At 37.9% G+C, this 58,981-nt stretch overlaps 1 protein-coding gene across 2 annotated transcripts; it reads right to left on the reverse strand.

Moving 5' to 3' along the window:
• Positions 1-4,465: 4,465 nt before the first annotated feature.
• On the reverse strand, positions 4,466-57,185 carry tll1 (tolloid-like 1). 2 transcript variants are annotated; one of them, XM_051903897.1, is made up of 22 exons: positions 56,971-57,185; positions 55,297-55,717; positions 42,015-42,125; positions 38,587-38,667; positions 33,967-34,137; positions 33,769-33,886; positions 28,311-28,489; positions 27,470-27,575; positions 27,253-27,377; positions 21,018-21,133; positions 20,757-20,859; positions 20,507-20,623; positions 19,672-19,817; positions 18,865-19,060; positions 18,651-18,776; positions 18,115-18,275; positions 17,809-17,989; positions 14,314-14,439; positions 10,584-10,711; positions 7,775-7,988; positions 7,148-7,398; positions 4,466-7,059 (listed from the first exon to the last, which is right to left on the reverse strand). In XM_051903897.1, exons 2-22 carry the CDS (start codon positions 55,472-55,474, stop codon positions 6,925-6,927), a joined length of 3,069 nt encoding a protein of 1,022 aa, XP_051759857.1. In that variant the 5' UTR covers positions 55,475-55,717; positions 56,971-57,185; the 3' UTR covers positions 4,466-6,924. The 2 variants fall into 2 exon arrangements, with proteins under 2 accessions (XP_051759857.1, XP_051759849.1); XM_051903889.1 differs by having other exon boundaries at positions 55,297-55,731.
• Between the last annotated feature and the right edge of the window lie 1,796 nt (positions 57,186-58,981).

Genomic DNA, 58,981 nt, shown 5'->3' on the forward strand with positions numbered 1-58,981 from the left:
CCACTTTGGACATTTTTACTTTTGTGGCCAGCGGTTTAGACATTAATGGCTGTGTGTTGAGTTATTTTGAGGGGACAGCAAATTTACACTGTTATACAAGCTGTATACTCACTACTTTACATTGTAGCAAACTGTCATTTCTTCAGTGTTGTCACATGAAAAGATTTAATAAAATATTTACAAAAATGTGAGGGGTGTACTCACTTCTGTGAGATACTGTATAAATGTATGTATAGTATTTTTCTATACTACTGTAATATTTATATGAATTACGCCCTTTGAAGCTAAATGCAGACATGGTTGCAAGCCAATATATGGACAGGCAGGACTGATGAAACCTGAGACGATTAAAGCATGAATGTGATGTAAACAATATATAATCTACATATTCACATATGCATAATGTATCAGCCCTACAGTTACATCATTAAAGGCACAATATGTAAGATTTTTAGATTAAAATATTCAAAAACCATTAGAACAATGTTATATATTTTGTTGACTTGTGTACTTACATGTACATTATCCCAAATGCTTCCAATAATGTTTAAATACAGAGAAATCAGTAATTTTAAGGATACGGACCGTGTCATTTCGTCGTCTGTAAATGACTTCATGTCCATGTTACCCTCGTTTTCCAGTTTTACTTTCGTAGAAACCATGGTAACACCAAAGATGCTTTACTATATTATGTGTTTTATTAGACAGGTAAGCAACTGTTTGGATACATTTATCAACAGAAAACTAATTATTGTTATATAGCTCAATACAGTTGGTCTTATTGTTTGAATCTCTTGTTTCTTGATTTACCACGAGTACTATTGTTTTTACCATGCCTCAGAGACAACACTATTTTGTCAAATGGCTAACATAGCATAAATAGAGAGAGCTTTTTCCATCATACAATATATTTTTTAATTAATTGCATGTCATTTAGCAACACAAGTCATCCAGTTTTTATTAATATGACATTCTAATATCGATCTAGAAAGTACAACAAGTCTGTCATGTCAGCTACCGAGCAAACGTACCTGAAACGTAACATTATAACAACTTTCAACACACTCAAATATATTTAGTATGATTGTTTTAACCATGTAAAACAGCGCTGCATTACGCCACATAAGCAACAAAAAGAGCGGAAGCGGCAGACTGCACTATAAGCATAATAAAAGCTCCGTTGGACTCCCGCGGCTCTCCGCCCGCCCTACGTCATACCACAATAATGTTACAATGTTTTAAATACATTAGCTTATCCATGAACATGATTTTTTCCCCAAGTCCATCGGATTGCTTTCCATCGACTGTGGAGGTGAAGACAACAACTCCCATGATTCCACACTCATTCATGATGTCATCAAGCTACGCCTTTGTTTTGAAAAAGCGACCTCTAGCAGCGAAAATTACATATTGTACCTTTAAATAAATTTTAAACCTATAACATTTTACAAAGATAACATTTAAACCTAATTCAAGCTTAATACTGTATATCCATTCTGAGAGAGAAAAAAAGAAACTCGATATTCTGAGAAAAAAGGCAGAATATCGAGTTTATATCTTATATCTATAATTGCGATATAAACTTAAAATTACCTTTTTTATTCTTGTATTCCAAGGCTTTCATAGCTATTGCAGAACTGTCATTTCCAGCTACCAGGTATGCTCCGCTCACAAAACACATCATCACTGTTTAAAAACACCCAAATGGACTATTAGACTGCTGATTTCCTGTATCAACTAGATCAGGCATTCCTCACAACACCAACTTTCTTGCACGTGAGCTGCAGCTTTAGGACTCCATCCCATTGGGTGAGTGAAGTTTCTGCATTCCTGCAAGGAAATAAGGAATAGGATGTCATGGTCGATTATGCTTGTTGATTAAGATTAAAATGGAACATCATGCAGATTTGCCTTCAGTTAATATGAAGAAATAAAAGAGCAATGGCAAGGGGGAAAATAGCTTGAGCACTAACACTGGATACTAGCGCTAACAAGTTAGTCTTGATGGTTTTATTAACTAGCTAGTCTAATGTGTTTTAAAGCATTAAAGGGGTGGTTCATTGCGATTTTGCAGATTACAGCGCTGAAAGTTCAATGCAAACGGAGATATTATCTTTGAAAGAATTCTCTGTTTAAGGACTACAACAAACGGCTGGTAGGGACTACAACGAGCTTCTTCCCGGGTTGGTGACATCACTAACCCTATAATTTACATAAACCCTGCCCCCAAGAACATGAAACAAAGGGAGTATGAGGTCTCTGCGGAACAAAAGTGGGCATTTCTGTATTTGTGGGTGTTTTCAAACTGATGGGTGTTTATATATCATGCAATGAAAAACGATCCCCTTCACCCGACCCCACCCCTAAACCCTAACCACACTCTGACGTGGGCAAATCAGGTAATGCTCTCAAAAACGCCCCTCTGTTTATGGCCTCGCCCATCAATCATTAATGTCCTGCAGAGACCTGTACTTGAACAAAGGGGGTAAGGCCATGTTACTGCATTACAGTAACACAAATGCAATAGCATGTCACAAAAAGAAAGATGACAAAATGATGCAGCAGTTGTAGCATATATTCTCTGGCTCTGACGGCATCTTACAACAGTTCCCACACGAGCGATTTATTGATTATCATGACAGAATATGTTAATCAATGACTTTAAGATAGTTAACTCCACATCAGCTACATAAATTCATCAATTAACTGTTCAGAAATGTCCTGTTGCATTCTACATGTTGTCACTTCTTCTTGAGTGTCTCCATCATTATCCGACTTTGTTTTGAACATAAAAGGCTGAACAGTTTCTGACATTTTCAGTGAGTCTGCGTGAAGTAATGTGAGGCGCTGGCGCTGCTAAGCGCTAACTCGAGCTCCTGAAACTCCGCCTCCTTTTGAGAGCAGCAGCTCATTTGCATTTAAAGGGACACACAACAAAAACTGAGCGTTTTTGCTAACCCTCAAAAAGTGTTAACATGTTATAAAAAAATTGTGGGGTATTTTGAGCTAAAACTTAACATACACACTCTGGGGACATCAAAGACTTATTTTACATCTTATAAAAGTGGCATTATACCACCCCTTTAAGCTACTGCTTGCTATGGCTGGGTGAAATGACAATAGGCCTATATATCGTGGTATGATATAAACTAAAGTGTCAATCAATTAAACTTTTTCCATATTGTTTATATATCGCAATATGCAAATATATCCGCAGCTTTTAGTGGGCATGAGTTATTGGAGTGATAAAGAAACATATGAGGAGTAATAAAAAGTGGGTCATGCTTAATATAAAAAAATATATATATATATTCAAAGTGCAATATGCCATGAAAGAGAACTCAAATTCAGTACTCGCAGGCTGACAGGCAACTTTCTGTGCGCGCGCTCCGAAATTACCGACAAGTATACTTTTGGCTTAACTCGTGTGAATGGCTAAACAGTCAAATACACACACAAAAAAAATGTCAAAATCCAAGTGTTCACGTAAATTCAGAATAGGTCCAGATAGGTTTCTGCCTAAAAGTGATACTTCACTGAATGACCAATTTCACATGTATTTAATTATTTATGTATTTTTAAAAATACTGTATTTGTATTCTGAAAAATCTACACAGTATTTGGTAATTTATTTTGACAAATTTTTATTGAGGTATTATGCATTTTTATTTTAAATACATTTCCATGTATTTATGCCCATCTCTGGACTTCAGGATGATGGAACTGGGTCTCCAAAACTGATAAATCATTTCCAAGTTTTAGGACTCCTTCCTTCTGCTTATATTGTCTGAGACAATGTTCAGAGTGACTGTGAGGAAGCTCAAATATAGAGAGTTTTGACTTTTCTGTCTGCATATACATACATTATACTATATCATCCATCAGCCAACATATTTCTATCATGACAACTCTCAGAAGATTGTTAGCATGTTAATGGATATGACAATGTTAATGTATTTGGTCTTGGCGGAATAGATCTGCTACGCTGCTTGCTGTAGATTATTGCTGTTGTTGTAGATTATTGCTGCTGCTGCTGATTATTGCTGCTGCTGCAGAGCAAGTACAGGAACTTGCTACTGCCAATACAAAAGCCGATACACTGCTGTGAGTAAGACATAGTGCTGCTGCACAAATAGCATATATCAATAACCCATAGCAGATCTATACAGGTGGAGCTGGTGAAAGTGGAGGGTTTTAGAGGAACTCTAAAGCGTGCTGCAAACTGCAATAGTGAATGTAACCAGCCATTTAAATGTGTGAGCAACAAGCTCATTGGCTGCTTGTGCCAGTAGTTAACTCTGTAATTATCCTCAGCTTGCATTAAGACCCATCAGCCTGCGCCATCAGAGTTTCATGACAGAACTATGTATTTATAACTATGTATTTAGAACAGTGCAAGAACAGCGCAAAGAACATGTACAAGTAGAGAGGAGAGATGAGAGATAAGAACAAACGAGACTGCACATTTAATTGACCTGACATGAGTTTAATCACTGTTGAGAGTGAAGTGTCCTCCTTCATCATTAGGCTGATGATGAAACAGGTGAATAAATCATTTTTCACATTGTCATATGTCATAGTTCATCAAGAGTGGAATCAACAGGAGCTTGGCACATACAGAAATACTCACACGAGTCAGAACAGTCACATGACCTGTGACCAACAGATGCACACACGTCACAGTTCACACAGTCGTACTGCCGACTTTAAAGCATTAATATTAACATAACATTATTTTGTGTGCGTGTGTGTGTGTGTGTGTGTGTTTGCACATGATCATATATAAGAATATATGCAGATATGTGTGCGTGTGTTTGTGTAACTGGACAGAATGGGACGGCTTCAGGTCAGTCCATTTCAATTTCTTTTTTTAACATAAAGGTTCAAGTTCTTTAAACTTAATATCAAATAAAATATAATAATAATTTGGGGGAAAAAAAACAATTATCTACAGAAACATAATCATGTGCAAGAATGTACATTTTGGTTCTAAGGCAATAATTGTTCCTCCACAACACTAGTGCTGTCAATGCTGTGAGTCAATGTTCTGTGTTGATAAGCAACATTATTTTAACGTTGCATCTCCATTGCACCAACGCATTCACTGAATGGCTGGAGCATTGCCTCATGGGACCTGTCGTTTTTTTGAGACACTGAATAGCACCGTAGGAATTCCCTTCAACAGCGACTTTGCTTTTTTCCAAGCAGGGAAAACTCGTCATTTGGGAATATAGCAACTGAGAACGTTCCCTTGCTATGAGTCTGTAAAATTTTCATTGAGATTACGTGAGTTTTTCAGCTTCATTGGTACTGCTCATGGGTTCATTTCCACGACTGGAGAGCACACAGTTCCATACAGTCTTTTGCGTTAAGTGCATATAAAGCGCACAGGGTTAAGGTGGTTGTAGTCAGTTGTCACAGCTGTAACAGACATATTATGCAAGGCTTTATGACATCAATTTATGTTCACATCATGTTCACGGTTCACTTCTTCAGGAGGCGTTACTGGAAGAGTGAGAAAACCACTGGTTTCTTCAACAGGCAAATTATAGAATATTCATTTTTCTCTCTCACACACACAAAAACAATTCAAACTCAAACAACTTCACATGGTTTCTGCAACTCATGAGAAGGCCCAAATGAAATCTGCAGAAAAAAAAAAATCTATGGAATTCTTCAGAACAGAAATGGTGAATATAATGTTAAAAACATAATTTAATTATACAAAGTATTTAATAAATGAACACACAAGGCATGGGGGATCTTTGTAAATGACAATTGCACGCAGATTCCTTATGGGCCTGCTCACGAATGAAGCACAACTGGGTCTCATTCACTAACAACTTGTGTGGATTATTTTGAATTTGTACGCACAAGAGAACTTCTCAAAAAAACAAAATTAATGCCTAACTCACAACACGTGTACACACATGAATTTGTTCTTATCCTTAACATCTTAACATGATTATAAGGCCACCCAGAGTTATTGGTGTTGTTTCTTAAAATGTTTGTTCAAGATTTCACCCACAAACTCAAGCTTAGTGAATGAGTCCCACTGTCTTAAAACAGCTTTGTAGTCATAACCACTTGCGTTGAATTGCTATGTCCGTCACAGCAGACATAAGCAATGGGCTACATATATGTAAGTAAGCTTATTGTTAAATAGGGCTACATATTCACTTTTGATGGAGAAAAATGGGTTTTGCTATAAAGACAGAATAACAGAATAATTGTAAAATTACAACCACATAATTTTACAAACATTTGAATGAGTTCAGGCTGGTATTTGAAGGCCTCACTCTCTCTCAAACACACACAATCACATACATACACATACATACACACAAACACACACACACACACACACACACGCACACACACACACACACACACACACACACACACACACACACACACACACACACACACACACACATTTTAGCTGAGGTACAGTGTGGTGTGGCATCAGCAGCCAAACTGTCCATGCTGTCCAGAGCGACATGCACACACACACACACAAGTTCAATAGAAGTTACTTAATTGTCATTGTCTCTTCATTTCGGTTATTTTACATGACTATCACCGTCCTATCTGAAAAACAGAGAGCCAACAAAAAGTTTTTGTGTGTGAGTGTGTGTGTTTGTCCAGGGGTTGATTTACTGCACTGGTCCACTCAGAGAGCGCAGGACAGCACTCCAGTGGGCGGAGCTATCCCACACATAAGAGCAGCTGATCGGTGTTTAGGGTCAATATGACAGTACTTCCACATTGGCTGAACATAAAGAGGCAAATCCAATGCAGGAAACACATCACGGCAGGGTCTTTGATTGACAAAAATCAATCTCAATAGTTTTCTGGAGTCTGTTTCTCCTTGTTGTAGCATCCCTGTGCTCTCTAGAGTCTTTCTCGCCTCTAGGGGAGACGTTACTTGCGTGTGTGTAGCGCCTCCTGGAACTTTGTACTAGTGTAGTGGATGTGGAAGCCTTTCTTACTGATTGTGTCATCAGAGTGGAAATGGATCAACACGGCATCGCCAGCAGAGTAAATCTCCTCACGGGGCTAAACACAGGAGAGAGGGGTCAGTAGAAGAAATACAACGATCTGTATGTCATAAGAATAGATTACTCATAGCACACACAGCTCATACCCCAGATCCACAAAAGCGTCCGAGTTTGTGCGCTCCGGTGTCATAGCCATCGTAAAGTTCGATGTAGTCATACCCGCAATCTGCCTCCTCCTCTACCTCAAAGGTGGTGAAAGTGAGCTCGATGCCATAACCCGACTCTGCTGTTATGAGCCACTCGCAGTCGGTGTGGCCGGGGTAGTTATTATCCCCAAATTGAGCATGAGAATACAGGTTCTTCTGACGTGCCTCTGCTTTCAGCCTACCACCACACTCTGCATACAAACACATACACATATACTGTCAATAATGATCATCATTGATTTACTTAAAAATCTGTTGACCCTTCAGAAACGGTTCTGTTCACTTATACTAATGTTATCAGTTGTAATAGCTAACAAATGTCTTTTTTTCTTTTCTGTTGACTGTAATAAACAACAGTAACCAGGGTGGGCAAAGCTTAGCGACAAGTCAAATGAGAAAAGGCAACACTTTAGGGATTCTAATCACCATGTAATGCTGTATTGATACACTAGAGGGCTCTATTAAACTGTAAGCATGAAATGAGAATTGCTCACATTTGATCCAAGTGCTATACATGCAAATAATTATAAACCACAACATCAGACACAGAAAAGACATGGTAGTTACCAGTGGAGTGAGTGGCCTGAAAGCCTTTCCGCTGCACTGAGGCGTCGGAGATGAATCGCAGGTACATCTTGTTGCCTGTGGAGATGAGCGGTTCTGGAATTTTACTGCCGCACAGACGGCTCAGGATGGGCGTCTTGTCCGAGTCACCGTCAAAGGCCTCCAGGTGATCATATGCGCATTCCTGGTGCTGCTCAATCTCAAACTCATTAAAAGACTAGAAACAGAAAGAGACAACAGAGGAAAAATTAACAAGAGGAAAGAATTTTGCAGCAGTCACTGACACAACAATTTTAGCTGAACAACAGTAAGAAAAGGTTTCTCCTCTTCGACCTCCTCAGCTAAAAGCTGAACACATTTGGCATATTAAAATGCAGATAAACATGTCTGGTTGTGAATGGGACAAGCCAGTTGTCTATAGAGTAGTGCAGGGATGACGTCAAAAACCCTGGTTCCCTCGAGATTTTCCTATGGGGTTTTTCAATTTATGAGTAAAATAAAGCCTGTGGTAAACTTAACTTGGCGATACTTTTGCGTTTTGTTCTACAACGTAAATTACACACATACAGAAAACACAAATTTTGTATGTTCATTTTTGAAAATACTTTTTGAATAAATAACTAGATAAGACAGCTTGGAGTGTGATTGTGTGCAATGTGCGCTGTAGAACAAAACGTCAAAGTATTGTCAGTGTTATGTTTACTGCAGGCTTACTCATAAATTGAAAAACCCCATAGAAAAATCTCTAGGGAACCAGCGGTGAATCGGACTTCTGGAATGAAAATCTCAACTTTCAGTTAAAAGACACAGTTGCCTTTTTTGTTTGTTTTTTATTCTAAACTGTTCATACACATTAGTAGGACCCTCCTAAAAATATTTTTTTAGTGTTATTTGAGCTAAAGAACCTAAATTTGAATAAACTGAATAAATGTATTTGATACCATTGTAGTCAGACTGTACAGTTTTGATGTTGCTGAAACATTACTGAAATGATACAATACTGTTCAAAAGTTATGTAAGAAATTAATACTTCAATTCAAAAGAAAGATGTAATAAATTGATCAAAATGGACAGTAAAGACTTTTATATTGTTAAAAAAAATTATATTTTAAATAAATTCTGTTCTTTTAAATTTTCCAGTTATTAACGGATCCTGAAATATTAAGCAGCACAACTGTTTTTTAACATTGATAATAAGAAATGTTTCTTGAGAATATTAGAATGATTTCTTAAGGATCATGCGACACTGAAGGCTAGAGTAATGGCTGCTGAAAATTCAGCTTTGCCATCACAGGAATAAATTACATTTTATTATATATTAAAATAGATAATATTTGTAAGTTTTGAAAATATTTCACACTATTACTGTTTTTATTGTATTTTTAATCAAATAAATGCACCCTTGGTGAGCATAAGAGACTTCTTTCAGCAAAATATTTAATAAACAAATATGCAAGGGTAGGGATGTGTGAATGATGGGTGTTTCTACATACATCTCCAGAGCTTTCTGTAAATGTAGGTTCCTTGTCGGGCTACATAGAAAATTGCTGGTTGAGGGCGTTGCCTAGCTGGCCACTAAGTGGCTTGCCTTAATAAAACTCAAAACTGGGTTGTTTTGGACCATCTGCAAATCCCTGATTTGCATGAGTTTGAATTATATGTTTTAAAGTCGTTGTACCTTTTGTGCTCACAACATTAGCATTACATAAAAAGCCAGCTGTTACCACTACACATAGAGACAGCAATGAAAGCAAAGCCGTGGTGATAAAGTTACTCTACAAATGTATTATTATGAGAACTTCAAACATTAATGCCGAAATGATATATTAATTCTAATGGACCCTAAAACGATCAATCCCCAAAACACTTGTACCTCATCCAAACAAACAATAAAATTCCCCTTTTTGTGACTTGACTTGCGTTCTGAGAGATGAGGGCCATTTAGGATCAGTTTAGGTCTAAACAGACGACTCAGAAGTCAGATCCAGACAGCAGTGGGAGACACTGAGATCACCCTTTAAACCTCTGCCATAGCGGTTTGCTAACATGTTTGCTTTGACACACTAGTACAGTATGTTAAAATCCTAACTATGAATTGAAATATGAGCTAAAGGACACAACTGCTCAAGCCTTATTATTAAGAATTATTAAATGTCTTGGCTTGTGCTAGAGCGTGTATATGTCTACGTATTGGGGTGGAGAGGTCTTGATGCATGTGTAAGTGTTTGCATGGACACGTGTTTGTTTGAGAGGAGATTATACATGTGTGCATGTTTATGTGAGCATGTGTGAGTGGGAATGTGTGTGATGTGAGATTGTCTTTAAACGTGAGAGGACCACAATAGGATTACATATATGTTTGTGTCACTACTCAGGTCAGTGACCGCAGAGGTCTGTGTACGTTTTTTCTGAGTGTAAAGGTTGAGATGTTGTTTGTGTTTAATGTAAAGGTGTGTTTAAAGGGATAGTTTTGATGTTTTAAAGTTTTAAATATGATATTTTTCTTACAAAAACCCATTGATTCATTTCAGAAGGCCTTTATTAACCCCCCTGAGCCGTATGGATTATATTTTATGATGGATAGATGCATTTTTTTGGGGGGGGGCTTCAAAACACGCCCCCGTTCACTTCTATTATAAAGCTTGGCAGAGCCAGGATATTTTTAAATAATATCTCCAATTGTGTTTGTCTGAAAGATGACGACATATACACCTAGGATGGCTTGAGGGTGAGTAATTCATGGGATAATTTTCATTTTTGGGTGAACTATCCCTTTAACAGTAGCAAACATAGAAGTATTACAAAGACTCACAATTTTGACCCGGTGGCCGGGTGTGGCGGTGATGTCCCATGTGCACTCCTTTCTGCTGGGGTACTTGTCAGGCCAGTTGGGACTGCTGATGGTTCCACTCGTGCTGTGGATCTTGTGCTCACACTCAGCTGATAAACAGGCATGGGGTGAAGAGGGTAAAGATCATTAGAAACAGTGATGCAGCACAATAATAACAACATGTGAGTAATAAAGTTTAGATAAGAATGGCCCATGAGTACTCCCAGGCAGAATTTAGGGGGGAAATCTTTGGAATTCTGTGGAATGGATTTAAATGTGGTACAACGTGTTGAGCTGAAAGTTTATCATTCAATAAATGTTTTTTTTTTCTTTAAATAAATCTATCTTTGAAAAATAAATGATCAGATTTGAAAAGCTTTTTGCTACATCATTTTAGTGTCAAAACCCATAATCTTTTAGCAGCATTGATGGACCTAAGAAGCAGAAGTCGTCATAGTTAGGTAACCTTCTACAGTGGTGAATGAAAGCTACAACAAATATATTTTGAAAAAAGCAAAAGAAAAAATCCATGATAGCATTTCTATGACTTTCCAAAAGAGGAAAAAAATATCATGGTCAGAAGAGAGAAAAATGTCAAATTTGCCATCACTCCCAAACACCCACAAAGCAGTTTTTTATGTGAATATAACAAAATATAGTGTTAAAAATGTACATACAGTTTTTTTTTTTATATGAAAAACTTTGCTAAATTTACGATGTTATGATGAATTTACAGTAGTTAACATCAGTCTGTGAAAGGGTCAACTTTAAGTCAAAACACTTTAAGTCAAAACACAGTAAACAAAAAGCAATAAAATTCTCATTTATGTGACTTCACTTGCTTTCTGAGATGTTTGACATCACCTTTTTCCAAATGAAGAGTAGCAACTCAAACTTTGAACTTTGCCCTGGTTGTGAGGTGTCACAGAAAGACTATTACAGAATGCTTAACCTTTAGTATGTTTACCTGGGCTCATAGGTTTACCTGAGACTCACCTTTACAATAAGCTAGAGTAGATCTCTCTTACAAGAGACTAGCTCTCTTTAACCTATCCTCACTAGAAAATATTCAAAACATTCCTTTGGAATTTTTGGCAAAATGTGTGTGTGAGTTTGCTTATGTGTGTGCACAAGGACATGTGATTACAGATAGATCCACACTGTCAGTTAACCTGCTGTGACCTTGAGAAATCGGGTCAGATAAACATTTTCACCAAAACCCTGCAGAGTATGTATATGTGTGTTAAGAGTGGGTGTTTTCCAATATGAATGACTGAGAACAATCCGACCTGCCGTGGCTTTCTCTGTCTTCACATAGAGTAGGGACCGAAAGTTTGAGACCACTAGTGAAAATTATTTTATTTATTGTGAAAAGTTGAATTGATGAATGAAGTTTATGTGATTGAGCACAGTTTCAGCACTATACCGATTGCACTGTACTGTTTATTTTAAGCCTTTTGTCTTTTTTGACTCTCATATTTATTTTAATGTATACCTATTTATTTATTCTTTTGATTACCGTTTTTCATTCATATTTCTAATTTTTATGTAAAGCATTTTGTGTATGAAATGTGTTATATAAATAAACTTGCCTTGCCTTATATCTCCCCTCTGCTTCAATGGCCGAACCACTCGAGCTGCATGAACTATACAAATTTGTGTAAAACCTGATGATCATCTTATCCAACATGATTTGAGAATGTTCCAAGATCTTGTGGTTCAATGGAAGCTGACAATTTGACCTTTTGTACAAAGGAGTTCACATGGTCAGTGGCACAAATGTGCTTATTTGATTAGTGGCCTAAGATGTTCTGAACTCTAATTGATTCTTCTTCACTTTATATCATAACTTTTATTTTATTTATTTATTTTTAAATCCTATTTTTTCAGATTTAAATATATAAAAAAAAACAGATTTTCAATGTGGCATTAGACTTTTGGACCCCACTGTATCATCTACAGTATTACCACTATCATACTACACACACACACACACACACACACACACACACACACACACACACACACACGAGCACTAAGTCTGGATAAGCCTCTATTCTTCCCTCTGATAATCAGGTCAGTGTGCATTAGTGAACAAAGGTATTTTCAGTATTCTGCCTCTAGTGTTCACACTCACACATGCACACAAACACTGCTGTTTTGTGCGTGTTTTTAAATGTGTATACATAAGGTGACTTGAAAAGAGTTTGTGTGTGTGTTTCTAGGTCAAACTTTAGAAGTGTGTTATATCAGCCCATAGGCTATCTATGTTTTGCTCTCTCTCTAGTTTCATTAGACTACACATGACAAAGTCATTAATTTTACAGTATCGTCATTAAAGGCATAATATACCAGACAGTCCTTTTGACTTTGTTATGATGATATTCTTGTGTAAATATACTAGTAGTACTTGTATAAGCAACTAGTAAAGCTGGTCTAGTGTTGCTACTGAGAGACTTTTTAAGAGATATACATCTCACGCATATACATGCACATGCACAAAGGAAAATGAAAACAGAAGCAGGATTAAGACTTTGAAGCTTTGTGAAACTCCAGATGTTTAAAATCAAAGTCAGTGAGCTAGCCTTGAAGAGACAGTAAAGACTGAGTGAGTGAGTGTGAGTGTGTGTGTGTGTGTGTGTGTGTGTGTGTGTGTGTGTGTGTGTGTGTGTGTGTGTGTGTGTGTGTGTGTGTGTGTCTGTATTTCAGGATGCCGCTGGTTTAACTTCTTGACCCTGACTCTGGAGCTTAAAGGGTAATATCTCTATCCTCCTCTCCTCAGGTCTAACTGTTTTTCTTTTCAAAGAGAAACACACACACTGCTTTAAACTTTCCAAAGCCCACAAAAATGTTAAAAGGCCTGCAGGGCAGAGCTGCACTGGAGGTTGATAGTGCTTGTATGAAAGGCGAGGTTTAGTGGGAGACACTCTTTGACTATAACAGACCATCTAAATGCTTCAACATGTGGGGAGATCTGGAGGACAACTGTTTCAAAGTTTACTTTAAGACTTTAAGTTCGGTCACCTCATTCATTGTATTTATAATGCAGCTCTAAATTAGTTTTTTGTTTACACTGCTTTATTATAAGATTATTTAATTATTAACTGTTTTTAAAAGTTTTGTCTTTCATCATTTTATCTGACCTCACTCTCACTGTATAAACAGGGTTGTTTTGCTTCTATGCCTTTAAGACCTCTGTGTAAATGGCCTCTTCACATGTGAAATGATCATCCATGCTTTGTTGTGTACTCCAGTGTATCGGCTCCAGTGTAGTTTTATTTATACAAAAACTGCCCCATTCTTCATAACACAGTTTCTTTAAAGCCTGCAAACAATCCATATTGAAATGTGCTGCAACTGTCAAGGTCAGATTGAAATTGATATCAGACTCCTCATAATATGGAAAAATCTGAAAAAATATGGGATTGTTTTATAGTCAAATCTTAAATGTGATTCATATTTAAAGCCTTAATAGAGGCAAAAAGAAAAAAACTGGCAGAAAAGTGACACGGAAATGAATTGCTCTGCATCTTAAATGCTGAGAAGAGAGCTGCAGGGTTTTTTTTTTTTTTTGTGTGGATTTTTGCTCATATTCAGCAAAATGTAGTATAAATCAACATGCTTACACATGCTAGATGTGCCACTGCCAGATGACTACCCTCACTTATCCTCTCCTAGCCACTATTATTCTTTTGTGAGTGCCTGTACATACCTTCCTTGCAGTCGTGTTTGTTCTCATGCAGAATAAAGCCGTTGCGGCACTGGCACACATAGCTGCCGATAGTGTTGATACACTCATGCTGGCATCCACCGTTATCCTTTGAACATTCATCTTTATCTGTAACAGAAAGAGAAGAGAGTGATGAACAGTGAGATCCAACCAGATCCTTTTGATTTCTCAACTTATTTTTATATCCTTTGATTGAGACATTTTGAAATCTGCATGAGAGGCCTGTGATTGTTGAGAGAAATAAAACAATGTGCTCTTCAGCGTAATAATAATTTCTGACATCTGGAGTCTGATTGTGATATTTATTTTTCTCTAAAGAGCAATTACTGTGAGTGATTGAGGTTAAATGTCTATATCGGTTAATTAACCAAAGAAGATGGAAGAAAATCTTAAAAACAACATGGAGAAGGAAAAAAAATAATGGGTAAATTCACAGTAATGTCACTTTTATCTGTGATAGTTCAACACGAAAATCTGCATATTCGCTAACCACCCAAAATCCATTTAACCACATGCTAAATGCAATGAAATAAGGCAGCGCCATATTTAAATTAAGACACTGGCATTTTTTCTAACACAAACACACCTTCATTTTATGTAAATTAGGCTAATTATAGATGCATATATTATAGATGTACCATTATCTGATTTGCATAATTCCTTTAGTTAACTTGGCACAAAAACAACACTCTTGCAAATAAGCTTATATATAATTGGGCACAAATGCCCCCTTTAAAACAAGAAGACAGGAGAGTATGGAGATACATACTGTATGTTGTTGGGGAAGTGCTAAGCGATTAAGAAAAAGTGATAGCATATTTAGTTTATGTGTCTGATAAGAGTAAACTGAATGTGTCAGTTAAAGGGTTAGTTCACCCAAAAATTAAAATTCTGTCATCAATTACTCACCCTCATGTCGTTCCAAACCCATAAGACTTTCATTCATCTTCAAAACACAAATGAAGATATTTTAAATTAAATCTACGAGATTTCTGTCCCGCCATTGACAGTCCATGCAACTACCACTTTGACGATTCAAAAAGTTAATAAAGAGACTGTAAAACTAATCCATATGAATTGAGTGGTTTAGTCCAAATTTTCTGAAGAGACACAATCGCTTTAGTTTCACAATCTCTTTATAAACTTTTTGAAGTGACAAAGTGGTAGTTGCGTGGAGTGTCAATGGAGGTAAAGAAATCTTTCAGATTTCATTTAAAATATCTTCATTTGTGTTTTGAAGATAAACAAAAGTCTCACGGGTTTGGAATGACATTGGTGACATTTTTTTTTTTTTTTTTTTTTTTGGGTGAACGAACCCTTTAATGGTGTATGTTAAGAAACAGTCAATGATTCCTTATGTTTATCCCCCCATTGCGTATACACCACAGCGTCCTATGAGTCAAAAGCTGTTATTTCCATGGAAGTCTCAGGTTTGGCTAATTATCACACTTCCACCACTGCTCAAAACCACCAGCATATTCATCAAACCCAATGCATGACAGATGGAGAGACAGCTAAAGAGCCAAAGTCTTTGAGGGTTACCACACATTTTTCATAATTAATGCCGTTTTCAATCATGTATTATGTCTTGAACGATTTCTTGTTGTTTTATTATTAATAAAAGAATGATCATAAAATGCCACAGCTGAAGAGACACAAGTGTGCTGTAGGGGTGCCTCTCAAAAATCAACCCTACTCCAAAAAATAATTTTACAAGCGTATCAGAATCTTGCTTTCTTTCCTGTGCATTTACAAGAAATGAATCCCCTCTTTCACTGTTTCCAGTTCGGCACTCTCATTCGACTCAATACACACTCACACAGATCAGGAGCATGTGGGAGGGCTCTGGGGACCTCCCTAAGTCTGCTGGCACTGGGCCAGCAAAAATCCAACCTCAGGGACTTCCAGACAATGAGTGTGATGCTATTATAACTCATTGAGAATTGAGCTTATTCTCTTTCCCACTCACACACATGGCGCATACAGCGGGACTCATTCACCAAGTGCGTAAGCGAAACATTCATTTGTGCATTCCATTTATACTGTACAAATCTATCCAGAAGAGCCAAATACAAACAGATGACTCATAAAGTGGCAGACCCTGCTTATGCTTCAGCTAAAAGTAATAAGCGGTGTGATTTTTTTAAAACATGAAAACTAGCCTATCAGAAATAATGTATTTTTGAGTTTGCATTCAGGTTTGCTGACATTAGTTTGACTGGGTTTTGGAAGAAGGTTGTATGGTTGGAAGAAGGCATGAGTAGGGACATTAAACTGGGGGTCTTTGACAGCTATAAGGAACAACACTTTTTAAACTTTAATATTACTATTCCCAACAAAGACTGATCTGGTTTTTAATCACAACTTTCTTGTTTATCTGGTTCATCTTCTGGAATCAGGAAATATCTCTTTCTCTTTGTACCTTTGCCAACCAATTTGAGTCTTTTCTTCTAGATCTCATGTGAGATTATGAAATAATAAAAACAGGGATTCACTGTATGGGGGAAGAAATGAACACAACTGATATTCTTGTTTCATGAAGCTGACTGGAACATTCATCTATTATCAGCAGATATTAAAAGTATATTTGTACACGAACTCACATCTCTTTTTCTCCTGCACAGTTTATAATGCAAATAAGCATTATGAGATTATAATATTGTCATATGAATCTCCTGCATATATTACCTGTTTTATTTATTATTAGTTTGTGAGCTCTTTAGTCAGACAAAAATCTGAATCATGTTAGTAGTGGAGTACAAATGGTTGCAAATAATATTTAACCATTTGTAAAAAATTACACCATCTTATCATCATGCAATAAGTTCAACAAATGCTGCTGACCCAACAGGCTGGGACATTTGTTGCCACAGAGACAGAGCCTAGTGTCCAAGAAGATGAATGGATTCTTAAAGGCACCTCAGATGTAAGGGCAAATCCATTCCCAAACACCAATCAGGCGAGAGAAGGCTGTACCTGAAACATGCCTTGACATGACCTGCTGGCCAATCAAATCTGGCACATCATTATCAACATCCTGGCAGGACAAAAATATAAAGAGTCGCTCTTTGCAGTGAGCAGGCCTGTCTGTGGAAGAGAATGCCCTGATTCACACACATACACTTTTCATTTTACAAATAACATTGTCAATGCACATTAAAATGTCACATTTACAAGTGCCAATCGAGTATCCAAACAGGTTAGAAATACAATTACGCTCAAGTCCAGATTCCAGTGTTTGGATTAATGATTTGTAGTCTGTTCCAATGATAGTTTCTTACCAAACCCACAGAACTTCTCACGATACAATTGCATGAGAGAGAGAGGGCCTTTAACCTCAGAAAATGTTTGAAAAGCTTTCAAAATTTAGATTATGAAATTCATATATACAAGCGAGCTTGGGTGGAGGTGTCAAAACATAGCTAAAGACTTCCAAATCTCCATTTCAAATGAAAAGCGCTGGCATGGTGGTCTTACCGGAGAAGAAATGAGCTTTGAAGCCTTTCTTGGAGACTGTGTTGTCTGATTTGAACTCGATTCGCATGTTGTTGTACTGGGAGGTGATGACCTCTGGAACCTCTGTACCGCAATATTTCCCATGAAGCTTTGAGTCTGATGACAAGCCGCTCCGCACCTCAACATAGTCATACTTACACACCTGCACATATAAAATAGACAAATAATACAATGATAAACATCCATCCTTCTATCTACCTACACAAACAATAACACAGAGTGTGCCACACTGACACACACACAGAGTTAGCGAGTATGTGCTCTCACCTCATTTCCCTCTAGTTCAAAGGCTTCAAACTGCATGGATATGCGGTACTGAGTGGGAGCAACCACTTGCCACACACAGTTCTTATTGGGAGGATATTCCTTAGGCCAACCTGGGGTGGTGATTGTGCCATTCAACTTAGTCAGCAAGCCACCACATGCAGCTGAAGGAGAAAAAAAGAGTGAGAACAAACTTTTAAAAACACAAAAGTGAAAGATTCAGTCTTCAGTTTTCTGGCGGTATACAGACTAATAAGCACTCAATTAAATATAAACTATATAGTACATGTCTTTGATGATTTTTGTGTTATTTTAGTGTTACCGCAACACATTGTGCTTTTTTATGACACAGAAATCATGTGGTTTCTGAGCAGAGTGAGTGTAGCCTAAGTGCTGTTTGTTCTTGTTGTTTTCCTGTTGACTGTGGATGTTTTCCTGAACTGTTCAGTTTGGCCTGAGCATCCGCTGAGCATGTCTGAGTCAAGCAGACGGAAGCACCTGTGTGCAGTGTGTGCAAACACAATCACACACTTTCTTACCTTCACAGCTCTTCTTGTCAGGGGCCAGTTCGTATCCAGGATCACAGGCACATTTGAAGCTTCCTAATGTGTTAACACATCTCTGTTCACAGCCCCCATTATCTGGCTTCAGACACTCGTCTTCCTCTGTTTTAATGACACAGACACATCAGTTGAATGGACAAGGGCCAAAACATCAGCTTCTGATAAAACTATTTTGTACGTGTGTGTGTACCTTTGAAGAAGTTTGCAGCAAAGCCTGCTTTATTTACAGTCCCATCAGAGACAAATTTCATCCAGAGGGTGTTGGAGGTTGAACGGATATCTTCAGGTTTATCGTAGCCGCAGAATCGACCAATCAGAGGGCTGTTCTCAGACAAACCGTCTCTAACCTCTAGATAGTCATATGCACAGCTGTCATGCCGCTCGATCTGCACAAACACAGGCGTAATACAGTATGTGTTAATGGCATTAGCGTTTTTATGGCACCTTACAGTAGGTGTCAGTGGCTAGGAAACCAATCCAATAAAAACAGGATCTCGGGCGTCTCTGTGTATATTATATGCCAGGCTCTCAGGTCTGGTACACGTCCTGCTCCTTATACATAGACTTTATGCGTGCAAAAGAAAGTGAATGTATGTATGCAAAGGGAGAGAGTGTGTTTTTGTTTCCTCTGAACAATTCGACACCTTTGACCTACTGACACACACAATGGTGCACATACATACTTGTGACTTGTAACAACATTCTGACATTTTAATGTAAATAATCAAACACGCCTGACTTTTGACCTCACACATCTGCAGTCTTATAGGAAAATCAACTTGACAATGATGTATGTCTATTTGTGCGTGTTTATCATAAACATAAACTAAACAGCACACATGTAAATAGTGACGTCTCTCCTCTTTTTCTCTCCTTCTCAGAATGAAAAGACAAGGGAAAAGGAGGAGAATGAAAGAGGAATGCTAAGGTGAGAATAGTACTTGACCGGAAATATATAAACAGAAAACAGCCAAAAGAGAGAAGGCAACAACCTCACCTCAAAGACCTGAAAGCTCAAGCCCACGCTGTAGCCCTCAGACACTGTGATCCTCCATACACATTCCTTAGATGGACGGTAGTCATCTGGATAGTTTGGAGACTGAATCTGTCCGGAGTCCTTATTAATCTCCCCTCCGCATATTGCTACCAGACACAAAGAGAGATTTTTAATTTGTCATCAGAAATATTTATGTTTATGTAAAATGTTATTGTTTTGTAATACTTGTTTTAAAAAAAATACAAAGTTAAAGCTGATGTAATTTGAATTATTAAAATATTTATATATTTAATATGCAGTCAGCTATAAGCAATCTATTTGTAGGTTGATTTGACCAATGGCAGATGGGGAAGTATTTTGGAAATATGTTTGGAAGCAGTCATCAGTTTTACAATCCTGATTTTGTGTCACTAGTGCCGCACACTTCACCGTTAAGACATTAAATTGCAATGGACAAGAAACTGTCAACGGCGCGCCTGGTCACCTGACAGTCCAACATAGTAGTTGACAGTATTGCATTAATACAATGTATTATAGTATTAATGCTGGTTTCCACCCATCATACAACAGAAAATCAAGAAGTAAAGAGTTTTTTGGATTATGTAACAAAAAGACCAGGTGTTAGACAATTTAGACAATTAAGTCTGCAGTTCTTTTGTACATTTGTGCTTACAAAATCTCTCTCTGCCTGCTTATACTTGTATTTTGAGTGTGATTCATTGGCCAAAATTTTTTTGATTTCTATGGATAACGCTATAATATTTTTATTATGAATTCTTTTGGCCACCATAACCATGTAAAATCTGATATTGTGACAGCTCTAACACGCACACACCTTCATAGACTGCTGCGAATCCCTTTCCAACCCAGTTGCTGCTACTGCGGAACTCAATCCACATCCGACTGTCTGTGGAGACCAAAACTTCTGGAATTTTATCACCACAGAACCGACCTGCAAAGATACACACACACACACACATAATAAGATATAAGAAATAGTTTCCCATAAGCATGCATTGGTGATTCATATGATTGCTTAATAAATTCCAGATTATTTCCTGGTGAATCCACCAGTATGTATGTACCCAACAATGGTGCTTTCCTCCAGTATCCATCACGAACCTCTATGTAGTCGTACCAGCACAGGCTGCTCTTGTAAAGGTCCATAGTGGTAAAGTTTAATACTATCTGAAATGGGCAGCACACATGCAACTGTCAAATACGTCAAACTTTACACATTGGATCAACGTTTCTTTATCTACAGCCTCATAATGAAGACAATTACAGGAAAAAATGGATTGAAAATTGTTGTAAAGTCAAACACTTAACACACAGAAGTGTCTTACCTTTTCCCCAGGTGTGACAGAGATCCTCCATACACAGTGTGTATATGACGGGTACCCATTAGGATATCCCGGAGATGAGAAATTTCCCACTGAGTCCTGTAGTGTTTCACCACATGCTGGAAAGAGACCAACACAATAACATGATTAATGAGTGTACATACAGAAAAACTATTTTGCATAACATTTCAGTATTTGAAAAATTCCTTTTGTTATAAAAACTTGAATGTGTAACTTTACTTAGACGTTAATTCAGTAATCGCTCTGAAAGATTCAGTGAATGATTCGTTAGATGGATTCAAACTGATTAACAAGTCTTTTTGACCAGTTAATTAAATGAACCAACTCGAAACAGTCATTCGCTCATGAATCAGACTACACTGCAGGGCTCTACAGTGCGAGCATTTCACTCGCATTTGCGCCTGAAAATAACTGCGTGCGAGTGTGAAAAAATATTTAGGCGTACTGGTGCGAGTGACCTGATCGATTCTCATGAATAGAACTACAATACAATCGGAACAAAAAGTACACCTACTAAAATGCATCTACACTGAACAACAGTTATGTTTCGCACTGCAATCGGCTGCTTTTCGTGCCTTCATTCAAAGACTTTGCTTCAGTGAGCAGAGCAAGTGCAAAAGACGTGCACGACATACTACACTTCAAAGATTGTTTACAAGGTGAAACAAGACAGTCTCATGCTGCAGAGGTTTCAGCCAAATTAACTGGAAATACTACATTTGGATTATCATAAGCAAGGTCGGAAATTAACGGAGGCTTGAGGGCAAAAATGCCACCAAAAATTAATAAAAACACACGCACCATGCTACCATTTTACTTTCGCTTTTAAATTAGCGGCAATTCGGAGGCGGCAATTGCTTGAATGGTGGGTGGGTTCATCATTATTCTTAATGAAAAAATACAACAACAAAACAGTACAATGACAAACTCGCTTAAATATGCTTTTACATTTTGCTTTTTTTCAACCAAATCTTCATCCATCGTCATTCAGAGAAGTGAGGCGAAATGGCCGAAGTGAGGTGAAATCTGACTCCTGCTGCAACACTTGTTCAGCTCTCACTGAATTGAGCAGACACGTTTTTAACTGTATCTGTTCTTTAACTAAACTAAATTATTTTTATTACTATAAAAAACTAAAACGACGGTGACGGTGGTGCCGCGGTCACGGTGGGCAAGTGATATAACAGGTGTTGCAGCTGAACACAGGTAACACCGTCTATTGCAGCAAGCCTAATATGTAGCCTAAGTTAAGTAGGCTAATATTACACAAGTAGACTCCTGTTTCTCAGAGTATTGGCATGATTGCAAACGTGATACTTACTGATCTTATTTAAGTCCAATAAACAAGTTGATATTAAGTGATTTAACATTAGACACAATAATGTCTGTTTTTGCTCTATTTCGTGAAAACAGTTTCAAACAAAGCCACACCAGAACTGTTGCGTATCTCCAAGCCACGGTGAATGAATGAATCTGCGTTTTTGAACGACTGAATGAATGACTTGCACATTAAGATTTACCGCCACCTACTGGCGGTAAATGTAATACATTTATTTTCATATTTACTTTATTTTTATTTTACTTAAAATATCAAATATGTAATTTTTTACATATTTCTAAATTCAAAAATATATTTAAAAACATTCGTACAACATTATTTACCAATGAGCTGCATTAAGCAGTCTATGTAAATATGTCTAAAAACCACTTCAGATGGAGCTTCTGTGCCACTTCTGCAGTGCAAAGATTTTTGATGATTTATTTTGATAGGTAACAGTCTGACTGGGTCTAAACTGAATTTATTGTTTAACATTTAAAAAACAAATTTTCTATTTTAATTTAAGAAATTGACGAAATATGATACATACATTTAATAAGATTAGAAAAAAAATTGCTCTTATAATGGTAAAAATGCCTGTGGAAATTAATTTAAAGGGGCAAATATCGCCCTGTAAAGTTAGTGTCTGTTATTGATCAGAAGTGCTCCTAAATTTTTTTTATTAGGAGCACTTGTGAAAAGAAAAATGTTAGCGTAGAGCCCTGCACTGGATGTCCTGAATGTTTGTTTTTTTCATGCAGCCGGGAAGACAACACAATAGAAAGATGTTCACAACTAAAAATTCTTGTGCCGTAGCACTGTATATTCAGCAGTGGCCGACCGCCACCACTAAATAGCAGTGCAGGAAACAGATCCACACACACACAATGAATTAACAAAGACCTATTGACTGTTCTAATGAGATCTCAGGAGCCAAACAGTGCAGGATAGGGGAGCAGATTCTCTGTTCAAGAGAAGCCAAATCTTCTGCTAACATTTGCCAAATGTTTCTCCCAATTAGCGATGTAGCGGTTAGCCAAACATTAGTCTGAGAGGCCTCTGTTTTTCATCACAGCTCATTGGGTGTAAATTTCAAGGAAATATAAAGACGTAGTCAAGTCACAGAACAATCCGGTGCACAGTCACGCATTAGATAAGCTGTTATCTTTGGCTTGGGTGGAGACAGTCACCCCTATTTCAGACTAAACTTTTACTGATAACCTGTATGTAACAGCAGAGATATGAACGTTGGACTTACAACAGTAGTTTCCAAAACTTACAATGAAAATGATGTAATTTACTCACCCCATGTTAAATTAATTTTAGGGGTGTCAATTTTTTAATCACGAATAATCACAACCTTTTTGTGAAAATAATCGTGATCAGTCACAGTCGTACTGTACAGTGAAGTTAAGCATATACCATTTTTCTTGTTTAACATGTTCATTTTGTCATCATTTGCTATATCCAGCAAAGTAAACTCTCAGACTGAAGGGTGATTCTCAAAAAACTGTATTTTCTGCAAGCTTTTTTTAAGGTAAATTTAGGTGTCTTTCCAAAAAAAGGACACTTGGATACTCCCAAAAGGACACCAAATAACCAAATGATATAAGGAGTCCATATAATTCATAAATTTATCCACACCAAAAGAACCCATGAAAAAAAACAGTGTATAGTATTTGTACAGTGCAACAGCAAAGAGCTTGTTTACATTTTAGACAGGTCAAGTTGCCATACCGAACAGGACCACATGGAGATGCCAAAAAAAAAAAAAACTAAAATTAAAACTAAACCAACCACCCTGACCTGACTGCATATACCTAAGTACACGGATCCATTCAGAATTACTAAACACAGCAACATACACATGACAAATCAAAACACCCTGAATATTTGTGGAAACAACATGAATTTACTGAAATGCGTCTGTGCATAAATACAATGTGCGTTCAGTGTGTCAAGAGCGCACATACATGGTTTGTTTGTGCATTAATATAACAGACTCACGCGTGCTGAGTTGAACACATAGCCTTTTTTAAAAGTATACTCCTTTTGATAGTGTGCGCGAACACAGGCAGTCGAAAACATGCACTATAGAAAGTTTCCTCTTTGTCTAGTGTCTGCGCTATTTTTCTCCAGAAGTTATGACCGATAAAATGTCTTTGTATTCTTTTAAACTAAAGTTTTGGCTATCTCATAATCCCTTCACACAAATGTTTGTTGTCTGTTGTTGTTGCAGTCTCTGGTATTTTGTTGTTGTTGTTCCATCTCTTTAATTTCGTTTTCTTTACATTATCGCTGTTTTGGACTGATTTTTCGAATTAATTTGTTTATTGGACAACTTTCTGGGAGTGTAGGGTTACAGTTGCTTGTTGCTTGTGCCATTGTAGATGCTCAGTGTGATAATCTCCCAACTTCTAAGATCATCTAACTGCGTGACGTAAATTATATTAAAGGGTTAGTTCACCCAGAAATGAAAATTATATCATTAATTACTCACCCTCATTAATTACTCACCCTCAGTGATGGGCGATTTCAAAACGATGCTTCATGAAGCTTCGAATCTTTACGAATCATTTGTTTCGAATCAGTGGTTCAGAGCGCCAAAATCGAATGATTTCAGTAAACGAGGATTAAGAGTCATAAGCGCTTTGAAATTGCAATGGTTCACCACTGTGGGGGTGCTCTGAACCACTGAAAGATTCATAAAGCTTTGAAGCTTCATGAAGCAGTGTTCTGAAATCGCCCATCACTAGATATTGTTGAATAAAGTCACTATTTTGTTATTTTTGCCGCACAAAAAGTATTCTAGTCGGTTTATAATATTAGAGTTGAACCACTGTAGTCACATGAACTGTTTTAAATATGTTTTTAGTAGCTTTCTGGGCATTGAAAAAGGGAGTGTTATTGCTGGCAATGCAGGCCTCACTGAGCCACTGGATTTTATCAAAAAGATCTTCATTTGTGTTCCGAAGATGAGTGAAGGTCTTACGGGTGTGGAACGACATGAGGGTGGGTAATAAATGACATAATTTTCATTTTTGAGTGAACTAACCCTTTAATGATGCAATTTCATGTGCTTCAGTCATTTATTTGCATTATTTGCATTAAATTATTTTAATGTGTTAAGGATTTTGAAATAATCACATGTGACAGCCCTAATTATTTTCTTTCTTCCACAAAACAAAAGCAGATGTTAGGCAGAATATCCAAGCTGCTCTTTTCCATACGAAGGTCTATGGTGATTTATACAGTCAAGAACCAAAAAGGACAAAAAAGAATCACAAAAATATAATTGAAGACTTGCATGAATCATCTGGGCTACTTTTATGGGACGTTTATTATGCATTTTGTCCTTTTGGGAGAATTTTCCCTTCGCATACCTTGAACGGAAAAGAACAGTTCAGACATTCTACTTAACTTCTCTAGAAAACTGCTCATTTAGGCAAATTGTAAAATGAAAGTGGGCATTCAGTTCACAAATCTTGTCACAGACTGTTGAAGGGAGAGAGCTTTGTCTTTGTATGTGAAGTAGGCCATGCATTACGCATTTACACACACACACCCTCACTAGTGCATGAACTCAAAACAATACAGCAGTAAAGTAACACACTCATGTGCCACTCACATGGACAAACACACACACAGGCAGTAGAGCGAGAGGATCCTATGCTCTTTGTCTGTGAAATGTCAGGGTGGCTGTCTTCTCTTTCCTGAGCACAATGCACACCCATCCATTCAACAAACCACTTGTCCCATTGTAGGGTTGCAATTTAATGTCTTTGGATTATGGGTGAAACCAGAGCACCTGGGGGAAACCCATGCCAACATGGGGAGAACATGCAAACTCCACATAGAAAGGCCACCTGGCTCAGCCGGAACTTAAAGGAACACTCCACTTTTTTTAAAAATAGGCTCATTTTCCAACTCCCCTAGAGTTAAACAGTTGAGTTTTACCGTTTTCGAATCCATTCAGCCGATCTCCGGGTCTGGCGGTAACACTTTTAGCATAGCTTAGCATAGTTCATTGAATCTGATTAGATCGTTAGCATCTCGTTAAAAAATGACCAAAGAGTTTCAATATTTTTCCTATTTAAAACTTGACTCTTCTGTAGTTACATCGTGTACTAAGACCGAAGGAAAATTAAAAGTTGCGATTTTTTAGGCCGATATGACTAGGAACTATACTGTCATTAACTATACTGTCGCAGCGCCTCTGACCCCCTGCTTGCACAGGGAGCGTGCCTTGCAACCATGGAGACATTTGTGAGAGACGCTGCGTAATATTATTGCGCCTGCTGCAGCCATGGTACGGCAGCAAAGTTCCTTGATTATTACACTGGAATGACAGTATAGTTCCTAGCCATATCGGCCTAGAAAATTGCAACTTTTAATTTTCCTTCGGTCTTAGTACACGATGTAACTACAGAAGAGTCAAGTTTTAAATAGGAAAAATACTGAAACTCTTTGGTCATTTTTTAACGAGATGCTAACGGTCTAATCAGATTTAATGAACTATGCTAAGCTATGCTAAAAGTGGCACCGCCAGACCCGGAGATCGGTAAAACTCAACTGTTTAACTCTAGGGGAGTTGAAAAATGAGACTATTTTCAAAAAAAGTGGAGTGTTCCTTTAAACAAGTGACATTCTTGCAGTGAGGCATTAGTGTTTTCCAATGAGCCACCGCAAAAAGTGTATGTGCATCATAAAACTGACAAAAACAAATGATCTCATGTAAAACAGTATGATCTCATGCAAGCTAACACACACATACACACATATAAACCGCAATATTAGCTGGAGACACTTCTCTGCTCCTAAAGTGGTCATCATCCTGTAGTTAACACCCTTGGTTCATTTAAATTTTCACTTTCTCTCTCACATACACTGTAGGCCTACCTGGGCATCTGTACAACTTCTTAGCTTGCGATATATCTCCTTTGCTGAGTCTAGTTCTTTGCCCGATAGCAGGCCTGACGCCATTCTCATCACGAGAGGGAAGAATTGTGTCCAAAAACATTCCCCTACGGAAGAGAAAGAGGAAAAGCAGAATGCTTAGAAAGTTGTGTATTAAATTACTGAGTGTGAAATTCCTTGTGTGTGACAGAAGTCTCACCTGGAGAAAGTGTTTCTGGCATAATGCATGATGCTGTCAAAATCATACGGCTCACCAAGAGAGTTGACATCACCTGGTTCCATCTTGATGAAGTTATACTCCTGACCTGAGTGCACACAGATACACTCGTATTGAAACAGAAGTTTTGGCTCACAGGATCAAACTGTGTTTAGGCTTGATATACTAACAGTTGAACTCTCAAATTGTTCTGTTCGTACAACAACAGTTCAAATACTGTCTGTATGAACAAATATTTGAAGCCAAGCGCCATTTCTATTCTTGTGATAGCCATGAATAATGCCTGTCACCACAGAGAGAGTAAAATAAATACCAAAGATGGTGATCAGTAACACTGAAAATTCTTAACATACAGTAACTGACACAATGTTATTTAAATGCAAATCCAAAGCACAAATTCATTAATCAAATCTTAATTTAAATGGATAGTGTGTGCTCGCTTAACGTGTGAGAACCAATGAGGTTTGTTCTCACGCATCAACAACCACGGATGAGCTTCCGTGTTTAATATATTTGATAAGCTCTATGTATTTGCATTGATCAATGTTTAAATGTGAATAAAAGCCTTAATTAAATTTGTTTAGTTAAATCATAAAGCGATAATGTCTCTTCAGAAGACATGGATTAAACTGCTCGGTTCATATGGATTACTTTTACAATGTCTTTATGAATGTTTTGAAGCATGAACATTTTGGTAATGGATGGACAAAAATTATGAGAGCATATTAAAAAAATCTCTGATTTTCTGCCACTGTGAAATGCAGCCATATTGAACAAATTACCTGGTAGGATGCAAAGACTTGAGTCATGGGTCATGTAGTACCTGGTTGGATGTTGTCTCGGATTATGGTCACATGATCGTCACGGTCAGGTCGCGTATGCTCGTGCCAAAAGCCAATTACGTGACCAAGTTCATGAACGACAATGCCAAACTTGTCGCAGTTCTTCCCAATGGATATTGCCTGGGGTCCATTGCCACGACGACCGACATAAGAGCAACACCTAGAGAACCAAAAAATAAAAAGTTAAATGTCTGAAGATCTCAATTAAATGTCAGCATCTTGTTGGCTCATCCCACTCTTGAATTACTCTGATTCTGGTTATGTCACAGAAGTGTCATAAAGTGCTACAATGAGTGTAATGAGGGGGTGATGGGAGGTGAGCTGGGATAATGCTTAGTTGTTTGGGGTAATGTAGTTTACTGTGGGGTGAGCAGGGGATAGTGTGAAATGATGAGAGCTGATTAATGGTGATTAGGGTGAGTTGAGGTTAGCTTTCAGATTCTTGCTGTGTTGTTTCCTTAACAACAAATAAGCACACATTGTTCACCTCTGACTGAGTGCTACTGCAATGAATCACAGGAGAGACAGATAGGAACTAAAGAGAGACAGGTGGGTCCCAAAGTACATCACAAAAGACAGTCTAAAGCAGTGTTTTTGCTTCAGAAGCCAGATTTTAAGTTGGACATCAAATGGGGAATCTTGGCCATTACAGTACCAAAACTGTTTATTTTCCCTCCCTGCTGTTTATTTTTTGATGCAATATTGTGAGAAAAAGAATTACAATATATATGATTGTGTCTGCACAGCGCTATTCAAGTTGCACTGTATTATGTGTGTTGCATTAAGAAGGGGAGAATATTTGGCACATTAAGGTGAATTGTTTCACTTGCTGGTGTTTGTACAAGCCTGCAAATCCGATTATTATTAACAGCAATATTGCCAGTAGCCTCACAACCCTGCTGACTGCGTGTGTGTGTGTGTGTGTGTGTGTGTGTGTGTGTGTGTGTGTGTGTGTGTGTGTGTGTGTGTGTGTGTGTGTGTGTGTGTGCGCGTGTGTGTTTGTGTGTGTTGTGGTCAGCTATGTTAGTATATGCTGACCAGTTCTGTATGCTGTTCTTTTTTATTCTTTTTTTCCAGTTGTTTTTCTGAATAACAACAGAATGTTGGCAAGAGAGATGTATTTATGCTGTATGAAAGTGAAGACTGTTCTACAATGTAGTAATATGATGTTTCCTTCCAGCTGAGTTGGAAATATCATAATTACGAGTTCCAGGCACATGAATGACCAAGCAAAGTTGTATTTAAAAGTAAAAAACACAGAATTCTAGATGATACACGAGTTGCAACATTGGAAGAGGTGTGTCGTTTTGAAAACAATGATCTATAATATAGACAATATAATCTATAATCAGATCAGTGAGTGGAAAATAAGACAGTACCGAATGGTATCGTGAAGTTAATCACTCAATTTCTAAGGTTTGCTTTTGTAACACTAACATTTAGTTGTGATAAATTTACTTGGTAATTTTATTGTTTTGAATTCAGATGTAGTTATTGTTTATAGTTATATTTAGTTATTGTATTATATTATATTGTACTAGTTATACTTTATTTAATACTTCATTATAAAAAGAGTAAAGTGCTTTGTCAACCTATGTATTTCCATACTTCCGCGCACCCTGCTCACGCAGACATCACGTTTCATGAAGTTATGCAGAGGCTATGCATACAAACAGCAACCACCTTTTACAGTTCCTCCTGAACCAAAACAACGAGCTTATGCTGCGTTCATGCCATGTTGTAACCGTAATTACAAGATGGCACCCCGTGACATTCTACCCAGAGCTGTTCACATCCTCAGACTCAGATTTATGGATTTCTATGGCAACGTTATCAACGGCGAAATGAATCTGCAGCAGTCAGGTGGTGTAAGTCAGAGCTCTGTAAGTTGTTTACAATCATTATTGTAATTTTATGTTCTTTGAGACATGAAGTCACATAACGCAGTCTCTTGTGATGATTTGCAGACTCTGCTCTGGCTGTGCGCGTTCATGTGTTTTGGAGGAGGTGTGGCTTTGGGAAGCGCTCTGAAGGGAGGGGGTGGGATCTTATGCTTTCAAAGCTAGCTTGCTATTGCTAGCCTCTCCAAAATTGCCTACCCTACCTTTAAGATGCATAATTTGTGATATATTCATAAAGTGATCAGCACAACAGTGGGAGGGAAGGGTCTCAATGAACTCACAATCTTAATACCAGGTGGAAACAGGGCCAAAGAAAGGGTAAACCTGTGAAGTCAGAGTCCGAGGAATCCAGATGGAATCTCACTAGTCTACCATTTAGAATGTCTCAGACACACAAACAAAGCAGTAATCTCGATTCCAGTCGCTCACTATTTATAACTTGGATTAGAACACCTTAATCCCTCATTTCATAGCCATTGATAGTGTGGAGCAGACACACACAGAGATATATTCAAACTAATATAAGGAAACAGGCTCAAAATAAAACACATTCATCAATCTACATCAAAAAAGAGAAAGGAATATTGAATATTGTCTATTTTCTGTAATGCTGCTTTGGAAGCATTTGTATTATACAAAAAAATTCAACTGAGCTGAACTTAATTACCATTTTTAACTAGTGACTTGCTTACAACCTACACACAGATATGCAACATACATGTATCCAACCTTGTAAAATCTTGTCTTTATATTTAATCAATATTTGTGCAAAGGAATCAGTCATTAAGGCTGTCAGCACCTTCTCTACACAAACACATGGGCACAAGCTACATGCCAAATGCTTAAAAAGCACATACAGACACATAGAAGGTTAACGCTCAATGCTTGTGTTGGTCTGTCAGCAGGTTTATAGCTGAATGACGTCTGCTGATTATAAGAGATATGACTGCACTGAGATGGATAATATTATGTAATGCTCTCTCTACCTCTCTTCCCTCCGCTCTAATCTAGTCTTGTCCTTCTGTCAATGGTCGTTCTGTCTATTTCTTTGTAATCTGTCTGGATCTACATCATTATTTCACCTCACCTTCCATCACCACAGACAATTCGCATCCTCAGTTTCCATTCATAATAACAGATATAACATTCATAGACTGGTAACACTTCTATTAGTGGTTAAAAACCTTCTTATCAGGTGTTGTGTCATTAAACAAAGCTCCATGTGATCAAATAATCAATTAAACGCAAAGTTTTCAGATATGAACAATCACCAACAATATATTTATCTAGACTTATGTGATTTCCGACTTCCCTTCTCTCTTTCTCTCTCTCTCTCTCTTCCTTGTTAACACACTGCTAGGATTCCATTCCTAAGAACAATGGATGGTTTGCTCACCGTGGTAACGGGAAAGGAAGGAAAGCCAGGCCGACTGTAGTCATCTCAGCCGACTCTCACTCCCTCGCTCTCGCAAACACACACATACCTTTGTTTTAAACACACATTACAGGATACACTCATAACAATGAGAGCTGAGTATCTGAGTGTGTTCCTTAATGACCACTGAGTTTCACTCAACCTTTCTTACTTTCAATACATGTAAACTACAAACAGCCTGCAGAAGTCAAAATTTAAAACTCTAAACTAGATTTCATACACTACCAAAGTGCCGGTGCTGGAGCTGGTAGCCAACCTTGCAGTGTTTCATGCATTGAAGAAAATATGTTTTAGAGCTCTACACTGGTCTCTAAATCCTGATAGTTTCAAATCAGGAATTTTAAAGTCGGCATGAAATGAAAATTCACCCTATCTATTTTCTAAATAACGTGCAAAAATTTTGGACGAGAATTTTGGACTCAGTGTGCAAGGACCTTTAGAAATGCAAATTTGACAGTAGCTTGAGTTGAGTGACAGTAGCAGTAGCTAGATTTAGGATGCAAATTTATGTTCATCAACAAAAATAGTAACTTCTGTAAAAATTGTAACAACCTCATTTTTATAGGGTAAAATTTTATAGGGTACAATTTGGTCTTACATAGTATTTGGATCATGTTAACCACAGCTAAAACCACGCACTGCACCTCACTACCATGGTAAAAAGTAACTATATTGTTTCTATTTGTTATGAAAAACAGTAGCCTAAAGACATTTAGTATAATACAATCCACAAAAACTGCTATAGCTTAATAACAAAAAATACTGTTATTATGTTCCATATCTCCTTTGATACATTTAATGTCTACGTTAATAATATAAAAAAATCTATATGAATATCCCACATTTCTGCCACAATATCAGTGCTGTTTCATCTAGTTTTAAATTCATTTAATCACAAATTACAGTAGTCAACATTTGAAGTGGATCAAAAAAGTTCATCAAAGTTGTCCTAAGAACTAAGCTGTCCTAAGAAGAAGGTTTTAGGACAACTTTGATGAAAGGTTTTGATCCACTTCAAATGTTGACTACTGTATTTGATTTGTGGCTAGTATAGGAAAACTCTTGCACTGAACTGGAACGCCTTTCACTGGATCTCACAGCGCTGTTTAGTGGTCGCGTGATTGAGACAGTCAGCGAGTAAATGCATTCGCTCTAAGCTCACGCTGCGGTGTGATTTGAGACGAGCTAATAAATGTTCAGTGTGCCGCACAATGCAAACAAGCAGCTCCGTTTCGTTCTGCTTTTGGCACGTTTCTCATACTAAACAGAAATAGCAGTGCTTATCAGTCAGACAAATTGGTATTGGAGCAGTGTGAGGGTCTGACTGCAACAATACGCATGCGCAGCATTATTTGCCTAGTGCATAAACATTATATCAAACACTTATCCAACTTCTGTTATAATTTTACCTCTCCCCATTTTTATAGTTGTCTGCAAGTTCACATTCAGATCTTTCTCCATCCAATCAACAACCGATGAATAGAACCAAGTCCCAGCTCTACATTTTTTTCTTTTTCGATAATCCGTCTCAGACGTGCGACACAATACGAAGAAAAGATGTCACTACTTCCATTACATCACAACTTTAAAGTGAAGGTTTTCAAAATAACATCTAAGTCTAGCTAATGACATACAAATCTAGTTTACACAAATTCAAAAATAATTAACAAAGCTGTAAACACTAGAATCACCCAAATGTGGTAATGTGTTCAGTTGACAGACATTCTGTTAAGACATTCTATAAGTCTCACTGCATAAAATGTAATGATTTAATTTGTATCAAATGTATAAATTGATTCATTATGACTTCTGATCAATGAATCAAACGTAGCTTCTAGCTTGTGATGTCAAAAAATGTTGAATCAAATTACTTTGGATGTAAATTACTCTGGATGTCTGACTGTGCAAAGGTTATGTAGTAACACTGTCAGTTACATTATCATTTGGCTCTAAAGTCAGTGGAAGTTCCACCAGCTGACCACTAACTGAACACTCAGCACTATTAATGAGCATCTTGGTGGCAGAAGCACAAGGACACAGTATAAATGTGTGCATTACTAGTCTAAAATGTATTATGATTATAGTGAATGCAGAAACACAAACCCGCAGGGTCTGTAGGTGAAAACGATGTAGCTCTCCTCGTCAGTTTTCTCAATGAAGGTCACACACGTCTGTTTTTCCCAGTGTCTCATTGCTTGTTTTAACATGGCCCTCTGACTTCCTGAGAAACACACACAGAAATCATTTGTAAATCACACATTCATATGCTGATGTTAAACACACATACACACGTCCCCTTACCAGTAAAGTTGCCTCCTATGACGTAAGGGATGACTCCTCCGGGCCAGATCTTCTCAGCTCGGGATGTGGCAGCACGTGGCATTCGAGACTTCACACCTCTGCCGCCGTTTAGACTCCTTCCTCCAGCCTTGGAGCTTGAAACATCTTTACTGCTGTTCACTGGCCATGACTCTGCACCATAGAGAGAGTAGATAGAATGATAGAAAACACCTTACAGTAGGTTTGTGTACTTTTGCATCCATTCCAGAAATGAAATATGAAATATGTGGGTTCTTATTTGATTCTAACACTAATGAACAGAATAAGCACAAATTAATTTTCTTATTTTATTAAAAATAATGTATATGATATACAACTTGTTTTTGAAGATATAAAAATGCTAAATTAAATTTCTATTTTTTTTTTTTGCATCACTACACAGCAGGCCCAGCGTCAAGGGGGGGCTTGGGGGGGCTTAGCCCACCCTGCGATGATCTCAAGCCCCCTTTCCCAAGCCTGGCAGAAGAGAACTTAAAAATGTAATTAAATTGCACAATGTGACATAAAATGTGATGTGTAATTTCAATTAAAAAAAATAAAAACAAAACGTTACTCATTTTAAATTGAAGCGAGTTTTAATCATACCATAACCACTAAAAAAATATCAGGCAAAAATCTGACATGACTGTCGGACTGATAGTAGGCGGAGATTTGTCTCCTAGTAACGCTAGCCTATCAGGGAGCTTCTTACAATTGCGCGTGATTCATCAATGATAGCTAACGTTAGATAGATTACCATAAGGCAGTATAAAAATGGATATACGGAAATATATGACAAATCGGTCCCATAGTTTGCCAGATGCGATCGTACAGTTGCAAGCATCCAACAGCAACTCAGTAGACACGCCAGTCGACAAGACACCAACATCGATTGATCCTCTGCCCTCATGCTCCAGCTCATGCACGTCTGGACCGCCAAGAGTGCCCCTCGACCTTGGTGAGGATAAACCGAATCAGGTTAAGACGTTTTCCTCTTCGCCTTTGCTACAACCAGCATCGATCATTTGTTGCGTCATGGTATACGTCACGGGAGTGGTTGGAATACTCCGTGGAAGCAGATGCTGCATTTTGTTTTCCATGCAGGAAATACTGAATTTCTCCATCAGACTCAGCTTTCACTGTAAGGGGCTTCAGTGATTGGAAGCACGCTGTAGAGGCGGGAAAAGGCCTTAACAAACATGGAGCGTCAAAAGAACACATTACAAGTATGGCACTCTGGAAAGACAGAGAAAAACGGGCTGAAAGTGGACTTGAAATTTCCACTATGTTTAACAGTAACCAATTAGCTAGGAATCGCTACTACCTCTCTTCTGTAGTGGACATGATTGAATTTCTTGTTGTGAATCATTTGCCACTAAGGGGAAGCACAGATGCTTTTGATAGTCTAACAGAGGATGGAAGTGGACTTTTCCTTTCATTATTCGACTATACCCTCCGAAAAGACCCAGAGTTAAGGAGTGACAATACCACGCAATGCAACGTACAGTTCTCACGAAATTCAAAATGACGTCATTGCAAACATGAGCAGTCTGGTGACTGAAGAAATAGTTCGAGAAGTTGCAGACTCCTGGTACACAATCAAAGTAGATGGCACACGTGACCCAACTGGAATGGAAAATATTTCCATAACCGTTCGCTTTGTTAAGGACAATTATCAAGTCACAGAGCGACTTCTTTCCATGACAACAACTGAAAAAGGGGATGCCCAGACCCTGACCAACACAATAATTACAGAGCTCTAAAATATTGAGCCAGGTGTTTGACGGGGCCTCTCTCATGTCTGGAAAAAATGGAGGAGTACAGAAAATTTTGCAGGACAAATTAGGAAGAGTGATTCCGTACGTGCATTGCTTCAATCATCAGCTCCATCTTGTGGTAGTTCATGCAATATCCACAGAGCCTGCGGTTGAAGACTTCTTTAATGTGTGTAATTTGCTTTATAAATTCATAAAGAAGCCAACCGTTGCCATCTTGTACGGAGGGCAGCAACTTAAGAGATTACTTGAACAGCGATGGACAGGGCATCTTCAAACGGTCAAAACAATTCTGAATTCTTTTCAAGACATCACTGAATTGTTAGCCGTGATCAGTGGAAACCGCAGATACGAGACGGAGGTGCGCATGGAAGCAGCTGGCCTGATTAGGGAAGTATCAGAGACGAGCTTCAAGTTCATTGCCCACATGGTGTATAAGATTCTACAGCTGCTTGATGCTCCAAACAAACTGATGCAGTCAGAGGACATGGACCTCCTAAGTGCTGTCAAATTAGTTACATGTGCTTCAGAATGCCTTACGAATTTGCGCAGTGAATCTGACTTCTTAGAGCTGTGGGAGAAGGCTGACGACACTGAAATGCCAAGACCCCCCAAACGAAAGCGCACCATCAACAAAGGCCTTCAAGATTATCTGCTGGAGGAAAGCATTGGCCAGGCTCAAGGTGATTTGGGAAATCAAGAAGAGCTCAGACGATTATACTACAGTACTTTGGACGTAGTGCTTGCAGAAATCTCTGAGCGTTTCGGAGAAAGAAATAGCAAGTTAATTGAAGCTCTTTCAGCTTTTGATCCACAGTATGACAGCACTTTCTTGGATGCGCAACTCGTACAAGATATGATGAACTTAACTAATTCGGAAGTGATTCATTCAGAATTTGCTGTGGCCCGTCAATTCCTGCGTAAAGTACTGGCTAGATCGATTTCTAGTGGCGAGAAATTAACTCTCAAACAAATACTCCAGGAGCATCATACCACGCTTGAAGCTATGCCTAGTGTACTCGCCGCAATGAAATGTGCGCTGACATTTGGAGCTTCTACAGCTACGTGCGAAAACTCATTTTCTACTCTGAAAAATGTGTTCACGGACAATCGAAGGAGCATGCTACATCAGCGAAAGGCACATTTAGTGCAACTGGCATTTGAAAGAGACTTGACAAGAAAATTTCGGGATGAATGGAAAGATGCTCTACTGAGAAGGTTCAACGAGAGTAAGCGCCGCAGACTCCAGCTGTTCCAGCAGGTTGGTGTTATTTTATTTATTATATAATGCATTCATAATGTTTGTTTATAACGTCATCTTATTTTTAAAAAATGTTTGCGTAAAGTTTGAACCAGTTCTGATGTGCATCGGGCCAGTGCAAAATTATAATACATTTTTCTTCTTTGCGAATAGTGACATAATTAGTAATACTAATCACTTTGTTTTATAGGCAAAATTAAATTATATCGATACCAAACGCCCACTGACACTCACGCTATGTGCCCCCCTGAGCAGAAGGGATAGCCCCCCTGGTAAAATGTCCTGGCGCCGGGACTGCTACACAGACGCTGAAAGCACCCTCACGTGCCTTTTTTACTAACCCATTGGTTTCAAAAAGCCTTTGGTGTCAATAGAATGACTCGCATCAATAATTATATGATCATAAATATAGTTTCTCAAAACATCTTTATAAATTGGCATGCCTAAAAAAGTTGACATTGATTATTATATATATTTTTACATTTATATTTTTACCCTAAACCTGACCATTCTAAACTATATAAAAATTGCTTTTTGTGTAGCGCTCCAACACATTATGCTTAGAGTTTCCGCCTGTGGTCCTCTCTTATCCCGTCCCTTTGCTTTTTTACTGTGTATTATTTGAATCTAAATTATCTAAATGATTGTGACTGTACTTTTATCTGGCTGTTAGGTATATTGTTTTATATCTAGAAACTGTTTAGGAGTAGGTGACAGGTTATGCACTAGCTATATACTGTATGTAACTATGTGTTGAAAATCATAACCCGACATATGTAACAACGAAAAAATTATACCCCAATATATCATTTTCATGAAGACAAAATTCCCATGTCCTTCTCATTCCCATGGAGGTTTGAAATGTAAGGTTGAGTGATGGGAAATCTGATTCTTATCCGCAAACTGCTCCTTTGGCACAGTTTTATTTCAATGAACCAGTTAAAAAAAATAGATTCACCAGTTCGTTTACGTAATCACGTGATGACGTCACGTATATGCAATTCTATTATTAAAGCACCCAATAATGATGCGAAATGTGGATGTTTTACATGTATAAAGCGTATAAAGTGAATCAACTAGTCTTAATCAACTCACCTTTTTACATAAACCACAAAAAACTTTTTTTCACTCCCTCATTCAATTCAACTGATCACGCATCCTCGTTGTATCAGCAGCTCATCGGTTCTTCGCGGACATGTCCGAGTCCAAACTGTTTCCTCAGTTCAGTGTACTGGTAACTCAAGAACTGTTGTAACCATTAACTGACTCTTGACTCGAGAGAGAACTGCTATCAGTGTACTGCTGTTTACTCGAGAACTACTGCCATTGGATCACTGTTATATTTCCAATTCATTTCATTTGTTATACTTTATGCTTTTTCAGAAAAAGACATTAGAAACATAAATTTTGCCCCCTTCATGAAACACTTGGCAGACGGTCCTCAGCTCAGTGTACAGTTGGACTAATTGGCATACAATCTAAAGGTCTTATTGATGGTGCTGTAGGGTAAATAGGACAAAAAAAGTTCTAGTGTTTCATTTGCTTATGTATAAAGAGTGAACTTACCAAAACCTAACCGTCGTATTCTGTCCAGCAACAGATATAATGAACCTCTCTTCTTACTGGGATTATGCTCTCCTAGACCACCTGAGAGAAAGAAACATAAAAGGGAGTTATTTGAAGAATGCTGTGAGAGGGATATCATAATGTTATGAGAACATTGTGTGAGTGTTGTTGTTAAGCACTGAGTAAAACGCTGCTGCTTATGCTGCCTTCACATTCTATCGGAATTATCGTAATAACGATAATTAGCCCTCTGAAGTCGTATTTACCACTGGGAATCTCTGGGATAATTTTGATACCCAAGTTCCAGAGTTGGGCAGGCCATAAACTTTAAACATGGTGGAGAAGAGAACGATTGCTGCTGTGACTGGTGTTCTTTATTTGCTTTTTCCACAACAGCTAAAGTGCCTTGTCTTGATGTTAAAGAAGTGCATATTTACATATATGAATAATCATTTGAAGCGTATTATATATTTTATACACAGCAAAAATAGCCTGTATTTGACATTTGTATTTGAAATTCCAGAATTGTCAGCAAGCTAACTATCTAGGTACTGCGGTGAAGTTTATATGGTTGTCAATAAATGGGACACTAAATATAATTTTGGCTTTATTAAGATTTTCCCAATAAATAGGCAAGAATAATCCTGGTGTCCTCCATGATTCCTGTTCTTTCCAATAACAAAGCAACTGAATGCAACAAGCTTGTACAACTTCAGAAGTAGGAAGTAGGAAATTTCCAATAGAAAATTGCACTAGTGCCATTATAACGTTACATGAACGCTGTCAGTTAGCCGAGAAACTTTCATCACTGGCTGTCTGCCATTATCACACCTATTTTATCCATTTATCCTCACCTCCCCTCATCCCCCATTCACCATCCTCTTCTCCTTCATTCAACATCTCACCTACTCTTGTCTTTCACTCCCAGGGTTCTCACTGAACATCTCTATTCACACATCTCTGTTCCTCTGCTATCTTCCTTTTGCATTTTTCCCCCCTCTCTCTCTCTCTCTCTCTCTCTCTCTCTGGAATTTCTATGATGCGAACAGGAAAGTCAGGAACAAACAAAACTCTAAATCCAAGACACAGGAAAAGTCTGAGCTTTGGGATTAATTTGCGCACAATCTCACACACATTACACTGGCAGGTATACAAGTGTGTGCTGTTGTCTACACGACAGTATCCTGATGAATCTGGAAATATCCAAGGAGGACCTGTCCTGACTGGTTTAAACATGCATCAGTTCTCCTGCTATTCATGGTCCTGATGCAGTTTGCCCTTTTGGCCCGGTGGCACATCCTGTAACAACCCAAGTCAGAACGGAAACGCAAAGCTGAATCCTTATCGTCTTTTTGGTCTCGCTTCCGTCTTCATGCTGCCAAAGACTCAGACGATGATAAAGGTGATGTTGCTGACAATGCCGCTGCCAGCAAGGTAGAGTTCTCTTAGTTGGCTGTTAGTCTGTGAGTAGTCATTACTCATACCAATGATTGTATCCTGTTTTAGACACACTGACAGTTTACCTTAGCAATATGCCATTGGGAAAGATGCACACACACGCACATTTTGACTGGTCAGTTTAGATAACAGCAAGGAAGGATTTTGTTAACAATGTTTATTCTAACTTACAAAGAAACAAACATTTGCACACACACACACACTTCTGCACTTTTCCCATTACATAAGGAGTAAAAGACAAAGACTTTGCTATGCAAACACAAACACACACACCGTTGTTTGCTGATGGTGCAGTGGAGTTGAGACAGGAGCATTTATCAAGTCTAATCACTTGAAGCTATAAACTCCCAATATCCCCACACATTCTTCAACTTCAATATGAGTTTAATGACTTTAAATCACCCACAGCCCACAACACAATAATGGACATCTATTCCATCCTCATGACAGCTCAGCATCTCAGACTGATCAAGACATTATCTTATGCCTCGTTTCCACCAAGCGGTATAGGACAGTTCAGTATGATTCGGGACGGTAAACTCTGATCTGGCTTGCCTTTCCACTGTCAACAGTACCCTTACTTGATAGGTGTGGTGTATGTCAGAAAGTAGCGATCGATGTCATTCTTGCGCGAAGCAGAAAGCAACACAGTGAACAACAATGGAGGACATACAGCAGATCTTGTTCTTGCTTCTCAGCATCTGGCTGTTTGTCACAAGAAGAAACTGTATTGTGTTGCATTTTTCCTATTTGGCAACATTCCCCTTGTAGCACGCGCAAGTGACGATTCTCTGTCAACTAATCAACGTTCTGCAGTGAGTCTAGCTCCACCCTTTAGTATCGGACTATTATGCTAGGTACCCCAATGGAAGGGTCCCAAAAAAGTGGCACGGTATGATTCAGAATTAGGGTACCATTCACAACTTCTGACAATGGAAACGGCAAAAATTGCGTACAGTACTGAACTGTTCTGTACCGTACCGCTCAGTGGAAACGAGGCATATAATACACAATCCACAGAGACTACTGTGTGTGTGTGTGTGCCTGTTTCTGTGTGTCACCCTGCAGTTGAAACTGCACAGAGGCCAGCGCTAGATCAGAGAATTTAACGCCTGGAGGAAGGTCTGACTTCAAACATGACATCAGGATGAAAAAAGAACACGCGTGGCTTCAAGGACTGAGTCAAACAGAAGCTCAAACCTTGAACTTCACTGTAGACAGAGTCATTGTTGTTGTTCTGCACCAGAAACAATCCACAACCCTTAGCAGCTGCTGACTGCAGCTTTAACCTTGTCTACTGTACATCTGCTACTGAACTCAGCTGAAAAAACATGTGCATTAGAATCCTAAACTAAACTGAGGACATCTCAGTCAGTTGTGAACTCAGTAAGGACTCAGAACGATTTACTGAATGAGTCAGATTCAAAATGCTAAATCACAAGTGAGTTTGAGGCTGTTTCACAAATCTGGTTCATAAGAGTAATTTGTTCGCCAGTGTTGGGGGTAACACACTATAAGTAATATGAGTTACGTAATCAGATTACTTTTTCAAGTAACTAGTAAAGTAACGCATTACTTTTTCAATTTACAAAATGTCTAAGTTACTTTTTCAAATAAGTAACTCAAGTTACTTTTTCACATTTATTGACTGACAGCTCTCCTGTCCCCATGTTGAGAGAAATAAAGTGCTGAGGCTTATTCATTTAATTTTTGGTTTGAAAGGTGTGAAAACAAACAAGCAAGCCCAGCCCAAGTGAGTAAAAAAGTAACACAAAAGTAATGTAATGCATTACATTTCATAAAAAGTAACTAAGTAACGCAATTAGTTACTTTTTTAGGGAGTGACGCAATATTGTAATGAATTACTTTTAAAAGTAACTTTCCTCAACACTGTTGTTCGCAATTTGGCTAATTTGAAACTACTGTCGACAAGTAGATTCTGGAGCGCTGTGATATCTGATGTATCTTACCAGATGTGTGTCCCTGTCTCCCATGTGACTGCTGCGAAAGCTCTATCGTCCCATCGATCTGAAACATTTTCAAGTCCTCTTCATCCAAGGCAATATCTCCCCAAAATACAGCTGGAAAAAAGAAACAGAGAAGGATATTATTAGAGGACACAAACACACACTCTGGCAGCATCATTGATTGATGGTCTAAGTGCTGGCAGACATGACTAAGACTCAGATCAGCGCGGCCTAAGCTATTGACTGATGCTAATTTAAGGTTTGCTGCATATGCAATCGATAACATGAGTTAACATGAGAGGAAACATCTTGGGTTGTCTTGGGTTGCCCTTCACTCTCACACCTTCAGATCCTGAAGAAAAATGACCAGGCGGATGTCAGGGAACACATAAATACATCCTGTTGGGATCTTACCAACCCTGCTCATATAATGTCCGATTATATCGCACTTGTCCCAACATTCCTAATGTTCAACTACAGTCATGATATCATACATCCTTAAATTAGCCTGTCGCCAAGGAGTTCATAGAGATGGCCATGAAAAAGGAGATAATATTGGGAACTATGCCATTTGTGTGTGCGAGTAGTTTTGGCAGGCTATTCACTCCTCAACCTTGATATAAAACAATAAACAATGAAGACCATGCTTTAAGCTATCTTGATTGTTCCAAATTGGAATAAACTTTGCCCTTGTGCATGCATGCATGTGTGTGAGTGTCCATATGCGTATGTACACGTAACGGTGAGCTGCACTATTGTTTGTGATTGCATCCATCCCTCCCCCATCAATTCCTTGGAGACATTGTTCAGCCTGAATCCGTGATTGTGCTCTGTATCACATCCATATAATGCTGGAGTCTCCTGTGGATCACACCCTTCATAGAGAACTAATATTAGCACTGATCTAACCCCACTTCACTTATCTGTGGGACTCTCCAATACAGTCTAAAACACTTTCACTGCACCTTAAATTAAATGAAAAAAATAATTATTTTTTTATGAATATAAATTTAATTTTAAAAATAGTTTATATTTATATTTATAATTTTTAGATTACATAATATTTATTTTAAAATTATTTTGTACATTTTAAAAAATATTTTAAAAATATGATTAATTATTGTACATTTTTCACACATTTAATTGTAATTTCTTTTAATCAAATGCTAAGTTTTACTTGCTTATAGTTGTTATATTCCAAAAAAAAAAAGCATATTCATATTTTATATTTAAAGATGCAATTACAAATTTGACTTTTTACAGTAAATCACTATGTGGTCTTGAATCGTTTCTTCCACATTACACAGTCATTTATCCATCAGTACAAGTATACAAATCTAGCCCCCACAGACAGCTATGCATATTTCAGTTTCTGCGGAATAATTTTATATTTAAGAGCTGACATAAGGTCTCTCTTCAGTTTTCATAACAGCCTTGACATTGAGACAAGACAGCATAAAAGTCTCCAGGTTAAGGCAAAGTGCCTTCGACTTGACCGCAGAGGAAAAGGCTTTGTGTTGAATTTGTACATTGATTCAGCAAGTCTGGGAGTGAAGCCCAGTAATGCCTCAGTAATCATGTATTCGTTTAACATCAATGAGTCTTTGACTGCACATTTTAACTTAGCACCGTTCAATAACTTCAGCTGTGATGATCGATAAACACAGAGCAGAGGCTATACTTAAGAATCAAACTCTAGGGGGGAAATCAAATGGTTTTTGCCTAACACATGACCATCACAGTCACATGGGATTGTTAATTGTACAGTGTCTCTTTCATTGAAAGTTAAATGTTAAAAGTCAAATCAAACTGACAGTTTAACAGCTTTACATCTGCTCAAATGGGAACAAAGTGTCATCTGGAGGGGGGATAGGTTTTGACGAATATGAAATGATAATCTCAGTTCCAAGGATATTGTAGTGCGGTGGGAGGTGTGTTTTAATCTGGGTGCAGTGATATCCGCAGATAAAATTGTGTATTAAAATGGGAGATTATCCTGGAGGTCACACTACAGTTCCAAATGAGATGCTCCAGGTTATCCTGGAAACGTCCAAGTCATTCTCTCTGTTTCCTATGAATGATTTAAGAGTTGGAGGAGAGTATTGCTGTAACTAACTGTGCATCCACTTTGAGTAAACTTGTCTCAGCAAGTACATAGAGACTCTGAGAAATATTTTTTGCATTGCAAATCTTACCAAAAGTGATAGAATTAGTTAACCACTTCAGAATCCAAAGCTCTGTTTCAAAATCTAAATAAACAGCATTTTTAGGCATTATAAGCAGTGCTCTTCACACAATGCAGAATAATAATCAATCCATCATTGTGGATAAAGCAAGAGAAAGGTTGATTATAAATATACTTATATTCAATTGGATAAAAAAAATAATTCAATCTAATTAAAACTGTTTATTATATAATATTTGGTTGCTACACTAAAAAAAAACTGGTGTATAGGATTTACTTTGAAAACGTTTTCACTCAGAAATAGCTAGTAAACAGCACAAATAATTACAAGGAAACAACAAGTAACGCATTTAAAGGTGGACTTAGTAGATTTTTAAAAAACATTGTTTGGAAGTTAGTCAGGCTGACACCAACAGCAAACGTCTAACCTATCAGCATTAGGGGGCATATGACGGTCAAGGAGAGAGAACGAGCAAGAGGGAGATTTGAAAATAAGAAAAAAAAAAACTGCAGAACAAGAGATGGGACACAATACAAAACAGCTCAAATGAGTATCACTGGAATGAAGGTTTATGACTGGGCAAGCGCTTTAGGACCCGCGTTAATATTAGAAAAGCTTTCCAGTGCTGGAGAGAGCTAAGCGGGAAGGCCTGAAAACAGACACGGAGGCTGCTTTGATTCCTTCTCATGTAAGTAACACGGTTTTGATTGTCTGGATCTGCTGTTCTGTTTGCGACTAACAACGAACACTTTGTATTTACTCTTGTGTAATGTACGTTAATTTTTTTGTGCTTCCTTGTCGTTCGTTCATCAACTGCGCTTTATTTTTCGTAAGGCATTTTGTTGCGAGTCAGCTGTGATAAGCAGACATCCACTCGCATTGCGTGTATAACAGTGGCCAGATAGTGAGAGTTTTGCAGTTAAACCACTGCACAGTGATGACTGCTAGAGAATGTGGTGTTTAGCGTCATTGTTAATGCACTCGCCTCGCATGCCAGCAGCGATCAGGCTGGGGTTCAAGACTGACTCGGAGTAGGGTGGTTAGGATTGGAGCATGAGTTTTGGAGGTGGAGCAATGAAGAGAGGGGTGGGTTTGTTTGGGTTGATTTCAAATATCGACAATGTCCAACAGCGTTGTTCAAATTCTACTTACCGCACCTTTAATTAAATTATAAAGACTAAAATAGTATTTACTTGTTAAATATACTTCTTATACTTCGAATATTTCTTGTAAAATATACAATAATCTTTAAGAACTTCGAAAACTCATTTTACAGTATTTTTTTATGTATATCATCTTATAACATGCTAACTTCAACCAATGTTAGGATCAACTGTAAGTTTTTAAATGCAAAAAAACAAAAAAACAAGCTGTGTGTGAATGGCTCCTTAGAAGGCAACTGTCTATGACATCAAGACAGCTCATTAGGATTTAGAACAGAGCTGAAGACTGTACGCTTGAATGAAGAATGGCCACTGATCATCTTCTCTTGTAGTCAATTCCTTCAGTTTGACAGACTGTTTTTATGTACACAGTGACAGCAGATGTTGTGGAGAATCCTGGAGGGAGACACTGACGAACACACACTACGGGCTCAGAAAGTCTAACCATATGTTGACGCTTCATTACTGTGATGTCAGTTTAATACCAAGAATCGGCTCCCTCATTAAACCCACAGAAATACACAGCTGAGACTGATGAATGAGCGTCATGGGAGCTGAAGGATGAGTGGGGTGTTTCTGTTTGTCAGCGACACGCGTAACTAAAGACATCTGCGCCACATGTCAGAGAGACATGACGCAAAGCATTTTGGGTGACAGCCCAAAAAGCATTCCTGCGAGCTTGATCACAGGAAGAATAAGGGACGGACAGACACGCTCAAACAAAAACACATATGCATCCAAACACAATTCCAATAACTGCTTGATGTCACCTTTGCATCCTCACAATGTTAAAAACAGACATCTTGTTGTCTGGTCAACAACAGACATTGTTGACCAGAACAATGACATTTCACTGGATATACATGACACCCGACTAACTGAAAAAGCTATATTTTAAAAGATTTTCATTGGTCCTGAGATTAAACTCAACCACACTCAAAAATGTTTTGGATCCCACTGCTCAAGAGATTCAGGCTAAGCTACATTTTAAGCATCAAGGGCCCATTTACACCTGGTATTAAAATCTGTCTCTGTGAATCTGTGATAAGATCACAAGTGGTCAGCTGAGACACACTGCAGTTAACACCTGGCAGCAACATGCATCTCAAATGTGTCTCCTGTGATTGGAGGGAAGGGTCTCTGAATTTGAGACTACATTAATCACTCACTATATCAGTGTGTTACTGCATGTTTATAGGGTGCAAAAAAGACATATATTTTGACACAAGTGTTCTATTATATTTATGCAAAAACAGTGTGCACTGCAATGGCCAAAGATGTCTATGTATGGCAGTATCAATTTATAGATTCAAGTTCTGTTAAGTTTTATGCATGTAGTAGGGTTGTCACAGTACCAAAATTTCAGTAGTTGGTACCAATACCAGTAACTTATCACGGTTCTCTGCACCAATTTCGGTACCAAAGCAAAAACTGTTGAATTAAGTACTTTAAAATTGTGTCCTGTTTTGCCTTGTCTGTTGGTTATCACTGTCAAACATTGAAGTTTCCAATTCAATCGCGCATTAAAATACCGTTGTCAAGTTCAGATACTTTGCAGTGTACTTAGCAGCATGAAAAACTAAACTTGTATTTAGATTGTGAATGGGTAATAAACAGAAAGCAAGAGAAGAGCCCTTATTTTATAATCACTAAAGCTGTCAATCTCTACAGTGCAAGCTCAATGAATTCTGCACTCTAGCGAAAACTCCTGTTATGATAATAAAAGTAAAAATTGAACAAAACCTTTTGATTAACTTACTGACTAGCACCTCTGATAGGCTACTGCATTCACACACTCAACAGATATGATTGTGATTGGCTAGAAAGGCTACAATGCTCAACGCTTGTAAAAACATGCTGTAAATATAAACCTGTGATGCTCAGAGAGCGTTCAAACAAACAGGAACAAGGGCGTTTTGAAAGCAGCGTCTATCAGCGGGTACCATACATACTCAGTATTCGGTACTACCAGTACTGCAGAAGTGCTGGTACTGACACCTTTTTATTTTAGTACCGACCGGTACCATTAATACTGGTACATTTGACAATTACCACATAGCCCCTTTAATTCCTTCAATGGACATAATCAATCTTGCAACAGCAATTACTTAACCACGGCCACCACTTTTTAGGTGTGGGTACTTATCTATGTATCTATGTCTACCAAACAAAATGACACTGATGTACCTGATGAATTTGAAATAAATTACTTTAAATGCAATTTATTATAGCACAAGCTTTTGTATCAGGTTGTGATGTTGAAACATTAACTATGAACAGTAGGGAATGAGAAAATGGGGAAATCTGACATCCAGCCAGCATGTCATAAATACTGACATTAAGGTACAATGTTTAACAGACATTTTCTGCAAATGCAAACAGGGTACATAATGTGTGTGTGTGTGTGTGTGTGTGTGTGTGTGTGTGTGTGTGTGTGTGTGTGTGTACAGGTTTATTTTACATTGTGGGGACCAAATAGTCCCCACAAGGATAGTAAAAATGATGTTTTTTTGAAAATGTAAAAATGCCAAAAGTTTTCTGTGATGGGTAGGCTTAAGGGTAGGGTTAGGGGATAGAATATACAGTTTGTACAGTATAAAAGCCATTACATCTATGGAGAGTCCCTACAAGGATAGTGAACCAGTGCGTGTTTCTTAAAATAAAGTTACCATGTATCATGTCTTTGTATATAATGGAAAAAACAAATCATAGATGTGTAAAATGAATAAAAGTCAATGTCGTATAGAACAACAAACACTATTTAAATCAATAATTCACTTTTCTAAAAACATCCACCATACTGTATTCTACTATTCCTTTTCTTTCTGCAAACGTAGATTTTTGCTTTTGAACGATCTACCACAGAGTCTGATCCAGTGCATGCATTTTTTCGAGATTACAGGCTGGTTTTACGAACAGAAGGTACCATAACAACACCTTTATACCATAATGTTGGGAATTTGCCAAAAGAAGAAGATCTGCATGTCACAGTCAGTTCAGTAAGTTTTTTTGGTCAAAATGGCGAATAACAAAAAAGGCTTATAACTGCAGCAATTTGATTGAATATTTGCGTATTCTGGAGCCAATTCATATCTGTATTTATCAATGACTACTTGTGATTGTCCAAAGCTGATGTTAATAATACTGGTCTGTGAGAGACCACTTAAACAACAGCAATCACTGTCATCACACTCTCTGTCAGCCAGACAAACTTCAGTCAGAGCCACTGTCGGAGCATCAAAGTACCTTTTCACACGTCAGGATGTGTAAAGCCGTAATTGTTTAATTAGCGAAACGCATTCTAGGAGGAAGTGTGTGGCTCGCTGACTCATGTTTCCCCGCTCCAAAACAAACAGTCCATGGCGAAACAGAGTGCTGACGCTGGAATTTTTGGGAATTTTCGGAAGCTGGCTGTCCGGCCAGAGTGCTCCTGGAAAATCCTCTTTTATTAAACATGACTCCACTGACCATCTCTATTTCACACATATACAACAACTCGTCTACTCTGATTATGACAAGCTGATTTCAGAGAAAATTACAAGTAAATGCAGTCAAAGAGCCAAGAGCATTCTGATGAAAGCTTTGAATTTTAATGTGAGTGTGTCCAGACATGTGAAGCCAGGCTGATATCATGTGTGATGTGCTTTACATTCAAGTAATAATCAGTCAATTTATCAAGTGTATAATCAAATTAAGTATATTTGTCCACACAACTCTCTACATAAACTTTTGCATTGCAGATGCTCAAACAATACAACTGCAAGTGAAAGTTTTTTTCCTTGTCACTCTCTCTGTTTTGCTGTGTGCACAGTTTTATGAAAAAAAAAAACCTCTTTTGTAAAGGGCATGAATGAAGGTGCATGTGTGTGTGTATGAGAGAGAGAGAGAGAGAGAGAGAGAGAGAGGGAGAGATTCTTCTCAAGCTAAGTGGCAGGATGCAGGCTACCAGGAAGAGATAAGTGCCTGAATGAAGTGGGCTCCCACATTCGTCACACACACGCGCACATACACACACAGTGAGGGAAATCAGTGTACAAAGAGATGGAAATGTGTTTAGTGCACTCTAATGGCATGAGATAAGCACACGGCCAAATATTCACATTCTGTTTTCCCAAGAACAACAGCAGCAAGATGATCATTTCCACCATACATACACACACATACAAGGTCATAAGCAATATGTAAACAGATGGCCATGAATCTGACACGTATGCAGAGGTGGGATTTCACCCAGCTGCACCATGTACTGTAATATGAAATAATCACAGATACATAGACTCAAAGATTAAATAAAAGACCAGACTACTGTCAGACTGACATGAGACCCTCCCGCACATTAATCTGACCAGCTGTTCCAGTAGTACAGTGTCTGTGTGCAGAGTCCAAATTAAAGGGTTAGTTCACCCAAAAATGAAATCTCATCTATGAAATTTCATTAAGTACTTACCCTTATGTCGTTCCAAACCCGTAAGACCTTCATTGATCTTCGGACCACAAATTAAAATCATTTTGATGAAATCCAAGTTTTTTTTATCCCCCATAGAAAGCAATGCAATTACCATCATTCAAAGTCCAGAAAAGTAGTAAAGACATTGTTAAAATAGTCAACGTGACTGCAGTGGTTCAACCTTAATGTTATAAAGCGTCAAAAATACATTTCGTGCGCAAAAACAAAACAAAAATAATGACTTTATTCAACAAATTCGTCTCTCCCCCTTGTCATTCTCTTATGCTGTTTATGTTAGGCACTTCCAGGTTCTACATCAGAACGGCGGCTCAGTATTGGCCAGCTCCTGTGTCACACGCATTTGTCGTGCTGCTCACGTGAACAGCGTTAGCCAATACTGACCCAGCATTCTGACGTAGAACCTAGATGTAGAATTTGTTGAATAAAGTCGTTATTTTTGTTTTGCTTTTGTGCACAAAAGTATTCTCGTCGCTTCATAACATTATGATTGAACCCCTGCAGTCACGTTGACTATTTTAATGATGTCTTTACTACTTTTCTGGACCTTAAATGACGGTAATTATGTTGCTTTCGATGGGGGATAAAAAAACCTCATGGATTTCATCAAAAATATCTTAATTTGTGTTCCAAAGATGAACGAAGGTCATACAGGTTTGGGACAACAAGAGGGTGGGTACTTAATGACAGAAATTTCATTTTTGTGTGAACTAACCCTTTAATACCAAGCACCAAATGTGGATAAAAATTGGCTTTGGTTAGTAAATGAAACAGTGTTACGCAAAGTTTTTTTTATAAGGGGTTACACTGTAATAAGCTGATATGAAAAATGGTAAGATGATACTCGCTCATGTCAAGTCAAATATATTTGTATTATGCTCTTAATAATACACATAGTTTCAAATCATCTTTACAAAAAATCATGATCTTAATGTTTATAATATCTTACTGTCTTCATGCCACATTAAGCAAGATTAGAGCTGGGCGATAATACAGTTTACAATTTGCAACAATACAAGCAATCAAGCAGTTGAGATTTGCTATAAAGTATATATCACTCTATATGTGAGTATGTATGCAGATAAAGTTTGATTCTCTCACATGTCATGTCAGAGATGTGAGAGAATCAAATTAAAGACATGCAACTGTCTCCTAAGGAAAACATCTGTCATAATGTGCATCTTTTACCTCAGTTAAAAAGTTTAGGATCGGATGCCTTTTTTCGCCAAAACTCCTTGCATTAAGCCAACAAAACTACTATATTCACAAAAAAAGTTATGTCTTCTTCATGTTTTTTTTGACAGAAATAAATAAAACAGGTAAACAGCATAATTTGCTTTATTCATTACATTTTCTCAAATTACATGCCATTGTCAGTTATAACAAAAGGTTTTTTCGTGTGTGTGAAGACATCATCACTAGAAGTAGCTCTCAGCCATTAGGCTGTATAATTCTGTTGTTTGCCAGACACAGACTACAATAAATTAGAAGACTATAAACTACAACTCCACAAAATAAAGCACTGCCCTCTATAAAACTAATGGAAAAAAATGAATGTGTAGCCAATGAAGATACAGTGAGAATGAGAGGAGCAGAAAGTATCTGAGAGGAGCAGCAAACACTACAAGAGAACAATATAAAGCAACAGAAAAGGGTAATAGTATAGTGTGAGTTTTAGTGGGTGTTGTGTACTTTGATGGGTGATCCATTACTACAACTTTTTGTATATACCATATCTTATATGTACACTGTAAAAAATGATTGTGATTTTAATGGTAAAATGCTATGGTGAAAAACAGTTACCTGGTTTACAGAAGTTTCCGTACTATATACGGTGAATAACTGTAATAGATCTAACAGTAGATTTAATGTAATTTTACAGTAAAATACCTTTAAATTTAGTTTTTGGAAGTGAAAAATAAGTCATTGTATAATTTACAGTGAAAAAAACGTAAATTAACATTCCCACAATTAGGGGACACTTCACATGTGATGTATTTTCTTAGTTTCTTGTTAGTTTGTTTTCTAATCAGTTATGTACATTAGGGTTTTATGTTACATCTAATGTTGTTAAATTAATATTTATTGCATTTTTAAAATTGTTATGTGTGTTACCATGATGATATTTTTTCCGGTAAATTTCTGGCAACCACAGCTGCCGGGTTTTTTGTACCGTAAATTTAACAAAAATTTTTTAAAGTGTGTAAAATAAACATTTATGAACGGTAATAGATACAATATAAACCTTTAAATTATACGGTTTGTAAAATAGACAGTAAACTAATTGATGTCCCGTAAAACCTAAAATGTTGCTACCGTATTTTTTACGGTAAAGTTCTGGCAACCACAGCTGCAGTTTTTTACCGTAAATTTTACGGGGATTTTTTTTACAGTGTAAATTCACACCATCGTATATTCTATTTTGCATTATTCAATTTTAACTTGTCTTTTTCTTTTATATTCCTCTTTCCTTACTTCATTACTTTATTTACCTGAGTTTATTTATTTTCTGTATTGTATATTTCACTACTAGTACTGTATAACCACTTTGGCAATATCGCAAATGCTGACAATAAAGCTTTGTTGACTCTAAGAGAAATATAAAAACGCACATCAGCTTTCTTTTCTGCGTCTTTGCCCCTTAAGCTAAGCCTGTCCGCATACACTCCCAGTAAATTCCCTCGGGTTTGTTTATGTTTCTCTTGCCTAAACAAGGAGGCGTGGGCTAAATTTGCATAATCAGAAAAGATTGGTTATTCTGTGGCAACAGTGTCGTTAGGTTTACAATGTCTTAAGATAACAGAAACAGATAACATCACCTAATGACTGTATAATGTAACTAGCCCTTTAGTGACCTATTGAAACCAATAGAGCTCCTGGTTTCTGTAAACACGAACAGAAGTCCTAAACAATGCACTTACCTCATTAATGGAGCTAATAGCCTTCTGTTATGTCAACCAAAACAAACCATTAATAGGAACTCATGAAGGTGATACACCTTAAACATACAGAAGTAAATGTTAATGTGTTTCAGGTTTTTCAACCCTTTTTGGCTTTTTTCTAAAAATGTACAATGAACAGCTGCAAAACTTAACTAAACCAACTTGCCACACCAAACCCTTCCATGTAGGTAATAAAGGAAGTGAATAATGTCTTAATTTATATCTACAAATGCCAAAACATGTATTTTATTGGTATGGCCAGACCTAGTCTACAGTAATCACAATTAGCTTATATAAAGAAAAACAAATGTAAACGAGAAAAAGATATTTAAGCAAAAGTGTGTGTGTGTGTGTGTGTGTGTGTGTTAAGTCAAATACTTCTGACCAAGGTTTAATACTGTACGCCTGTAAACAATTAAACTAAATTTGGGTTCATTCATCTGAAAGGCACAGCAGCTCCCCCCATTGACACCTTGCATTTAATTAGCATGGCTATTTCTGCTAAAACACCAACACAGCGCAGATATGCTAATGAAAGGCTACACTGCGAACACGTCGGTAAAATGCTCCATCAGCTAAGAGAGTGGCTAGCGTTAGCATTAGGGAGAGCTGGATCGAACACGCTCAATGACCTGGACAGTTTTTGGACGGTCAGCATTTCACCTGGTATGATGCAAAGATCTTTAAGCACTGTAACGCAAACTTTTCCACTAATGCATATCACAAGTGTAGTGACATATAAAGTTGCAGTTTATGAATTACAACTGTTAAAACTTTAATTTTAATATTAACATCATCTTTTCATCATCTTACCTTGGGCCCACTGTCAAAAGTAGACTCAACATTAATGGTAGTTTAGTGTGATAGCACATTAACCATATCTGAAATATTATCCTGAGTGGGACATTCAGTCATCTTGGGTGTACACTGGGTACATGTTCATATGGTACAGGCTAGTACTAACAATATGAATTAAGATCTCCTGAATACGTGACAGAAATCTGACATAAGTGTGCGTAATAGAGATTAAAAGTGTTTTTCTAAGTCTATTTATTTATGCATGTGCTTAAAGGTTATGTGATGATGATGATGTTGTCCACCCTTTCCCTGTAGTACTGCTATCAACGAGCCTGTCAAATTTCTAGGCTGAATATTTCACAGTTTGGAAAAACAGAGGTCCTCCCTGTAATTGCCAAACAGCCATACTCCTACATGCAAACGCATACACCCAAACAAAGACACACTAATCCAAACATACATACACACTGCACGCATACAAACACTCTTGCAATCCCATCCCAAAACCACTGAGATGCTTTTTTTTTTCATTCTCGTCAGTAATCCATATTACTTGTGTGTACATTATGTATGCCCTCTGCGTGTGTACATGCATCTGTCTTATGAAGGCCTGGAAACAATGCCAACATATTGCAGCAGAGAAACAAATGTTCAGATTTATAGTTCCTGAGTAAACATGATATATACACAAAGGAAAACGAGAGAGAGAGAGAGAGAGAGAGAGAGAGAGAGAGAGAGAGAGAATGTGGAGAGGGAGATTTGTGAGTGAATCTGTGTGTTTGCATTGGAGAGAGGGAAGAACAGAGCAATTTTACAAAATGTAACTGCATTTAAACATCTGCTCTGTCTTAGGTTGAGTTTACTTATACATCCAAAAGAGAACGGGGTGAAAAGGAAATCATATTACTGGCCTTATGATAATCTGTATGAAGATGTGTCAACATATAGAAACAAAAACATAAACATGCCACCCTTGAAATAGATTCAATTCACATACACATTTTTAGTTTAATCCTCCATATTACATCAATAGATGTCGATACCACTAAATCTATAATCATTACACTACATAAACGTAAAATGCAATAATTATGCACAACGTAAACGCATATAAAAGCCACGGATTACTTGTATTTACTCGTTCTTTTTTCTTATATGATATAAAAAATATGTATTAACAGGAGATCAGTCGTCAATAAATTTTGCCAGCTGTCAGCAAGAGAAATACAGGTCCAGATGGACTGAGTGAACTCAGTTTCACATTAGCTAGATTGATACAATAATTACATAAGATATTGTAAATCGTGCAGCCGCGCTCTACCTGCACAGACAAACGTGCGCGCGGATAGCACGGGTTTATGACAGCGAAGCGCACGTGGCCTCGCGAGCCTCGGGATCATCCCGGGAGAAACCGATTTAAAGCGGGCTAGATAATATCAGCGGAGGAGGAGGGGTCGTGTAAGGCTTGTGAGAGATAGGGGGGAAAAAAAGGAAAAAAATTATAAAAAGTGGCGTCGCTAATGCTCGTGTACCAGAGGACTCTGTGTGACGCGAGTCTCCGCGTAATGAAAAAACAACTAAAGTTTGGGAATGACACGCACAACTCATACGTTAATCACTATGCAGCATCGTGTGAAACGCAAATAAGGTGTTTATGCTTTATCTTTTTATCACCTCACAGTACGCGTTAAAACTTCAAAAGCAAGGACAAATTGTAGAAAAGCGTCTTACCGGCTTTGCAGGGATCCTTGTAGTCTATCGTCTCCGTTTTCTCCTCTTCATAATAATCATAACTGTCATCATAATCTAAACAGCTGTGCACGGACACTTTGCCCCAAAAAGTCAAGCCGGCCAGCAGTAGTGTGATCCAATTCATTTTACTGGTCAGTGCAGAGTGAAGGTAGTCCATCTGAAGTTTGAATGAGCGCAGATCAAAGCGGAGTGTCTCGTAAGAGTCCGGTAGTGGTGAATTTAGCGCTACACGCGCCGTGTGGACATCATTGTGTTCATTATCATCATTGGTCCGGTTCGACAGACGGGGCAGGACCGTCAGCGTCGCGGCATCTCAGCTGGACGCCCAATGCATCGATATGATACTCTACAACTACGGCAGACACCAGCTCACTTTTCTTTTCTCTTGCAGTCAAGTTTCCTGAAGAGGGAGAGCTGCAATGAAAGTCAGTCTTTACATGAAACAAGTAAAGACACTGGATGCAGAGGGTGAGGCATGATGTACTTTTAAATTATTATTTAAATGAAGATGTTTAACATATTTAAATGAACCTGAGCAGAGTTTACGCCATCCCCATAAAGTAGCTCCAAACCTCGACAGACAGACAGATAGATAGATAGATAGATAGATAGATAGATAGATAGATAGATCTATTTTACACACATAGACAGATTGATAGATAGATAGATAGATAGATAGATAGATAGATAGATAGATAGATAGATCTATTTTACACACTATCAGAAACTTACTTAAACAACATCAGACATACATCTTTCATGCATTATAAACACAGGAAACTATCTGGTTTACTTTAACAATGGCAACCGATTTCACCCAAAACGAGCCGGTAGCTGTAAAAGTCACACGTTCACTAAAATTTGCGCAATAATCCGGCAAATGCACTGTTTTTCCCGTCGCCTATACAAAACTTCAGGATGTAGCGCAAGTTCCATGTAGGTGAGATCGTATTTAAAAACTGTTATAAATACAATAGTTGCTTTATTAGGAGGTGACAGTAAAAGCGGCTGTGGTGTGACATTTAACAAACCTGTTTAACTCCCCTCATAAAGTAGGTCTCTCACGCGCTCTCTCTCTCTCTGTCACACACGTCTCTGAACTAAAAGCAGTTTCTCAGTGTGTAATTTGCTGCGTGAGGCTGCTTTAATTTGGTCAGTGTGGACCTCAAAATAGCTGCAGCCAGCTAAAACAAGGAAGCCAAGAAATACTTGAGGAAATAAGTGAGCAGGTTATAGCTGATATATATGTCTTCCATTCAACGCATCTCGAGCAGAATGTAGCCTCTAAACTTCTCTGACTTATAAGAAGTGACTGTCAAAATGCCGAACGGACTCATGAAGACGGCTTTGAGCTCATTTATCCATTCTCAGGTCCTGACTAATACAATTTACCGGAGATAACCCAGGGGCCCGGTCTCCTTTAACGCATATTTACCTCGGGAGAGTTTACTGCGAAGCCGGTACGATTTAAGCGCAATCGTCATCTGACAGAACAGAGCGCGCGACCTCTCTAGCGCGCAGAGCGTCCAAGTATATGGAGGAGCGCGAGGAGATTCGAACCTTTATCGCGCGCTACTTTACAAACATAAAGAATAGACGCGCCGTAGTTTAACACTGTGGCGTCAAACCTTGTTAAAATATGAGAGAGCTTACCTCAGAGAATGCCCTCAGGGTCTAGTGTTTTACAGCCTCAAAGCGCAGGCTCATCCTGAGTACTGCCCTCATATTCCCCCTCTCTCTCTTTCTCTCTCTCCCTCCCTCTCTCTCTCTGGAAACACTTCTCCCACAGCCATTGGAATATTAGAGTGAGCTTGCTGACTGGTACCGCTTATTCCAAACGTGCCCATTTCCCTGGAGATTAACGCGTCTCTCTCCCTCTCTCTCTCCTGACACACACATACACACAGATTAGTTCCCCCCTCCCTCACGGCAAGGTAACTGTGTGTTGACGTCACGCCATCAATCCATCAAGCTATGCCTCACTTGGCAAAAAAAAAACTCATGCACACACTCATGCACTGCATGACAAGAGCACTAGTGTTTGTAAACGAGCTTTACTGTTGTTAAAATGACTACAGCATGCATGATTGGCTGCTAACAGGCCATTTGTGCATCCTGACGAAGAGAGTAGGTAGTAAACAAGGCAGTGCAAAGATGTTTTTGACAGGAGGGGAATCTCCTTTGATAAGTGGAACAGGCAACATACTCTTAAGCTTTCTCAGTGTTTGAGTGCATGCGAGTGCAAGTGTGTGTTTGTGTGTGTGTGTGTGTGTGGATCAGGTTTTGTCTATATTGTGGGGACCAGAGTTACAAAATCTTAAAAATGCAGAAAGGTTTGTGTGAGGTTATGGTAGGGAATAAACAAATATCATTAGATCCACCTAAACAACATTTAATTTTCACAAAGTAATAGAAAAAAAAATTAACATACAGAAATGTATATGACTACATCAAAGATAATAAAAACAGTATAACTACAACAACAAATATCAAAAATCAGATTATATAAATGAAAACAGATTTGAAAAATATTAATGTCATAAAAAGTAAGAATCTGTTTCTGAAATAAATGAGCAGAAGAAATATATAACTCTGATTAGGGTTGCAATCATAAGTGTTTCTAGATGACTAAAACTACAGTACGAATCTATATTTGTCCGTATTTACCAATAGATATCTAAGTAAACATTTGTGTATGGGTTTGGCTATACTTTTGAGGGCCGAATTTTTGAAAATGTCCTTACAAATATAGTGAAGCATGTTGAAAACTATCTTGTGAGGACATCTGAGGTGGTCTTCATTATTTGAAATGCTCATAAATCAGTCAAGAAAAAACATATTGTTTACACGATAGCAATGAATGTACTAAAAATGGTAAAGTTTTTCTTTGGGTTTTTGAAAAGTTTTGCGTAAAGATGACAATGTTGTCAAAATGATGCCAGTTTACAAGGATCTGCAAAAACGACTGAAAAAGCTATATTATTCATGCCAGGCCAGTAGTTGGCGATGTCACTTTGTAAAGAAACATTACAAGCCTATAAACTGAACATGTAATACGAATGCACGACGTCACCGGTGTTTTCGCAAATTCGCGTTTTTGTAGTTTACACGGATATGATAACGATATCATTACATGTAATGATAAATACCAAGTTCTGTCATGAAACTCTAGATGGCGCAGGCTGATAGGTCCATAACTCAATCTAGTAGACCATATCCACCTTATTCCAACGCCCCATGACGCTTTGCGCGAATTATGGGTGTAACTTCCGTTTAGCTGTAAACAGTCAGTGAAAGGCTCGCTCTATGAACACAATAATGCGTTTTTTTTTTTTTAAAACTGGGTACAATGAGATGACATTATTTGTACTCACCCTTAAACCAACGAACATTAAAAGGACATTTAAAAGTGTAAAAGCATCAAGGTACTTTCAACAGGCCATGAAAAAGTGTGATTCTTTCCACAGCAATAACGGACGGGTTAAATATAACTACAGTGATATCTGTATTATGTTATACGTTGCCTTAATAAAAAATGTTCATGAACTTCAGCATTGCGTGATACTATTTCAAAGTGATTTCCATCATTTTTACAGATAAGAAATTGTATTTACCTGTGAAAACAAACCTGGAAAGAGACGTGAGGCTTTGAGGAGAAAAACGA

Source organism: Ctenopharyngodon idella, chromosome 1 (assembly GCF_019924925.1).
Source record: "Ctenopharyngodon idella isolate HZGC_01 chromosome 1, HZGC01, whole genome shotgun sequence".
Classification (NCBI taxonomy): domain Eukaryota; kingdom Metazoa; phylum Chordata; class Actinopteri; order Cypriniformes; family Xenocyprididae; genus Ctenopharyngodon; species Ctenopharyngodon idella.

Coding starts and splice junctions, on each gene's coding strand:
- tll1 (XM_051903897.1), bottom strand. CDS start 55,474: ATGGACTACCTTCACTCTGCACTGACCAGTAAAATGAATTGGATCACA. Junction 18,276..18,650: donor TGACAAGAAGAGCTGTGAAG/GTAAGAAAGTGT, acceptor TTTCTCCTTCAG/CTGCATGTGGTGGCTTGCTG. Junction 10,712..14,313: donor CAAACACGACTGCAAGGAAG/GTATGTACAGGC, acceptor CCTGTTTATCAG/CTGAGTGTGAGCACAAGATC.